Source organism: Balaenoptera musculus, chromosome 18, assembly GCF_009873245.2.
Source record: "Balaenoptera musculus isolate JJ_BM4_2016_0621 chromosome 18, mBalMus1.pri.v3, whole genome shotgun sequence".
Lineage (NCBI taxonomy): Eukaryota > Metazoa > Chordata > Mammalia > Artiodactyla > Balaenopteridae > Balaenoptera > Balaenoptera musculus.
The window spans coordinates 27,585,384-27,657,472 of NC_045802.1; the positions used below are offsets into that span (position 1 = coordinate 27,585,384).

At 35.9% G+C, this 72,089-nt stretch overlaps 1 pseudogene; it reads right to left on the reverse strand.

Moving 5' to 3' along the window:
* Positions 1-37,072: 37,072 nt before the first annotated feature.
* On the reverse strand, positions 37,073-38,657 carry LOC118884421 (annotated as a pseudogene).
* Positions 38,658-72,089: the final 33,432 nt, after the last annotated feature.

The window sequence follows — 72,089 nt, forward strand, 5'->3', positions numbered from 1 at the left end:
AAAAATGTCTAACTAGATGAAATTTACAAGAAACTCATTGGAAATGTGATATAGATAGTTAAAAGTAAAAATAAAATGTACCTTGATCTGTATGGTGATTGTATAGTTGTACTATGTGTAATAATTTATCGAGCTCTTACCTTAAAATCAGTAAACAATGTGTACTTCACTCTGTGACTGTTACACAGAAAAGGTTAATTCAGCAGGTCTGAATTGCTCAAAACCTGCATAAGTATTTCAAAGAAAGGCCTATCTTTAAGATTGATCCTTGACCCACTCTTAGGAGATAGCTTCTGAGTCCTTGGGATATTCTGCCTGATAGGAATATTCTGAGTTTTTGCATGCCTAAAGCTTTGGGCCATGCAGTATTTATGAAGAATATCTATTTTTGTATGCCTGGGGCTTTGGGCTATGCTGTATCAGTTTGACCAAATAAGTTTACCTAACAATGTGATTTATGGTGAATGCCAGTCTTTGCTCTGGGATTTAGGTTGGAATGGTTGGAACCTGAGAGCTGAGGTCAGTCATATGCATGCTGCATGAATATATCACCCACCCCCAATAAAAAGCCCTGTACATTCAGGCTTGGTTGACCTTCCCTGATTGGCAACAATTTGCATGTGTTGTCTAGTACTGTTGGGAGATTTCCTTGACCTCACATGTCATCTTTCTGGCATAAACATATGGTGTTTATGATCGTGGCAATTTAGATAATAAAAGAGGAGGATAGAATTAACTAAGAGAAGTGATATTCAAATGTCCACATCAGGGTGGTAGAGAGGGCATTTCAATCGCTTTCTCCCCTCATTCAACTCTAAGAATGATAAGAAACAAAACTATAATTGCACAAATCTATTTCAGATATTAATATATATGTTTACAAATATGAATGTGGGTATATGGTTTTTGGAAGTCAGAGTAAACCAAAAACAGTATTTTCAAAAATAAACAAAACTTTCCATTACCATCACATTATTTTACTACATTCCAGAATTGTACTAGGTAGAAGGGACATAAAATTAATCAAAATAGATATGCTTTCTACCTTCACAAACACACTGGAGGAGGCAGAAAACTTAAACAACGATAATACATTAGGTATTACTGCATCAGAAGTGCCCTGGGAATAGTTACAACTATTACTAAAATATGTACCAGTAACATAAAGCAATTATCGAAACCAACATACCCCAGGAAATTCTTCAGAATGCTAAACACTAAAAAGGGGGCTCATTTGATGGTTATATTCAATTTTTTCATCTCTTCCGTATGCTTTATATATATTTTAAAGCAAGAAGGTCAGTAAGCCTTCCCTAGAAAGCTCTGGCTAAGCTCTATTTGTACATATCATCAGAGAGGCAGTGCTGTCACACAGATGGCCCCCTGGTCTGGGCAGCTTGATGAAAGTGCCTTTGTGTTCCTAATTAACTAGTGAACAACTGTGCCAATTGCTTTGATACTTTTGAAACCTTCTGTTCTCAGACTTTTGATGATGAGCTGTTTATTCAGGAGCAATACCTGCCTGCTTTATTGGCCCCGGCACACCACTTTTAAAGGGCAGAGCTACAGTGAGACTGACAAGTATTCCTCAGTTCCAAGGAAGATCATCAGGAAGCATTAACCATATACAGGTAGTCTGCTTTAGATCTCATTGACGAAAGGATAAAGCCTATGACTATAGAGTGCAAATATTTTCTGGCAGTAACTCAATAGATCTAGAGCTCACAGCTCAGTAATGAGCTGCCACACCAACTCCTTCTTTGACTCTGGGAGTTCCCAAATCTTTAGCAGTATTTAAAGAAGCAAGGTTTCCAGGATCTTTACTCAACCCTTCAAAAGATTAGTAGTAAATTAGATACTGACATAGAGAGTAAATTAGAACACCAAACGATACCAGAATAATAAATGTTAAAGAGCATGCCAAATTATATTTAGCATACAAAGGAAAGATATGTAAATGAAGCCCAGAGCCCCAGACCAATTTTGTGCATATAATTGTGTGAAATGTAATAGGAGGGACAAATGTTAGTAGCTTTTTAAAAATTTCCTTGCCTGAGTGTAATGTAGATAGTCTCAATGCCATATGATGAAATAACGACCTTTTTCATTTATAAGTGCAGCAGATTAAATAAAATGCCATTTTTCAAAATTAAAAAACTATAAATCTACAAGCATATTTTTGGAAAGGCTCTTTGCAAGTTAGAAAGCTAAAGTTTACCTTAGGACCAGTGGCTATGATGAAGAAGGGAAAAAGTAATACCAATGTCCAATCCTAAAATATTTTAAAAGTAGCCAATGTGTTTCCTCTTAATAAAGGAGAATGTTTAAATCAAGATATCTCAACCTTGACACTATCGACATTTGGACTAGATAATTTTTGGCTGTGGGAGATTGTTCTGTGCATTGTAAGATACTTAGCAGCACCTGGGGGCTCTACTTGCTAGATGCCAGTAGCACTCACTCCTATTTTGTCAACCAAGAATGTCTGTAGACATTGTCAACTACCATCAGGGGTAAAGAACCACTGGTTTAACTTAGAGAAAAAGGACTTTCAGTCTGCTATATAATGTGGTATAGAATCATCTCTGCCTGCTTCTACCTCCTAAGTACAACTATAAAATGTATTAATACCTTAACAGATGAACAAAGGAGAACTCTGAAATGTAGTAAGAAGAAGGGAAATTGGTTAGGAAGCTCTGAAGAGGGGGAACAATATAGCAGCAGAACTCTTACAGAATTCTACCCAACAGAAGAAGACAATCCAAGTCCATGCTCCCTGACCTCTGACCAAGGAGCTAAAGGTGGGCCAGGTAAACTCATTCCTTACCAGGACCCAAGGAGAGTCCTCCAACAACACAAGGATATCTTTACTAAACCAGCAAGGAGGATCATTGATCCATTTGCCATACTAACAGTAAAAGAACAGAGAAAGTTTGCTCCTTCTGCAATAGGCCTGAGCTTCTCTCATCCCACTTACTTTGTGACACTGCATGGTCAGGGGACAGCAAGCACCAGCAAGGAGTATCCTGCAAAACAAGCTCCTGGCTCAATATTAGAATGGGGATAATAGGGGATAGAATCTGTGGACTTGAGGATAGATCAATACAATTTACCCAATCTGAACAACAGAGCCTCCAGGACCAGTGGGACAACATCAAAAAGATACAAAGTTAGTATCACTGGAATCCCAGAAGGAGAGGAGAAAGAGAGTAGGCTGAAAAAGCATGCAAAGAAATTATAGCTGAAAACGTCACAAATTTGTTGAAAGACATAAACCCACATATTCAAGAAGCTGAGCAAACTTTAACAGGGTAAACTCAAAGAAATTCAAGCCAAGACACATCAAAATTAAACTTCTGAAAACAAAAGACAACAAAAGATTTTGAAAGCAACTAGATAAAAATAACACATTACGTATACGGGAAGTCCTATTCAAATAACAGCAGATTTCTCATCAGAAACCAAGGAGACCATAAGGAAGTACCACAACATTTTTCAAGGGCTGAAAGAACTATCAACAGTTAATTCTATATCTGGAAAACTGTCCTTCAGGAATGAATTAGAAATAAAGTTATTTTCAGAAGTAATAAAATTAAAGAAATTGTTACTAGCAGATTGATCCTATAAAAGGCTAAAAGAAGTTCTTCATACAGAAAGAAAGTAATAAAATGACTGAAAGAATCTTAGAGCATCACGAAAGAAGAAAGAACAATAACATAAGTTACAAAAATATTTTAAAAGACAGCATTTAAAACGCTCTCAAGATGACTAGTACATCACAAATAACTACCAAGACAACTTTTGATACTTTTATAAAACTACACATCTCTGTGTCCCAGACTTTTGGAATCTGAAGTAAAAGCAGAAAATAAGGAGCAACTGTAACAGAGGAACAGGTATAATTCCTTTGATAAATTCTCCAGGGAGCACTACTTTCCCTTTCCTCCCATCTTCTTAGGGACTTCTAGTTCCCGCTGTTGCTTCTTTTATCCTTTTTGTCCTGTTACAACATTTAGTTCCCCTTTGTTGGCATTTATTCTGTTTGAGCCTCCTTTTCATGAAAAACCCCAAATTCCTTCCTTGAACATCAATTCCCATATAGCTGTCAGTTACTGCTCTGGCTCTGGACTTCCTCTCACAGGCAAATTTTATTGAACATATTCATTGCAATTGATGCCTCCATTTCCTCACCTCCTACACACTCTACAATCTACTGCAGTCTAGATTCTTTCCCAGTCACTTCACTTAAACTGTGTGTGCAAGATTGCAATCATCTCTTGGTTACAAAATTTATTGAGCACCTGAGAGTCCTTACTTTACTCAAACATTTGGAAACATTTGATGTTGTTGACACATCTCTACTTTGTGAAATGCTTTTGCCTTTGGTTTCCATGATATGATATTCTCCTGATTTAATGGATATAATTTTATATCGGGATCTTCTTTGAGAGATCTTTTACCTCTGCTTACTTTGGTGTTGGTTTGCAAATAAGCCCCTGAAAACAGAGGGCAAGGAGAGACTGAGGAAAGAGGCAGATCACTCCAGATTGGTAGGCGGCAGGTGTAATAAGCAAGGGAACTTACATAGGAGGCTTGTCTTTGAGCAGCTACAAGATGAGTAGGTCTCTACAGCCACCCACCAAATCTTAAAAGTTTATATGGAGGTCTTCATGGGGTTCGGTCACATATAGCATCCAGATGTTTTCAACAACACATTGCTATCTCAAGGTTGTGTCTCTTTAGGGGGGGAAGCCAAGCATAGTGCACATTCCAAGGATGGGGTGGGTGTGTGTGAAGAATGTCAGATTGCCAAGTCCAGCTCTCAGGTCATCTGCAGTCTGGTTTCCTCAGTGACTTCCTCTGACACTTGTAATTCCTGATGTTACTCCCAGTTCAATACAAGGTTTTTTGTTGCTGTTGTTTTGTTTTGTTTTTTTCTCTTCTCTTTCTGGATAGTTTACCCAGTCATTATCTACTGATGGCTGAGTTGTTATCAATGAACTACTGTATTTCATTTCCTACATGACCCTTTTCCCAAGCAAAACTTCTCACCAACTTTGTTCCTTATTTTTGATCACCTTCTTATGTTGCATACAAAAATCACATAGGTTCAACTACCTAAACAGAAACCTGTTTATAATATTTGGCTCCTGTGTCTCCTTTTCTCTTCAATTAGCAAGTTCTCTAGCTTCAACTTTGATACTTTGGAAATAGCATTCTCCATTCTTTCTAATCCATCACCCTAGTTCAAGACATCATTACTTCTTAGCTGGGTTTCAGCAAAAACCTCTTCACCAAGCTGCCTTCACCTAGCTTTGCTCTCTGTTTATCCATTAGGTTGCTCTTTACCCTACAGGGACAGTGTTCTCCCAAAACATAAATAGGATCATACCATCCCTTTTCATTATGCTCTCAAGATAAATTTTAAATATACTTAGCATGATATTCAATATTTTTAATAATTACCCTCCATTTATATCTATAGTATTTTCCATTATCTCTCCCCACCTTTTCTAGTTATGAAGTTCTTTTAGTTCCTGAATACATCTTGCTTAGTTTTACTCTTCAATAGTAGTATATCAGCTGCTTAGAACAACTTTTTCTCCCTTCCAGGTGCCCTCTGCCCTTTTATTCTGGTTAATTTTCAGTTTTTGAAACATCCTGCATGAATTCTTTCTGGCCTACTATTTTCTTTGTGCCCTCATGATACCCTACCCTCTGGGCTTTACCTGTCTTAGCTCTTAACAGTTTGAGTAGGAATTATCTGATTAGTACATATCTCCCTACCAGTCCTTATCTTCTGCAGCTCATTGAAGATGGAGATTGTCTATATCTTACAGTATTGTTTCTCAGTCCTTATATTACTTGATACATGATAAATTGTTGACATAATTTTTTTAAGAATAAATCAAAGATGACAATTCCAGAGTTATAAAGGAAGATGCAATGAACATAGGCTGCTTATTTTTATGAGATGATGATGATTTTAAATGGTAACCAACTAAATTGTATCTGTACAGTTTTGTGGTGAGTATAATCAAAGTACTGTTCAAATTCATTATCACAAAGCCATATACTCAGCAAAAGCTAACAGCAATCAATAAACTAAGTTGCTTTTTTTTCTTCTGGTTCATTTGAGTACCCTTCTTGGTAATCATAAGGCCTTATCATTAAGGCCAAAGAGGGGGGCAAGTGAAACTCAAAGCCTCCAGGGAATCCACATACTACATATTACCTTTTAGAATGCCTTTATTATATCACCAATTAATTCCTATATGACCCTTTCATTAATATTTGCTGAAAATGTACACTGATGATTAAATCACATATAATATAAATGCTATACCCATTATAAGTGATAAATTTTGTTTAGCATTTCATTTACTTGGTCTACAAAGCATTATGAGATTAGGAAATTGATGTAAATACTGTTTCTCCTCTTTATAAGAGGGAGACTAAAACTCAGAAAAATATAGGTTATTTTTTTTAAAAAAACCCTTTTTTCCAACATAATGGAAGTTATCAAAATTATTAAATCACGGTAATATAAAAATCAAATTGTCTTGGTATTTAAGGTTTGACTTTCAACCTATCTGGCCAATGAGATATAAAAGTGATTCTTCATGATACATTTCAAGTACACAAAGAAGTATAGAAAATAATACAGAAAGAATGCTGAAAAATGTGGCTAAAACCTGACCTCTAATCATAGTAATGGGACTTGGGTATTTGAGGAACTAAAAGGCCATTTAATCCTCATCTAATACTTGAAACTTTCCTATATCAAATAAATAGCTTTTAAACTTGAAAACCTCCAAATATAGGAGACTTCCTCTCTCATGCTCAGAAAAGTTGTCATAAATGTTTTTACTTATAATGAAGTACTGTTTGACTCTCCTTAATGTGTATCTATTAATGACAATCCTATGAAGTGTATAACAGAAGTTAAACCCTTGTCTTCTATAACGAGGTTCTTTTGGGACTTCCCTGGCAGTCCAATGGTTAAGACTCCGCACTTCCAATGCAGCAGGCAGGGTTCGATACCTGGTCAGGGAACTAGGATCCTGCATGTTGTGCACAGTGCAGCCAAACAAAAAAAAGAGAAGAAGCTTCTCTCTTCTACCATTACGTCCTCCCTCCTCTCCATCTATTCATTCATATTATACCAATAGTTCCCTTTCCAGAGTGCAGGGTTTAAGTTCAGTTCCCATCTAGGGGAATAACAGGGCATTCTCTCTCTTCTGCCACCCAGCTCCAGGAGTGAGAATGCTGATTTGAAATCTCTATCTCACTAGAGTGTCTTGGAGACAGAATGTTGATTTGAAATCTCTATCTCACTAGAGTCTCTTCCAGACTTTTACTGGGCCGGGGAGCTCATTAATAAGTGGCATCAATTGCTGTGACCACAATAGGAACCCTAGCAGGCCATGTGTCTGCAGACGCACAGGCGCAGACGTTGTGGGCAAAGCCACTGCCTTCCAAGCTCTCCCTATCTGCGGGGATTAACCTGGTTTCTAGTGAGATGAGTGAGCAACATCTTTTATTTTGCCCATGAGGCGGCGGCTCTGATTGCAGATGTAGCCTGCCTGAACTGAATTCAAGAATGTGCCAATGGATTAGGATTTCTACTCTGACATCAAACCCAGGCACTTCCTGGTACCTGTGTGCAGCATCTATTTCCTGTACCAACTCCCAAGTCCTTAGCTACTCTTAAAATGTAAGGGATAGGGCTACTGAGGGCTCCACTAACTGACAGACCAAAAATCTCAAACACACATTGTCTTCTCCCTATCTCTTTCTGAGTCCTAGACTTTTCTCATTTTAGAAACTCATACACCAAAGAGTTGACTGTATGAGACATCCAACACACTCAAGCAATATACCCACTCTCAAGGGCAAACATTCACCTTATGTGAACTTAGGACACTTAATTTCTCCCCTGATTTATTTTTATTATCTATAAAATGAGAATAATAGCTTATTTTCAAAGTTGGTATAAGATTAAAATATGCATTTATAAATATAAAATATTTTAAATATTACATGACACAAAATATGTGCTTTATCATAGTAAGGTTTTGATCTTGATGTCTTCAGGGTACATCCATCAATCAATAAACTTCCCCATTTTTGTCCTCATCATAAAAAAAAAAAAAAAAAAACTTTGATGCTACCCACACAGCAAGGATGTGAGACCTGAATCTTAAGATGGTGACCTAAGTGCATTCTGGGAGTCCTAGTCCTGCCTTCCACTTATTGGGTGACCTAGTTGCCACTGTTTGGCTGGGACCTTCCTGGTTTTAGCACCAAAAGTCCTACATCCAGGGAAACTCCTCAGTCTCAGGCAACCTGGGATGGCTACTCACCCTACACTTTACCTCCCACCCCCTCTAGTTTCCTGAACCCTCTCCTACCCTCATTTCAGCTATCTGTACTGACTCAAAATTAGTTTAGATTAGAGGGTAACCATCTGGTATCTTGATGGCTAATGCAGAAAAATAATTCAAGGTTAATCTCACACAGGGTGTATTGCTACATTCATAAATGCCCTTGATACATTTAAATAGAGTTGTTATCCCCTACCTCCCATTCTGGATTCAATGGTTTTGTGTTGGTTCCTGATGATCACCAACTGTTTCCTCCTAAATTATTGCATACTGTGCTTTTAATAACCAATTCTAAAGGTAAACCTCTGAAATTTTTGGTATTGAGTTCTTCCCCCTTTTTGAACAATGCGGCTAGAGTTGGACACAGTCTCATAAAGATGTCTCCTCTCTTGTGTCTAGCAGAGCTCGTTAACTTGAGCTGCTGAAACTCTAAGTGTCTTGAAAAGTATACAAGCCACACACTTGAACTCAGAGCAGCTAGGTTTTCTTTATAATCTTCTTACTTACATTAAATTCCAATTTCTTCTTCTCAATGCTCATCTTACCCCTCCCAGTTGTGAGTTCATTTTTGCAAGAAATCAATAATTACCAATATTTACTGGGTGCTTGTTATAGGCTAACATCTGTGATCAGCACTTACATTGATTTCTTACCTTAATACTCAAAATGACTTGATGGGTAGATAATATCCACATTTTCAAACTGGGAAGGAAATGTCCAGATGGGGTTAGATACTTTCCCTAGGATTATGCAGCTGGAAAGTTTTGAAAGGGAAATTTGAATTTAGGTTTTTCAGACCTCAAAGCACATGATCTTCTTAACCACTAATAGAAGAAAACTGTAATTGAGACATTTCTGCCCCTCGAAATATTATGCCGTGTATTTAATGCCTACATCTTCTTTTAGTCTCATTAATCTGACAAAGTACTCAATTGGCAACACTCTCCCAAAATTATTTTGAAAAAAAATAGTGTATAAGTTTAAGTACATCAATTTTAAGTAACTTTTTTCATCTTTCAGATGTCCTTGTTTAATTACTTCTTGATTCTAAGTCTTTTGATTCTTGAGTAGATCAATGCATGGCTGCATTCAGTGGTTTATGTATCAATACACTTATCTATAAATATATATGTACATATATCATAGATACATATATTCACCAGAATAAATGCATTTGAGAACATTTATATATTTTAATAGATATTTATTGGAGTATAATTGCTTCATAATACTGTGTTAGTTTCTGTTGTACCCCAAAGTGAATCATCCATATGCATACACATGTCCCCATATCCCCTCCCTCTTGAGCCTCACTCCCATCCTCCTTATCCCACCCCTCCAGGTCATCACAAAGCACAGAGCTGATCTCCCTGTGCTATGCCGCTACTTCCCACTAGCTAACTATTTTACATTTGGTAGCATATATATGTCGATGCTACTCTCACTTCCCCCCAGCTTCCCCCTCCAACCCCGTGTCTTCATGTCTATCCTCTATGCCTACATCTATATTCCTGCCCTGCAACTACGTTCATCAGTACCATTTGTTTTTTGTTTTTCGTTTTTTATTAGATTCCATATACATGTGTTAGCATACAGTATTTGTTTTTCTCTTTCTGACTTATTTCACTCTGTATGACAGACTCTAGGTCCATCCACCTCCCTACAAATAACTCAACTTCATTTCTTTTTATGGCTTGTAAATAAAAAGCCCTCATGATCAACATAAATTGAGGCACACTAAAATTAAGAAGTGTAGACCAAAGAAAACATAATTTTAAGTATAAAAACATCATTATCAATGTCTTTTCCTGTTTAGTAAAGCAAATCATGGGGGCCAATACTTCCGGAAATGGTTTGAATCTAAGGTGGCTTTTCAAAATTCCAAAAATTTCTTATACAAAATTTCCCCCAAATCTTGTCCTGTTAATGGAAATTTAGCCTAATCAAGCCCAACTAGTTGAGCATCTACCCTTAGAACAGGAGTTGAAGAGAGATAAGGAGTCACCAAAAGCAAGTCAAGCCAATAAGAACCAAAGCCAAGAGCTCATCCTGAAATGGGAATCCCAGCCAGTCTACAGAATGGACTCTGGTGGAGAGAACATTAAGGCTACTCCTTTCCATCATCCAGTAGTGTGTTTCTCTCCTTTTCCCTTCACCTCCCCTTCTCAGTTCTTAATTCCATTTATGCGTAATTCCCATTCTTGACTTTATGATTCTTCTATGTCATGTCCTAAACTCTCTAATTGATTTCATCTTTTCACAAGTATTACATTTGGTGTATCCACTGCATGGGATTTGAAGAACCTTTATTTGCTTACAATGTACTTGCCTTCCCTGATGCTGATTATTATCTTAAAAATATTTTCCAGTACCCAAGAGTCAAACCTTTTGTGCCCCAATTTTTTTTCCCCTAACAAAGTATTGTTTACAAATACATGATACCCTTTCTATCCTCCTTGAACAGTGTCATCTACTAGGCTATGACTCTGTGCAACATTTTATTCTGTTCTATCTATAGACAAGTTATAAAAGAAATCATCTTTGCTGTATCACTGAAGTCTTTCTTGTTTATTTCTTGGTATCAAAGTCTATATGATAGGATGGGCCATTTAGGATTATGGCGGCTGATTTATTAGGGTGTGTACTGGCTACTGACATTAATGGGAAATATTATGTTCTACACTTGGATTTTCCAAGGGCTACCTCTACTGTGGTAAGTAACATCAACCCCAATTAATAGGAAATGGATGAATAAATATAATAATTTCCCAATAAGCTATTTTCCCAACTTAAATTCGGACATCTTATGATATTGTGTTTGTTTTTTGGAGAAATGATGCTCATATTATTTTTCCCTAAAAAAGAGTTTTGACCTGCGAACAGGCAGGATTAGTTTGATTGGGGTTGGTTTGTTATTTAAACTCTGCTAAAATTCTTATCTGAACTGAATTCTCAGAACCACAGATAATTCAGAGTTGCATATCTTACTTCCTAATAACCATTAACACAATGACATGGAATAAAAGGGCCAGAAGTAAACTGATTTATTGAGTTTATTTATTCTCAGAATGCTTGCTTTAGTTATGTCAAAACAAACCAACAAAAAACCTCTTAATATGGAAATATTTTGTCTTCTCCCAAATATCTTTGTGCTTTCATGAACTTCATTTATTTATGCCTGATAGACCATCACTTTGGATCAATTTGGCTTAATTCACTTATCAAATAAGGGGCCAAAAAGTATTATGTCCATCACCTCAAAATTTATGCCTAAAATAAGAAAACTTGTTTAAAAAGTCCTATCATTCTACTCATATTTATACAGAAATAACCTGTGTTTTGAACTTGTGTTATATTCAGTGTCCCATCTATGGAAGAACTATGTATCTGAACTCCCTTGAATTTAAGTATTCCATGTGTATTAGTTTTCTATGGGTGTCATAGCAAATTATCATAAACCGAGTGGCTTAAAACAAAAGAAATGTATTCTTTCACAGTCCAGGAGGCCAGAAGTCCAAACCCAAGGAGTCAACATGATTGGTTCCTTCTGGAGGCTTTGAGGGACAAACTGTTCCTTGCTTCTCTCCTAGCTTCTGGTGGTTGCCAGAAATCCTTAGGTTTGTAGACGCATCACTCTAATCTCTGCCTCCAATCTTCATATAGCCTCCTTCCCTGCATGTCTGTGTGTCTTCATGTGACTTTTATATTAGGACTTCAGTCATTGAATTTAGGGCCCACCCTAATCCAATATTACTTTGTCTTAATTTAACAAATTATACCGCAAAGATCTTATTTCCAAATAAGTTCATATTCTGATGTTCTAGATGGCCATACTTTTTTTTTGGCAGAGGTTGGAGGGGGGGCCTTATTTAATTCAGTACATCACATTACATGTTTTGACCAATAAAATGTGAGTAGAAATGTTCCATGGATTCTGGGCTTAAATTTTAAAAGCTAACACTTTGTTTACCACCCTCTCTTACTTTTCTCCTGACTCTGCCAATTAAAATGAATATTAAAATTGACCCTGCATATTAAAATGGAATCTCCATCAGCCTGGAAAAGACATGTGACGTAACACATCTCACGAATAAGGCATAGACATTATTCTTTTAAGACACTGAAATGTTCAAATGTTTCTTTCCTACAGAATAACTTGGCCATCATGATTGTTGTACAAAAATTAGTTTTGGATCAAAGGTGCTCCCTTAATAGACAACTGAAAAATGTGACACTGGATTTGAGGTCAGGAATTTGGATCATGAGTTTTTTTAATCAGAACCTAGAAGGATGGTGATGCATGTCATGCAGTGGTTAACTATTTAGAAAAAGTATCATATGTGATAACTTAGAAGGGAGATATTGTACCTACTAAGCTTTATTTGTAAATGAAGAGGTGAGAAACCAATGCTAGTAGCCTGAGTTTCTTCCTGTTGGTTGCACTTGCCAGGATAATGTGAGAGAGATGAGTTCAGAAAAGAACTGTTTTGCAAGCAGAACTTAAGTAAAACAGAGAGAATACAGAGTGGGATGGCTGTCTGTGTTGGAAGTTTAACTGGCACTCATCCCCCTTTAATATATAGAACTGACAAAGCAGCTGAATAAAAATAACCAATTAAAATTCAGGCTTAAAGGCCAATATCAGGGTGTAGTTATTACACCAATTTTAAAAACTCTTAATGGGTATCATTTTCCCAGGAAATTCTTTCAGTTGGAAAAATATGGTTTAAAAAAAAAGGAAAAAAATGGCATCTCTCTCCTATGGAAGTATGATAGGCTTAAGTTACCCATATTAAATCCAGGGTAAGAGGCATGGTTCCAGAAGAACCAGTGTGTCTCTTGACACATGAGACTCACGAGAATCAAGTAAATAAATCGGTTAACTTTTTGACAGAATTATACAAACCAGCAAATCATGGACCTAAGATAATTGTTTTTTTGAGACTTAAAACAAAGGTTGGACCCCCAAATTCTATGGACAAGAAACAGGCAGAGATGATCAGCTAAAACAAAGGTTCATATAATATCAATAAAATACCTCAGCCTTCTTACTGGCAAAATTAAATTATCCTAGGAAATTATTAATTAATTTTAGCTATAAGTAAAAATTCTTCACTATATTTTCCAACAAGAAAACCCATTGAATTTTCTGGTAGCTATTGATAATTACTGATAATCTCTAATTTATGTAACACAGAAGAAATATATTCTATATACATTTTTGTACCTATGCTTCCATGTATTTGGAAGAGCAGTTAAGCTCATAATAGGCATAGAAGCAAAGCAAACCTTTGCTGGAATTTAAATCTTTTGTGTTTTTGGCTCACTTGCTATAAGAAATAGTACTGGAAAAGTTTCAACTGGTTTTCAAAATGCAAATTTCGGGGGAATTTTAAAAAAGAATTTTTCTTTCAGTGTTTTAATGATTGAAGATTAAAGCAATGTTTTCCATTTTCTAGTTAATTTTTTTTTTCCTACTAGAAAACATTGCTTCTCTTCAAAGCATGCTCTTATTTTAGCAGCAGGTACATTAGAATATTTTGGTAGGACAATTAAATAAACATGCTCACAATGCCAACTTGAATATGCTGTTTCATGCTGCTAAGCCTGACTGAATCAGGCTGTGAGCCTCACTCTTCCTCACAGCAGTAGACACAGTAAGAAAGCAGAAGCCAATTCAGGGGAAACAGAACACAAATCTTTGTATCGTATGGTAAATAAAATCAGGTAAATCTGATTTCAGAACAATGCACACTTTTTTTTCTTTTTAACATCTTTATTGGAGTATAATTGCTTTAAAATGGTGTGTTAGTTTCTGCTTTATAACAAAATGAATCAGCTATTCATATAAATATATCCCCATATCTCCTCCCTCTTGCATCTCCCTCCCACCATCCCTATCCCACCCCTCTAGGTGGACACAAAGCACCGAGCTGATTTCCCTGTGCTATGTGGCTACTTCCCACTAGCTATCTATTTTACATTTGGTAGTGTATATATGTCCATGCCACTCTCTCACATCGTCCTAGCTTACCCTTCCCCCTCCCCATGACTTCAAGTCCATTCTCTATGTCTGCGTCTTTATTCCTGTCCTGCACCTAGGTTATTCAGAACCACTTTTTTTTTTTTTTTTAGATTTTATATATATGTGTTAACATATGGTATTTGTTTTTCTCTTTCCGACTTACTGAACTCTGTATGACAGTCTCTAGATCCATCCACCTCACTAAAAAAACTCAATTTTGTTTCTTTTTATGGCTGAGTAATACTCCATTGTATATATGTGCCACATCTTGTTTACCCATTCATCTGTCAATGGACACTAAGGTTTATCAATTTTGTTTATCTTCTGAAAGAACCAGCTTTTATTTTTACTGATCTTTGCTATTGTTTCCTTCATCACTTTTTCATCTATTTCTGATCTGATCTTTATGATTTCTTTCCTCTGCTAACTTTGGGGGTTTTTTGTTCTTTTTTCTCTAATTGCTTTAGGTGTAAATTTAGTTTGGTTACCTGAGTTGTTTTCTGAGGTAGGATTGTATTGCTATAGACTTCCCTGTTAGAACTGCTTTTGCTGTATCCCATAGGTTTTGGGTTATCGTGTTTTCATTGTCATTTGTTTCTAGGTTGTTTTTTTTTTTTCTCTTTGATTTCTTCAGTGATCTCTTGGTTACTTAGTAGTGTATTGTTTAGCCTCCATGTTTTTGTATTTTTACAGATTTTTTCCTGTAATTGATATCCAGTCTCATATTTTTGTGGTCAGAAAAGATACTTGATATGATTTGAATATTCTTACATTTACCAAGGCTTGATTTGTGACCCATGATATGATATATCCTGGAGAATGTCCCATGAGCACTTGTGAAGAAATTGCAATCTGCTGTTTTTGGATAGAATGTCCTATAAATATGAATTAAGTCCATCTCGTTTAATGTATCATTTAAAGCTTGTGTTTCCTTATTTATTTTCATTTGGGATGATCTGTCCATTGGTGAAAGTGGGGTGTTAAAGTCCCCTACTATGATTGTGTTACTGTCAATTTCCCCTTTTATGGCTGTTAGTATTTGCCTTATGTATTGAGGTGTCCCTATGTTGGGTGCATAAATATTTACAATTGTTATATCTTCTTCTTGGATTGATCACTTGATCATTATGTAGTGTCCTTCTTTGTCTCTTGTAATAGTCTTTGTTTTAAAGTCTATTTTCTCTGACATGAGAATTGCTACTCCAGTTTTCTTTTGATTCCCATTTGCATGGAATATCTTTTTCCATCCCCTTGCTTTCAGTCTGTATGTGTCCCTAGGTCTGAAGTGGGTCTCTTGTAGACAGCATATATATGGATCTTGTTTTTGCATCCATTCAGTCAGTCTATGTTTTTTGGTTGGAGCATTTAATCCATTTATATTTAAGGTAGATATTGATATGTATGTTCCTATTACCATTTACTTAATTGTTTTGGGTTTGTTATTGTAGGTCTTTTCCTTCTATTGTGTTTCCTGCTTAGAGAAGTTCCTTTGGCATTTCTTGTACCTCTGGTTTTGTGATGCTGATTTCTCTTAGCCTTTGCTTGTCTGAAAAGGTTTTAATTTCTTCATCGAATCTGAATGAGATCCTTGCTGTGTAGAGTAATCTTCATTGTAGGTTTTTCCCTTTCATCACTTTAAATATGTCCTGCCACTCCCTTCTGGCTTGCAGAGTTTCAGCTGAAAGATCAACTGTTAACCTTATGTGGATTCCCTTGCATGTTAATTGTTGCTTTTCCCTTGCTGCTTTTAATATTTTTTCTTTGTATTTAACTTTTGATAGTTTAATTAATATGAGTCTTGGCATGTTTCTCCTTGGATTTATCCTGTAAGGGCCTCTCTGCATTTCCTGGACTTGATTGACTATTTTCTTTCCCATATTAGGGAAGTTTTCAACTATAATCTTCAAATATTTTCTCAGTCCCTTTTTTTTCTCTTCTCCTTCTGATACCCCTATAATTCTTATGTTCGTAAGTTTAATGTTGTCCCAGAGGTCTCTGAGATTGTCCTCAATTCTTTTCATTCTTATTTCTTTAATGTGCTCTGCAGTAGTTATTTTCAATATTTTATCTTCCAGGTCACTTATCTGTTTGTCTGCCTCAGTTATTCTGCTATTGATTCCTTCTAGAGATCTTTTAATTTCATGTATTGTGTTGTTCATCATTGTTTGTTTGCTCTTTAGTTCTTCTAGGTCCTTGTTAAACATTTCTTGTATTTTCTCCATTCTATTTCCAAGATTTTGAATCATGTTTACTATCATTACTCTGAATTCTTTTTCAGGTAGACTGCCTCTTTCCTCTTCATTCATTTGGTCTAGTGGGTTTCTACCTTGCTCCTTCGTCTGCTGTATGTTTCTCTGTCTTCTCATTTTGCTTAACTTACTGTGTTTATGGTCTCTTTTTCTCAGCCTGCAGGTTCATAATTCCTGCTGTTTTTGGAGTCTGCTCCCAGTGGGTAAGGTTGGTTCAGTGGGCTGTGTAGGCTTCCTGGTGGAGGGGACTGGTGCCTTTGTTCTGGTGGATGAGGCTGAATCTTGTCTTTCTGGTTGGCAAGACCACTTCTGCTGGTGTGTTTTGGGGTGCCTGTGACCTGATTATGATTTTAGGATGCCTCTCTGCTAATGGATGGGGTTATGTTCCTGTCTTGTTAGTTTTTGGCATAGGGTGTCCAGCACTATAGCTTGCTAGTCATTGAGTGGAGCTCGGTTTTAACAGTGAGATGGAGATCTCTGGGAGAGCTTTCACCATTTGATACTACATGGGGCCAGGAGGTCTCTGTTGGACCAATGTCCTGAACTCAGGTCTCCCACCTCAGAAGCTCTGGCCTTACACCCCACCAGAACACCAAGACCCTGTCTGTCACACTGGTCAGAAGAAAGGGGAGAAAAAGAAAGAAAGAAAGAGAGAGAGAGAGAGAGAGAGAGAGAGAGAGAGAGAGAGAGAGAGAGAAGAAAGAAAGAAAGAAAGAAAGAAAGAAAGAAAGAAAGAAAGAAAGAAAGAAAGAAAGAAAATATAAATAAATAAAATAAAAATAAGTTTAAAATAGAAAAAAATATTAAAAATTAAAAATAACCAAGTATTCAAAACCAGACAAGAGAGAAAGAAAGAAGAAAAGAACCAAACCAAAAATCAAATCCACCACTGATAACAGGGCTAAAAACTATACAAACAAACAAAAAAAACAAAACAAAATGGACAGTCAGAACCCTAGGACAAATGGCAAAAGCAAAGCTACACAGACAAAATCACAGAAAGAAGCCTATGCATACACACTCACAAAAAGAGAAAAAGGCAAAAATATATATTTGTACTAAAAAAAAAAGGAAGACAGCAACCAAATCAATAAACAAATCTTCCAATCATAATAAGCTCTAAATAAGCTAAGATAAACATAAAAACAGACACAAATTAGATGCAGAAAGCAAATTCCAAGTCTATAGTTGCTCCCAATTTCCACTGCTTTAGTTTTGGGATGATTCATTGTCTATTCAGGTATTCCACAGATGTAGGGTACATCTTGTGGAGATTTAATCTGTTGCTCCTGTGGCTGCCGGGAGAAATTTCCCTTTCTCTTCTTTGTTCGCACAGCTCCTGGGGTTCAGCTTTGGTTTTGGCCCCATCTCTGTGTGTAGGTCTCCTGAGGGCGTCTGTTACCTGCCTAGACAGAATGGGGTTAAAGAAGCGTCTGATTAGGGCGCTCTGGCTCACTCAGGCCAGGGGTAGGGAGGGGTACGGAATGTGAGGCGAGCCTGCGGCAGCAGAGGCCAACATGACTTTGCAACAGCCTGAGGTGTGCCTGTGTTCTCCTGGGGAAGTTGTCCCTGGATCACGGGACCCTGGCACTGGTGGGCTGCACAGGCTCCCAGGAGGGGAGGTGTGGATAGTGACCTGTGCTTGCGCACAGGCTTCTTGGTGGCTGCAGCAGCAGCCTTAGCATCTCATGCCCATCTCTGTTGTCTGTGCTGATAGCCACGGCTCTCGCCCATCTCTGGAGCTCTTTTAGGTGGTGCTCTGAATCCCCTCTCCTCACGCACCACAAAACAATGGTCTCTTGCCTCTTAGGCAGTTCCAGACTTTTTCCCCAATTCCCTCCTGGCTAGCTCTGGCGCACTAGCCCCCTTCAGGCTGTGTTCACACAGCGAATCCCAGTCCTCTCTCTGGGATCCGACCTCCGAAGCCCGAGCCTCAGCTCCCAACCCCCACCCACCATGGAGGGTTAGCAGACAAGCCTCTCAGGCTGGTGGGTGCTGGTCGGCACCGATCCTCTATGTGGGAATCTCTCCACTTTGACCTCTGCACCCCTGTTGCTGTGCTCTCCTCTGTGGCTCTGAAGCTTTCCCCCCACCACCCGTGTCTCTGCCAGTGAAGGGGCTTCCAAATGTGTGGAAACTTTTCCTCCTTCACAGCTCCCTCCCTGATGTGCAGGTCCTGTCCCTATTCTTTTGTCTCTGTTTTTCCTTTTTTCTTTTGCCCTACTCAAGTACATGGGGAGTTTCTTGCGTTTTGGGAAGTCTGTGGTCTTCTGCCAGCATTCAGTAGTTGTTCTGTAGGAGCTGTTCCATATGTAGATGTAGTTTTGATGTATTTGTGGGGAGGAAGTTGATCTCCACGTCTAACTCTTCCGCCATCTTGAAGGCCTCCGCGAAATATCTTTTATTTATTTTTTCTGGTTGCATTACACGGGTCTGCTCCTTTTCGGCAGCTACCTTGCTTCCCATGTCTCCAAAACTGCTGTCCCGTCACAAGCCAAGCCCAGGCCACTGGCCAGCAGCGCCTCCCCCTGGGTTTCCTGGGGCCCACCGAGCACAGCGGAGCCTATTCACAATGTACACTTTTGATGCAGTGCTCGCTACTCCAGTTGGGGAAATCTATTCAGGAATAAAGTAGAAAGACATGAGGGGAGTAAACATCAAAGAAATAAAAGACAAGATATGGTTTATAATTTAAATAAAAAATCTGTTCAGACTGCATTTTGAGTGTTCAGAAAACAAGTGAGCTAAATACTAGTTGTATGTATTCTTGTCAAAACAATGGTACGCAATCCATCAGTGTTAAATGGGTACGTTTGTGCCCATGACTGCACTTTCATAAAACTAGTAACTTTGAAGAGTGCCTTTTGACATTATTTTAAGCTAGAATGCGTGATAAGATTGTTAAGTCAATTATGAGTAGGTTATAAAGCAATGAATTACTTAGCCATAGACATGGAAACACATTTGAAAAGCATGTTCAATAGTTTGAAATATGCTTAAAAATGGATCAGGAAAAAATTCAGAACAAGTTACAAGTGTCTGCAGAACTGACATGCAGAATATGTTTAAAATTCCTTACATTTTAAAAGATATGCTTAATGTGTTTTGCTTATAAAAATGAATATATTTTAATATAGTTAAAGTTATGAATTATATATGATTAATATCAAGTGCCTTACCATAATGTCTCTGCCTTTCAATTCAAGTTTTGTCACATAATAATAAAATTGTGAAATTATTCATACATTAAAAGAAAAATAGAACCAGAAATTTTATATATGTATGTGTGTGTGTGTGTGTGTGTGTGTGTGTATATATATATATATATATTCTTTTTTAGATTCTTTTCCATTGTAGATTATTCCAAGATATTGAGTATAGTTCCCTGTGTTATATGGTAGGTACTTTTTTGTTATCTATTTTATATATAGTCATGTGTATATATTAATCTGAAATGCTTAATTTATCTGTCCCCTCCTCCTTTCCCCTTTGGTAACCATAAGTTTGTTTTCTAAGTCTGAGTCTACTTCTGTTTTATAAATAAGTTCAATTGCATCATTTTCTTTTAGATTCCACATATAAGCAATATCATATGATATTTGTCTTTCTCTGGCTTACTTCACTTAGTATGATTATCTCTAAGTCCATCTATGTTGCTGCACAAGGCTTTATTTCATTCTTTTTTATGGCTCAGTAATATTCCATTGTGTATATGCACCACATCTTCTTTGTTCATTCTTCTGTCGAATGGACATTTAGGTTGCTTCTAAGCATGTCTTTGTTATTGTGAATAGTGCTGCTATGAACATTGGGGTCCATTTTTCTTTTTGAATTATAGTTTTCTCCAGATATATACCCAGGAGTGGGATCTTTGGATCATATGGTAACTATTTTTAGTGTTTTGAGTAAACTCCATACTATTCTCCATTATGGCTGCACCAGTTCACATTCCCATGAACCATAGATGTTTATTCATTCCTACCATATTATGAGCTCTGTGCTGGATGGTGGGTAGTAAAGTACTATTCATACCATTGGGGACATTACATAGTAATAGTAACAAAAGACAAGTAAATAGATTACAGAGTATGATAAACAGGATAAGAAGACTGTTATGAAATGCCTCAAACTGGGTCTAACCACAAGTGGATCCTGAGAGAGGACTGGAGTGCCAGTACTCTGTTTGGTTAGGGATCCTAAGAAACACCAGGAGGTCAGGGAGAAAGTGAAACAGAAGGGAAAGAAGACAACACAGTTTGTGTTAACGAGCAGGTTACTGTTTCGGTCAACTGAGATGATGAAATGTCATATGACATGCCTAAATTTGCTCATCTCAGTGATTTGGACTCAGCATTTGTCCTTGGCTAGGGTTTCTCATGGACTTCAGCTCTGTGACATCTCAACCAGTCCAGCACTTGTAGGTTCTTGCCATAAGATGTAGCCAGGTGGCATGGGGACTATGAGAGAGGTTAGAACATGGGCAGGATGTTGACAGTGTCTGTTATAGGAATGGACTAAAATGCACCTACCCCAAAAGAAGAATGAGGTTGGGGGAGAACTGGATGCCCCTTCCAATAGGAAAATTACATGATCCAAGTTTTTAAGGATAAGTAGGAGTTGGGAAGATGAAGCATGAAGTAGGACAATAAAAAAAATATTAATAATGTGCAGCATGCCACCTTCAGAAGACTTTAGTTTGCTTAAGAGTTTGTTTCTTTTTGTTTTTGTGTTTGCCCTAAAGGAGGTAGAGAGAAAAGGGAATGACTATTTTAAACTTTAACACAGTCCTTTCTTTTAGATTCTGTTTTAGTTTAGCTAGTTACCCTGAAAGCTATGAGAAGGCTGAGAGGATTTTAAAAAGAGCAGTTTTTAAAATCCTCCATTCACTCTTTTTTTTTTTTTTTTAATATATATTAAGCCTCTTCTCTCTGTCAGACATTGTACTAGGCACTAAAGATAAAATGGTAAACAAGGTAAGCATGTTTGTGATCCTTGTGCAATTTGGGAAAAGACAAATCAGTAAGAGTTTTCAGTGTAATATTATATCTGGTGTGCTAGGGGCTGTTCAGGTTGCAATAGAAAGATGTAAAAAGAGCATCTATACTCTGTAGAATTGGGTCCCTCTAAAACGCTTGTCCACCTGGAACCTCAGAATGTGACCTTATTTGAAAATATGGTCTTTACAGGTATAATCAGTTAAGATGAGGTCATACTGGGTTAGTGGGTCCTTGATTCAATGACTGGTGTCCTTATAAGATGGTCATGTGAAAACACAGATGCACCTGGGGGAAGAAAGCCATGTGATGATGGAGACTGGAGACAAAGATTGGGTTGATGCCTCTACAAATCTAGGAATGTCTAGAATTGCGGGCAACCTCCAGAAGTTAGTAGAGAGGCATGGGACATTTTCTCCCTAGAGCCTTTAGAGGGACCATGGCCCAGCCATGGACTCTAGCATCTAGAATTGTGAGAGAATACATTTCTGTTCTTTTAAGCCACCCATTTGTTAAGGCAGCCCTAGGAATCTAATAGAGCATCTAAATCAAACCTCAGGAAAGTTGAAGAGAATGGGTGTTAAAGGGAGGAAATATTTCAAGGAAAATGAAACAAGATGCGTAAATCTCCAGAAGAGAGGGAGAAAATTTTGCACTTGAATAACAAAAATATTTTTATATGTTGAAATATTGAAGTGTGGGATCAAGAGACTAAGCAAGGGAGAAATATAGGAGCTGTATGATCAAGGTGCTTCTAAGTCAATTGAAGGATGTTAGAACTTTATCTTCAGGGCAATAACAAGATAGCCAATGGTCTTAAACTGGGGAAGCATAGAATTATACTTGCAGTCTATAAAAATCACTATAAGTGCATTCTGTGTTCTCAGAAGAATGAGCAGAAGAACAAATCTGATGGCAGAAATATCAGCCATGAGGTTTTTGGAAATCCAGATGGAAAATAATCATTATCTAAATAAAGACATGGGAATGGAGAGCTGTGACTAGACTTGAGAGACAATTATGAAATAAAATTTTTACAATTTGATAGCTGTTAGGATATTGAGAGTAAAGGACAGAATGAAATCTAGGATGATCACATATCTGTTTGAACAACTACATGCAGTGACATGAGAAGAGTGAGCAGGCATATGAGGAAAAGCTGATTTTAGGTCTGGACATACTGAGTCGAGGTGTCCGTGGGACATACAGGTGGACATGTCTAATAAACAGTCAGATATGTGGATCTGAGGCTTAAAGGGACATAATGGTGAAATAGAGTTGGAGGGGGAAATTGATCAGAGAAACAATTAGAAGATTATGTAAGTAACCAAAATAATAAATAGAAAGGACAGTAGTGATGAGGATTTAGATGAGAGGAGGCATTTAAGAGATATTAATGAAGTGAAATTTGCAGGATTTATTGGAGAGAGAAACATTTCTAGAGCGAGGAGTGGAAATATTACCTTTTATCTTTGCAGAGATTTGAGCATATTTGTGTTCAGAGAAAAGAACCAGTAAAGATGGACAGATTAAAAACAAAGCTGAGTGTGATCCATGAGAATTAAAGGAATCAGATCCAGAAAATAAGTTTGTTGTAAAGAATAATTATAAACCAATGAGGCATCCCTGATATCAAAATGATTCTTAAACTAAGATATAGCCCGGATTTGTTAACCGACAGTATATAAATAAAAGACGGCAGGCACCCTCAAGATGATTATATCTTCATGGGCAAAATCAAAACCCGTCCAATTTTTCTCTTTAGCAGTATCACTTAATAGCAGAGGTGAAGGGTGATATTGGTCTGTAAGGGTTGAAAAAAATTTGCAATAGATAAAAATGCTTAAATAATATAAATATCTGTATAAATCTTCCCAATAGTTTTTCTAACAGCAAGACTGGAGGTGTTTCATCACATATTCTTGTACAACTAACAGGTTTTGCACCAGCAATAGAGCTGAACTGGCCTTGGTACTCAGAGCTTCATCCAGGAACTTTACAGAGATCACCAAGGGCATGGAAGTGGGGTACATGTGCCAGTTTTCAAACGTCTCCTGTGAAGAGAGAGAAGGAAAATATTTAGGTGAAAATTAGGATACATTTGAAGGGGTAAGATTTAAGAGTGAGAGAGATGGGATGTGATAGTGTCTAATTTCTCTGTAAGGTAAGAGCTAAGGTTAATCACTCAGAATGAAGGAGGTAGGGAGTGGTCATAGGACTTAAGGAAGTTGGTGAATTCTTAAAATAGCTCATGTAGGACAAAAAAGTTGACATGGTGAACATTGCAGAGCAGTTTTGAAGACCTCACAGTAATTCAATACTATGTTTTATCAGAACTGATAGCACAGGGAACTATACTCAAAATTTTGTAATAACCCATAAGGGAAAAATTTTTGAAAAAAATAGATATATCTGTACATATAACAGAATCACTTTGCTGTACACCTGAAATTATACAAGGTTTTAAATCAACTATATTTCAATTTAAAAAATAAGTGAAAAAATAAAATAAATTCTTAGAAGAAAAAAAGAGTTGCTGTTTGCTAATACAGTATTGGTCAAGGCCATTCATCATTCACATAATCATTCAGAGATAACATCCTAGGAAATGATTAAGTATGAAAAATGCAGTTTTTCTTTTTTTGTTGTTTTTGGCTCCTTTCCTTTACATCTCTCCTTTAAAAAATTTTCCTCTCCCTCTTTTTGTTCTTCACTTTATTTATTTTTTTCTTTTTTCTTCATTTTTATTTTCAGCAAGCAGATGCTTTTTTACCCCTTGCAGATCCTGTTCTTACTGTATTTCAAATTTACATATTTGCCATTTAAAAAGTCAAATAATACTTCCAGTCCTGTAAGGGAAATAAATTATCTTCTAGCCTCACCATCCCTACCCCTAGTCCCTTGACAATCAAATACTTCACCTGTTTGAACCATTGCTTCTGGTATTAATCTATATAAAGCTTCCTGTTTCCCCTCATCTTTGGTAGAGACAGTTGCTTAGATGCAAGGGCTCCAGGCTTATGGAGGCTTGACTAATTCTTCTAAAGACTTTCACTCAGAGCTAGCTGTTGCCCAAACACCCAAACCTTTCCCAGGCCAGCTTCTAGCTGACTCTCCTCTGTGATCCTGGAGATATCATCTTTTTTTTTTTTTTTTTTCCTGGCAAGTCAGGTATCGCTTGTCTGTCACCTTGTCATCTTCCAAATTTGGTTGACATCTGTTTTTCACTTTTTTCTCCTATTTATTTTATGTTGGTGGATATGTATGTTTTAAAATTCTTAACAGTTTTTTTGGTACATAAACACATGTATTCAATCTCTGATTTTTTAATTCAAAGTGACATTCATTTTACAACACATTGAAAAGCATTCCCCATTTGTATTTTAAGGTTATAATAGGTTGTGAATTGAGATATCTTCCATATAGTCTCTATTTAGATTATGTTCATTTGTTTGGGGGTTATTTGACTAGGATCAGAAGGATGTAATTGTAGGATTTTAAAATTATTTTTTAAAGTAGTGGAGAAATTGGAACATTCTGTTGTGTGTGTGTGGTGCTTTTGGGGGAGGTGGGATTTGAAATAAGAGAAATAATTAATGAAAAAAATATAAGATACTGGGACCAGAAAATAAGCATATGTGGCAATTCTAATTGCCTGAGAGAGAGAAAACTTGAAAATTTTTCTTCTTTACAGTGAAAAATATAAATGTGGTAATTAATTGCAAAAGAAAACTTTGCAGATTTCCAAAAGTTTTGTGGTATAGATAACTATATCTATGCCTCTATATCTCTCTCTCTATAAAGTATATAATTAAGTATAAAGATATATATACATATATATTTATATAAGATTTTTAAAGGAATGGCATATACTACACAAAATTCAGCAATTATAGCTCACATATATCCTAAACAACTGTAACATGAAGGCCCAATATTATTCACCTTGAACTAGAATATTAAAACACATGGAAGAAAATTAAAAAAAAAAATAAACATCAAACATTTAGCAAGAAAAGATTTATTTTACATTCTTAAAAATAAAAATAATGAAAGATAATTCACTAGCAGAAAAAATCTGTAATTTGGGATGTGTTTGCTTTTCAAATTGACTTTTACATTTTAGAAAATTTTTTCTGTCATGAAGAAAATAGTGCTGCATTACAATTTGCAGCGTTTCATAAAATATTTACTAAATTTTACATAGTAAGGAAGCAAAAATATTTTAATTAAAATTTTATAAAAGATCGTATGTCTATATACATGTATATTCTTCATGAATTATTGGGAATATATATGACTCAATTATTGAATTAATTAGGTTTCATAATCAATACTTTCTTATCCATTCAATTTTTAAAAGCCATATATTTGGGAAATAAATTCAATATGTCATATTTTCACATTAACACATAACATTACAGTAAAACCAGAAATCATCCACCATGTTCTGTAACTGTTGCTATTATATTTGAATCTTTGTTTTCTATCTCCCTTATCAGCATATCATTCCACATATTTTCTCCAAAATGGAAATTTGGGGTGCCATTTGCTTTTCTTATTACCCTTAATGGCATTATATCATCTCTAATCACAAATTATAGGGAATTAACCAAACCTGGACTATGTATGAAGCGAGACGCAGAAATTAGAGGTCTAAATTAACTAGAAAATAGATCATCAGTTCTTAAAAATTTTTTTTTAAATAAATATAATAGCTATACTGTATTGGTAGGAGCAACATAAATTGTTGTGGTTGTTATGGTTGAAATAGTTGGAATTTTAGTGAGTGAAAAAAAAAATGCAAGCCTATCATGAGAAAAAAAGTTGCTACTTGAAAATCAATAACAACTTTCTTTGCAGATCTATCAGCATGTTATTAGCTGGACTAAAAGTCATATTAAGACAAGAGAACTATATTCAATATCCTATGATAAACCATAATAGAAAAGCATACTTTAAAAAAGAATGTATACATATGTATAACTGAATCACTTTGCTGTACAGCAGAAATTAACACAACATTGTAAATCAACTATACTTCAATAAAAATCTGTTGATAAAAAAAGACAAGAAGGTTCATTTAATGGTTATGGCAATGTAAGCAGTGCCACAAGTTTGCATCATTTACGTTCACATCATTTTCAGATACTTCTATTAGTCCACTGCTCTGAATGCAAAAATTCAACATGACAAAATTTGGTTTCTAGACATGAAATATCAGGAAATAAATGTTAAAACTTCTTCCTGTCTGCCCCTCTGGTGCTCATTCCGCTCTTGTGTACGAGATGGCGTACGGCATTCTGGTTTTTACTTTTGACTCTGAAAGAAGAGTTCAGGAGGACCATCACTCATCACGCACAGCCCACCTGGTGAAAGCTGACTGCATGAGATCATTTTCTCCACGTGCTGGGGAGGGGGATATCTCGCTTGTCACAGACTATTGAAAATCATCAGCTTTTATCAATGGATCCTGAAAATGTGGAAGGAATGATTCACCTGAAGGAAGCAGAGAGCATAGCATTTCAAAAGTGATCTCTAAAGACTGATTATTTCTTGTCCTTGACACCCTGCCAAGGGCTAGATACATTGAACATTTGGGATGTAATGAAGCCTACAAATCACTGGTTGCCTAGAGTCTCACTGGGCCTACGAGAGGATAGCATGCTTGACTTTAGTTCAGTTTTTATTACATGTTGTAAACTTTTGACAGCTCTGATATGCCTTGTCATTGATGTGTCAAGATTAGACTCTGACAGGGTGTCTGACCTGATTGAAATCAAGAATGCTCTACTGGATCTTTTAGAAAATAATGGGAAATATTCTGTTGTAGGACGCTGGGCAATGGAATACATTGCATAATTATGCCATTGAAACAACACAGAGTCATTTTAAAAATGAGCATTTTAGTTAGAGTGAAGGGACTTTCTCTGGACTGCAAAACTTATAATTTAATCATATATTATAAAATTCAAAAGACATAAAGGCACAAGTTATACATTTTGCTAAGGGTTAACTTTGCTGGTGGAAATTTATCCAATACCTGCTGCTAAGTGGTGTTTTGCTGTTTTACTGCAGTTGATGTAAATGATTTCTTTGCCACACAAGAAAAATTACAGAAGACTTGTTATCAACTGCGAGATAAACTCTGCTTTTGTTATTCCAGTATTCAAAGTGCTCACTTGACAATATTTGAAAATCTTTTATGACTGTCTCATGAAATGCAGTTTCGAACAACACCATCTTACTCGTAAGAACACTATCAATGATAACAGTGGGTTACCCTGTGGAGAAAGGATTGTGGATCAAACTGTTGTCTTCTTCTTCAAAGATATTTTCTACTCATAAAATGTAGCAAACAGGAAGGTAAGATATTATTTTAGCCACAGTAAATCCTAATCAAAGTAGCAGACTACTGGTGCGAAAGAGTAGCTCCAAAGAATGCTTCAGGTTGATTTTGTAATTTTTCAGTATGAGAGTACCCACTTGTTGATTAAAAGATGCAGGCCATCGCTGCCTGGCAAAGTTGTTATTTTGAAGAAGTTAAGTAAACAATCACCTTCCTCCCATGAGTTTAGGAATATTGCCAAAGCAAATGAATAGAAACTTCCATGCAAAGAGTCTTTTAAATATAAGAAGAAAAAACTATGGGGTATAAAATGTCATTTTCTTCAAAACTTATTCCTTTCCTCAAGTTTCTCTGCCTTACATGTGAAATGTTAAATTAAAAAATAGAGCGTGACAGTAGTTAAAGTGGTAAAAACAGATTTTATTCAGGAACAATTGTGACAGGAGAATAGAGACATCAGTATCAAACTCAATACAAGAACAAGTGGGAATTTATAGTCAGGGAGCAGGGAAAGTTGGTTAATACATGGAAAACTACTAAGGAGACATCAAGGGCAGGGGATTCTTGATAAACTGACTTAACAGGATTCCTGCTCAAGGCAGGTCAGGGTGTTCAAATATCATCTGGTGGATGGTGGAAGATGAGGAATTTGACCAGATATCAAAAGTATGGGATTCTTAAAAATGGTTCTGAAGAACCTAGGAGCAAGACAGGAATAAAGACACAGATGTAGAGAATGGACTTGAGGACATGCGGTGGGGGAAGGGTAAGCTGGGACGAAGTGAGAGAGTGGCATGGACATATATACACTACCAAATGTAAACTAGATAGCTAGTGGGAAGCAGCCACATAGCACAAGGAGATCAGCTCGTTGCTTTGTGTCCACCTAGAGAGGTGGGATAGGGACGGTGGGAGGGAGACACAAGAGGGAGGAGATATGGGGATATATGTATACGTATAGCTGATTCACTTTGTTATACAGCAGAAACTAACACACCATTGTAAAGAAACTATACTCCAATAAAGATGTTAAAAAACAACAACAAAAAAAGACTGCTAGGGATCTTCTAACCAGAAAAAAAAAAAAAAAAAAGTAAGGGATTCTCTCTAAACTGACTTAGCATTATTCTTGCTAACACTGGGCTATACAGGCCCAGCAAGATGGGGACAAGGTTGAGGTCAGGTCCAGAAGAGGGCACAGGGAAACTTGACTAACATTTGGTCAAGGAGAGAGTCTTCATCAATGGTAAAAGACTATTCTTCTTTGGTGCTAAGTTCGTGGTGCACATCAATTGTAATTCTTTTGGTTTTTATTTTACTTGTTATAAAGTATTATTCTGAAATTAATTTATACCCACCAGAGCTTTCTGATACCTACGGGTATCTTTTATGAAGGTCTAGTATCATTTTGTAGAAAACTACATTTTATCTAAAGGATACACAATATTTGAAGCATTTAAGAACTGATCACAAGTTTTTGGAGGAGTAGCTGAGAGTCAGGCTTTGGAGTCAAAATTTCCAATCTTGGTTTTATTATTTATTAGCTGTATAAACTTGGACACATTACTTACATATCTTCTACACCTCTGTTCTTTAATAGCTAATATGGAGATCATAATATCTATCTTATAAGAATGTTGTAGGAGGGCATAAAATATGTAAAGTTTTTAGTACAGTAGTACCTCAACACAATAACGTAGTGTTGGCAATATTCAAAACAAAGATGAGGAGATTTGTTTAAATAATTCGATTTAATTTGAAAAAAAGAAGGGAAACAAGATTTCTAGAACTGAATAAAACTCTTTAAAATTCTGGACTCTGGATTCTGTCATTGCAGAGTGCCCTCTCTGTCAATTGTGGTTTTATATCTGTTACTTACACTTGTGCAGCTTCTCACTGTGATAAATTATTCAAAAATATACAATGTGTACATTTAGTTTAGGTTTAGAGGAGATAAAGAAATATAGTATCTAAATTTAAATGAAAAATATCAACCTTGGTCCAGAAATAATGATTACAAGTATTTATGGAAACAAAGGAAGCAAAACATATACAGTTGTAAACGATCTATTAACTTAATTAGTAATCTTCTTGTCTTTGCTAAACACAAATATGTGTGTGTGTGTGTGTGTGTGTGTGTCTTTTAGAGACTTTTGATTCTAATTTTAATTTGCCCATGAAATTGAATTTTCTTATTTCCCTCAGGAGGCAGTTTGCTGCATAGTCTTGAATATTTCATTCAGAGATGCTCATCCATCTCATTCAAAAATGTTCACCTGTATTCAGATTTACTTTCCTTCTTCTCAAGTTTGATTTGGTCCATATTTTTCTATTATAATTTACTGCCATGCCCTAAGATGCATTTTTCTGAATTGGTAACCAGGAATTATAATACTACAGTGTTATGCAATTAGAAGGTGACAGTCGTGTTAATTTAATACACACTTATAGTCACTGACCCATGCTATTGTATTTTTTAAATGTGATAAAAGATGTTAAAAACACCTGCTGTATTTCTGATTTATGTTTATGCAAAGTTCTTATTCAGTCTTAGACTGTTTGTTGCTCAATTTAGAAATTATGTGATCAACACCCAGAGGATCTTTGACACTCTAACACAGAATCACATGCTGAACACTGCTAAAATAAACCTTAACTTTTAGCATAAACAAATGACTTGAATTTTTTAAAAAAAATTTTGGGACTTTCCTGATGGTCCAGTGGGTAAGATTCCACGCTCCCAATGCAGGGGGCCTGAGTTCAATCCGTGGTTGGGGAACTAGATCTCACATGCATGCCACAACTAAGAGTCTGCATGTCGCAAATAAGAAGCCCACATGCCACAGCTAAGAAGTCCACTTGCCGCAACCAAAAAGAAAAAAAAAGACCCCGAAGATCCCACGCACCGCAAATAAGATCTGGCACAGCCAAAATAAATAAATAATAAATAAATAAATCAAATAAATATTTAAAATTATTACCAGCACCTACTCTGTGCAAGACTGAGTATTCTATTACCACCACTTAATACTGTTCCACATGGTAGAAACTGACTATAGCTTTTATGGAGAAAACTGAACTTGACCGAAATTGACATGGGAATGCACAGCATATTCCAATACAATGACCAGTGGGGCTTCCATGGGGCTGTCCTTTGGATTTCCAAGAGCAGAAATGCCACCCAATTGCAGGGGGAATGGAAATAAGATGGTTTTTCCAGGTTAGAGAAGGAGCAGCTTTTAAAATTGTTTAATGATGACCTTTTTCCAGTATAGCATGACCCATCAGTGAGAAATTCATAGGAAATTGACATTTTAAAAAAATCCCCATTATGTTAACCTTGCTGATTCTATTGTGTGTTAAAAGGATATTCTCAAAATTTGGTGGAGATACAGAGGGATAGGAAAAGAGAAAAAATGGAATTCATTCAAAATACATGGTAGTGTTGGAAAAAGTTCTTAATTTTATTTTCTAATTTTACTGAACAGTAAATTGGGGACCAAAAGTGAAGTGATTTGTGAAAGGTCACACACAATACATTCTAAATCAATCCCTCACTACGTTGCAAATTTACACAAAGTGTGTCTTTTTATTTCATTCCATCTTGCGTCATAATGTCTCCCTACCAGATTGGGATGACACGGAAGCCTTTACCTTCAGCTCTGATAGCTTCTATAGCTGTAAACCTATTGCTGTAATACTCCTCTAGATATATTAATTTCTTCAAAAAAATGTTTTAAATGCACCACAAAATGTGTGTTTTGTCTTTCACTTTCTAATTCATCATCTTCCTTGCCAGCTGTGTTCTTCCACTACACTCTGCCATATTTTTTGGTGAAGTCAACATTTATTCCCATCCTGTGGGAGTCATCCTTTAATTCCCTCTTTGCCTTGACTTCTATTGATTGAATGAATAGCAGCATGATCATCTGCTTATTTGTCTCCCATGGTATACTGTATGTTCTTTGGGGAAACAAGCTTAGTCTTACTCACCTTTGAATACTTAGGGTTTGCTAAACTTTCTTTCACACAATAGAACTCTAATGGGTATGAAACAATGGATGGAACTAGGATCTTTTATTTGTTCGTTTTTAATGCAGTAGCACTTATATCCTACTTTCCAAACAAAAAATTCTAGCAAATTGTAAACTTTTTTCTAATCTGTGAAAAATGCCATTGGTAATTTGATAGGGATTGCACTGAATCTGTGGATTGCTTTGGGTAGTACAGTGGTTTTCACAATATTGATTCTTCCAATCCAAGAACATGGTATATCTCTCCATCTGTTTGTGTCATATTTTATTTCTTTCATCAGTATCTTTTAGTTTTCTGAGTATAGGTATTTTGCTTCCTTAGTTAAATTTATTCCTAGGTATTTTATTCTTTCTGATGCAATGGTAAATGGGATTATTTCCTTGATTTCTCTTTCTGATCTTTCATTGTTAGAGTATGGGAATTCAAGAGATTTCTGTGTAGTAATTTTGTACCCTTCAAATTTACCAGATTCATTGATGAGCTCTAGTAGTTTTCTGGTAGCATCTTTAGGGTTTTCTATGTAGCGTGTCATGTCATCTACAAACATGACAGCTTTTCTTCTTCTTTTCCAATTTTGATTCCTTTTATGTCTTTTTCTTCTCTGATTGCTGTGGCTAGGGTAGGACTTCCAAAACTATGTTGAATAATAGTGGCAAGAGTGGATATCCTTGTCTTGTTCCTGATATTAGAGGAAATGCTTTTAGTTTTTCACCATTGAGAATGATGTTTGCAGTGGATTTGTCATATATGGCCTTTATTATGTTGAGGTAGTTTCCCTCTATGCTCACTTTCTGGAGGGTTATTAGCATAAGTCGGTGTTGAATTTTATCAAAAGCTTTCTCTGCATCTATTGAGATGATCATATGGTTTTTATCTTCAATTTGTTGATATATTAGATCCCATTTGTTTATTTTTGTTTTTATTTTCATTACTCTAAGAGGTGAGTCAAAAAAAGATCTTGCTGCAATTTATGTCAAAGAGTGTTCTGCCTATGTTTTCCTCTAAGAGTTTTATAGTGTCTGGCCTTACATTTAGGTCTTTAATCCATTTTGAGTTTATTTTTGTGTATGGTGTTAGGGAGTGTTCTAATTTCATTCTTTTACATGTAGCTGTCCAGATTTCCCAGCACCAATTATTGAAGAGACAGTCTTTTCTCCATTGTATATTTTTACCTCCTTTGTCATAGATTAGGTGACCATAGGTGTGTGGGTTTATCTCTGGGCTTTCTATCCTGTTCCACTGATCTATATTTCTGTTTCTGTGCCAGTACCATACTGTCTTGATTACTGTAGTTTTGAAGTACTGTTGGTTGGAATGTAAATTGATACAGCCACTATGGAAATCAGTATGAAGATTCCTTAAAACACTAAAAATAGAACTACAATATGACCAAGCAATCCCACTTTTGGGCAAATACCCAGGGGAAATCATTATTCAAAAAGACACATGCTCCCCAATGTTCATTGCAGCACTATTCACAATAGCCAGGTCATGGAAGCAACCTAAGTGTCCATCAACAGGTGAATGGATAAAGAAGATGCATACATATATACAATGGAATATTACTCAGCCATTAAAGGGAACAAAATTGGGTCATTTGTAGAGATGTGCATGGACCTAGAGAGTGTCATACAGAGTGAAGTAAGTCAGAAAAAGAAAAACAAGTATCGTATATTAACGCATATATGTGGAATCTAGAAAAATGGTATAGATGATCTTATTTGCAAAGCAGAAATAGAGACACAAACATGGAGAACAACTGTATGGATACCAAAAGGGAAAGGAGACATGGGAGGAATTGAGAGATTGGGATTGACACATATACACTATTGATTCTATATATAAAATAGACAACTAATGAGAACATACCATATAGCACAGAGAATTCTATTTAATGAACTCTGGTGACCTAAATGGGAAGGAAATCCAACAAAGAGGGGATATATGTATATGTATAACTGATTCATTTTGCTGTACAGTAGAAACTAACACAACATTGTAAAGCAACTCCAATAAAAATTAATTTAAAAAAGAATAAAAAAATGTTGATGTAGTGTATTACACTGATTGATTTGCAGATATTGAAAAATCCTTGCATCCCTGGGATAAATCCCTCTTGATCATGGTGTATGATCCTTTTAATGTGTTGTTGGATTTGGTTTGCTAGTACTTGTTGAGGATTTTTGTGTCTATGTTCATCAGTGATATTGGCCTGTAATTTTCTTTATTGTGTCATATCTTTGTCCAGTTTTGGTATCAGGGTGATGGTGGTCTCATAGAATGATCTTGGGAGTGTTCCTTCCTATGGAATTTTTTGGAAGAGTTTCAGAAGGATAAGAGTTAGCTCTTCTCTAAATGTTTGATAGAATTCTCCTTTGAAGCCATCTGGTCCTGGACTTTTGTTTGTTGTGTTATATTTAATCACTGTTTCAATTTCAGTACTTGTGATTGGTCTGTTCAAATTTTCTATTTCATCCTGGTTCAGTCTTGAAGGTTGCATCTTTCTAAGAATTTGCTCATTTCTTCTAGGTTGTCCATTATTGGCATACAGTTGCTTGTAGTAATCTCATGTTCCTTTGTATTTCTGTGATGTCCGTTGTAACTATTCCATTTTCATTTCTAATTTTATTCATTTGAGTCCTCTCCTTTTTTTTTTTTTTTTTTTTTGATGAGTCTGCCTAGATGTTTATCAATTTTGTTTATCTTCTCAAAGAACCAGCATTTAGTTTCACTGATCTTTGCTGTCTTTTTTTCTTTGTCTTTATTTCATTTATTTCTGCTTTGATCTTCATGATTTCTTTCTTTCTGCTAACTTTGGGTTTTGCTTGTTCTTCTTTCTCTAGTTGCTTTAAGTGTAAGGATATCTTGTTTATTTGAGATTTTTCTTGTTTTTTGAGGTAAGATTGCATTGCTATAAACTTCCCTCTTAGAACTACTTTTACTGCATCCCATAGGTTTTGGGTCATCGTGTTTTCATTATCATTTGTCTCTAGGTATTTTTTTATCTCCTCTTTGATTTCTTCAGTGATCCATTGATTATTTAGTAACATATTGTTTAGCCTCCATGTGTTTGAGTTTTTTACAGTTTTTTCCTGTAATTAGTTTCTAATTTTATAGCATTGTGGTCAGAAAAGATGTTTGATATGATTTCAATATTCTTAAATTTACAGAGGCTTGATTTTTGACCCAAGATGTGATCTATCGTGGAGAATGTTTTGTGTGCCCTTATTTGTATGGAAACACAAAACACCACAAACAGCCAAAGCAATCTTGAGAAAGAAAAACAGAGCTGGAGGAATCAGGCTCCCTGATTTCAGACTATACTACAAAGCTACAGTCGTCAAAACAGTATGGTACTGACACAAAAACAGAAGTATAGATCAGTGGAACAAGGTAGAAAGTCCAGAGATATACCCACTCACCTTTGGTCACCTAATTTAACACAAAAGAGAAAAGACTGTGAAGAAAAGATACTGGAGAAAAGACAGTGTCTTCAATAAGTGGCACTGGGGTAACTGGACAGCTACATGTAAAAGAATGAAATTAGAACACACCATAACACCATACAACAAAAATAAACTCAAAATGGATTAAAGGCCTAAATGTAAGGCAAGATACTATACAATTCTTAGAGGAAAACATAGACAGAACACTCTCTGACATAAATCTCATCAAGATATTTTTTGATACATCTCCTAGAGTAATGAAAATAAAAACAAAAATAAACAAATGGGATCTAATTAAACTTAAAAGTTTTTGCACAGCAAAGGAAACCATAAACAAAATGAAAAGACAGTTGTCATAATTAAAGAAAATATTTGTAAATGAAGCAACTGACAAGGGACTAATCTCCCAAAATATACAAACAGCTCAAGCAGCTCAAAAACAAAAAACAAACAACCCAATCAGAAAATGGGTGGAAGATCTAAATAGACATTTCTCCAAAGAAGACTTACAGATGGTTTAAAAGCACATGAAAAGATGCTCAACATCACTACTTATTAGAGAAATACAAATCAAAACTACAATGAGGTATCACCTCACACTGATCAGAATGGCCATGATCAAAAAATCTACAAACAATAAATGCTGGAGTGGGTGTAGAGAAAAGGGAAACCTCCTACACTGTTGTAGGGAATGTAAACTGGTACAGCCACTATGGAGAACAGTATGGAGGTTCCTTAAAGAACTAAAAACAGAGCTACCAGTTGATCCAGCAATCCCACTCCTGGGCATATATCCAGAGAAAACCATAATTCAAAAAGATACACACACCCCAATATTCATTGCAGCACTTTTTACAATAGCCAGGACATGGAAGCTACCTAAATGTCCATCAGCAGAGAAATGGATAAAGAAGATGCGGTACATATATGCAATGCCATATTACTCAGCCAAAAAAAAGAACAAAATAATGCCATTTGCAGCAACGTGGATGGACCTATAGATTGTCATACTGAGTGAAGTAAGTCAGACAGAGAAAAACAAACATCATATGATATCGCTTTATATGTGAAATCTAAAAAAAAGAGTACAAATGAACTTATCTACGAAACAGAAATAGAGGTACAGATGTAGAAAACAAACTTATGGTTACCTGGAGTAGGGGAAGGTAAAGGAGGGGAGGGATAAATTGGAAGATTGGGATTGACATTACACACTACTATATATAAAATAGATAACTAATAAGGACCTACTGTATAGCGCAGGGAACTCTACTCAGTACACTGTAATGGTCTATATGGGAAAATAATCTTTAAAAAAGTGGATATATATATATATATATATATATATGTATAACAGATTCACTTTGCTGTACACCTGAAATGAACATAACTTTGTAAATCAACTATACCCTAATAAAAATTTTTTAAAAATTTCCAGCACATAGTGTGAGGTAACCAAGTCCTGACTTACATCAGACTCTCCTCAGGTCTCCTCTGGTTTCCTCTGGTTCTTCTCTAGGCTAAGCAATAGTTTCTTAACTGCTTTTTCTCACACTTATTTTGTCGACTTTCAAATTGTCCTTGTGTTTATATCTGCATTTCTGGGTAAGTACGTTCCAGATATCACTTAAATAATTTACAGCTCAATTTTTTTCTCAATTCAACACACTCATGGTTATTTCCATAGCTGTTGGCCCTCAGATCACACCTTAAGGAAATATAATACTTTTTATATTTATTCAACCAAACATGTGCCAACCTGAAGGAGTTATGTGTCATGGTGTCCTAGCCTTCAGGAGAACCATATGATTACCTTTTTCAGAAAACATCTCTTATTATAGAGGAAGGGATCATAAAGAGCTTACCTGTACACATTCAGATCCTAAATGATATTTCCACATTTTCTCCTTCCAGGAAATCCATGTCACTGTCACACTGTCCAATTCATTGCAATAGTATCTGTTCGTGGCAAACAATTCTCCAGCCGTTGTAAGTGAATTTATTGATGCAGTAGCTCCTTCTGGCCTTCATAGCTCAGAAATGGGAACAAGATCCCTCTTGAAGTGCATCCCCCAGCTGAATCCTTCCTGTATCATAGAGGACAGTGAGCCATTGGTGAGTGCATCCACACTAATGATAATCACTAGGCAAGCCATGGTCTGCTGGTCCTCCTGGATAACAGCCAGCAAAGGCTGCAGCCGTATCACATTCACCTCACAGTTGCACTCCAGAAACATCAGAAGTTCTCTTAGACCATGGGCTGCTCCAATCATTCTTCCTCCAATCAATCCCTCACACTTGTATTTCTTACTTTGGACATATTCATCTAGCTCTCCATTTAGATCACCAAAGTCACTATCATTATCCACAAAGATGATTTCATGGAGATGATGTGCTCGTGTGCCATCTGTGACTCTGTGCATTGTCCTGAGCAAGGCCAACAAAGCTTCATTACAGAAACAAATTACAACACTAGTGGCTTAGTGTCTCTTTGACTAGACAACCCAAACCAGTCAGACAAGACTTTTTTTACATGCTTCACTCCTTGTATCTGACAAATCTCCATGATTGCCCAAGTAGTTACTAATAATCATATAAAGGCATGTTTCTGATAGTCTAAGTATCACAATTCCTGATCACTCTCATTAAAAATCATATCCAGTTCAGAAGAGAACTTCACATTGCCTTCTTCTGGATCTTCAATATGATTATCTATCATATCACAATTTTGTTTGCATTTAATTATGACTCTAATACCAGACTTGGAGTGAAACAGGGATAGAATTTGGGGGGGGGGTAGTAATACAAGGGGCCCATAGCCCTTGATGGACAAACTCTTAAGCAGCTGAGTCACTTCACTGAAGATGAAATAAACAAAAAGAAAAACTGTACAGGACACAGACATAAAAAGGCACCCAACAGAAATATCAGACTGTGACACTTCCTACTATTGACCTAGCAGAGCTGAAGGGCCTTTTTCAATTTCCTGGAGCAGGAGCTGTGAGCCAGAAGCTGGTGCTGGAGGCTGAGTGTAGACTAGTGAGAGTGAAAAACTTCAGGGTGTAGCCTGAGGGGGGTGGGTGTAAAGCCCACAGAACTTCAGGGTGTGCGTTCTGTAGGCTTTACTTCCAGGTTCTCCATCAGGGTGAAGATCCTGGAAAGATACACTCATGACTCCCAAACTAGGGCTGTGACATTCTCCTTCCTCTCTGTAGCAGCTGTCACAGCTGTTGTGGCCCCAGCCAGGCAGCACTGGGCTGCCTTGAAGCCCAGCATCATGCAGGCAAGGACATGGTGGCAGCCATCAGCCCACCCAGGCCCTGGGGCTTCACACCCCAACACTCATCTTTTTTTTTTTTTTTTCCCAAAGAGATTAGCAGTCAGGCTCTTAAAATTAAGCAGGAATTAAGAACATGTCTTGGGGAACAGCAAGGAAGAAATTTGCACACTTCCACTCCTCTCTTGATCCCATTTTGAACTGAACCAGGAGTTATTTGAAATAGAAAAGATAGAGCCAAGATCTACGTGGAAGCTAGAAGAAGGAAAAGAAGAAGAATAAGGAAAAATGAAAAATAACAATGTTCCATTGGTAACTGGCTATCGGGGTTTTGTTTGTTTGTTTGTTTGTTTTTAAGAAGCTGAAAATCTCCCTTTTGAAAGATTTTGTACAGTTTAGTTTCTGTCTTCTAGCATGGAGACTGGTATTCTCCTTGGGGGCACACAGCTCCTTTGATGCCCATGACTGCATTAATATATCTTTCTTATGCAAAAGTAAGGCATTTTGTCTAAGCATGTGGCACACTGACTAGAAGATAGAAGATGCTAAATAAACAATTTATTGAAGTAAATTGAATAGTAAGTTTTTGCTTTATTTTGAGACTCCTTTAACACTTTGTGTAGGCTATACAAAGTAGCAATTGAAAAATGTAAAAATATTATTATCTACCTCACAGAGTTGTTGGTAGGGTAAAGAAGCTAATATTTACAGTGACAGTTCATCCTTAGCATACAGTAAGATCTCAGTTAATGCTTGTATTACTATTGTTGAGCTGTTATCAGTAATGAACACAAATGGTACTTGTGTGTATATGCGTGCATTTAGGTTTCTGTATGTGTACATTCATAAGTGTGTGTGTGTTTATATACTATAATATCATGTTTTATGTGTATCTCTAAATACACTTAAAATGATTTCTTACTTTATTTTTGAAATCTAAATTCATATATATTTTTAAGACCATGTACATTATTACCACTTAATGTGCTTTTAGGGAATTTTGAAAGAGCTATTCTAATCTTTATAGCTTTCAATATTTTTAAACCTATTTTCAAAATGTGGAATTATCCTCTTGAGTGTATGAGAAAAAGCTCAGTTTCCAAAATTGAAAGAATGTGTGTCATTTCTACATAGAGCAGTGGCACAGGTGAATTTTACAGGAATGGGGAAGATTAACTAGGAACTCAGTACGATGTAAAGGCATCTGAGAAGCAGTAGGAGATAATACTTGACCTTCTGAGGCTTCTCAGGGGATTGAAGTTAAAGCAACTCCAGGTGGTCTCCAGAATCACTTGACATTTCCTGTAAGTGATGGGCCAAACAAGAAAAAGCCAGAGAAAGTCAGAGTTACAATAAAGTTCCATTTCACCAATTTATTGAGCATATTTATTTAAAGTATCTCTTTGGCTTTACAGTTAGTATATCTAAAATGCCTCTCTATACTCATCACAGCAACCAACATGGTGCTTGTAAGTATCAAAGTTCATCCTCAGGTCTTGCCCTCCCCTCCAGGCTCTCAGTCAATTCCAGAGTTTCAGCAATTCCATCTGTGTTGATTACCTAAAACCATGTTGCCAACCCCAATATTTTTCCTGAGATCGAGATCCATATGTTTAACACCTGCTTTATATCTGCATTTGAGTGCCTATCAGTGTCCAAGACTCAGGTTTTCCATTTTTCAAGATGAATGAACATCTATTTGATGTACTCTGTAGTCAACACCGTGGGTACAAAGGGGAACACACAATGCAACCTTTTCCCTGTGGAGCTTGTGGTCTAAACCACAGGTCAACAAACTTCTTCTTCTTCTTCTGTTTTTTCTTTTTTTTTCCGAAAGAGACCAAGTAAACCCAATTCACAATAGGAGCTAGAAAGACTTTCCCAATACACAATGGCAATAAACTGCTTCTCTCATCATGTGCCCATTTTTCACTTTACACATACCCCTATTTTACCACTTACCACATTTCATTATACTTGTTTCTTTGCACCAGAGGTCAGCAAACTATAGATTGCAGGCCAAATCCAGCACCAGACTGGGTCTTGTAGGATAAGTACATTACAAATTCTTCAGAAACATCATTTTTATTTACTTCTCCAAAAGCTCTTTTTCTAAATTTAAATTTACCATTTCTGATAAAAATGAGATTGTTGGATTAGAAATGTTAGACTCTTACCCACCAGCCTACTTGAATAGGTTAGTTGTGGTGTTATGTACACAAGGACTAGTCTAGGCTTTGTACTTTATATGATATGGGGGTTTTATTTAATAAAAGAATTCCAAATTATTCATATATAATTTGGTACAAGCCTTGGAGGAGGGTGCCCAACTGAGGGTCTCAGACACATAAACTTTATGGTAAGTAGTGTGTCCACATGCTCCCTTCTATTTCCACTTCCTTTCTCTCTAGTTCAGATCTTCATTATGCTTCCCCTGGATGTCTGCTATAGCTTTTTCTATTGGTCTTCTAGGGCTGCCATAACAAATGACCACAACTCAGGTGGCTTAAAACAAAGTTTATTCTCTCTTAGTTCAGGAGAACAGAGCTAGAGATCAAAATGTCAGCAGGGTTGGTTCTTTCCTGTAGTTCTGGGAGGGGGAAACCATCCCATGTCTCTCTCCTAGCTTCTGGTGATTGCAGGCTGTCCTTCACATTCCCTGGTTTGCAGATACAGTACTCCAATCTGCCTCCATCTTCACATCACCTTCTTTTCTGTGTTTCTCTGTATCTTACTAAGGACACTTGCTGGTCATAGCATTTAGGGCCTATCCTAAATCCAAGATGATTTTATTTTGAGATCCTTAACGAATAACATCTTCTACATAAGGTCATATTCTAAGGTTCTGGGTGGACATGATTTTTCGTGAGACACTATTCAACCCATTATACTTCTCCACTCATATTCCACTTTGGTATGCTATATTTTACTACTGTGTTGCCAAAATATCTTCATTAGTCATTGTTCTGGTCATGCTACTTCCTTGCTCAACAATACTTATAATTTATCAAAGCTCCTGAAATGGGGCATAAACATATTCTCTTGTTATTTAATAACACTCCCTCATTTCAAGATCCATGCTTTTCTCAGATGTGCTTTCTTCTATAATTCGAAACTCTAGCTAAACTGGCTTAGTTTGTCTCAAAACAAACCATTGCTTTCCTGCCGCTATGTTTTTTGGTCATTCTTTCCTTTAAACTAGAATGTAATTCCCATCAAATAACTGCTAATGAAAAATATCTATTATTCTTTAAGATCCCAAACACATAAACAATTTAACTAAGTAACTAGTTAACCAACTATCCTCTACCAGGAAAATTAGTTGTCCCTCTCAAATACCTATAAAATGTTATTTCTCCCTACTTTAAATAATAACAGAGAATCAACAATTTGTTTGCTTTTGTATAGCCCTTTATTGCTTATAGAGCACACACAGATAGATCTTATTCATTATAAATACTGTTATAGTCATTTGTATACATGTTTAATTTTCCTTACTTTCAGATTTAGGTGGGCACAATGCTGGTGTCTTGGTCTTTTTATAATCCCTGCAGTAATTAGTGTAGGGTCTTAGGAGGAATGTAGCACCTCTGTACAGAAATTATCGTTCAGTGAGGATCTGCTAAACTGGTAACATGGAGCTTTAGGATTATGGGCATAATTGTTAGTAGAGATCTACTTGCTTGAGGATACTGTCTTGAATGATACTCCAAGGTCATTTAAAAAATCTCAGGATGCAGTAAAGACAATCAAATAATTAATTGGCAATAACAAAATTCACACTATATTGCTAAAACTATATATAGTTTGTTAAATGGGATTATGGTTGATCCTCAGAGAATTGCTTCTGAGGCTTTATCTTTCCAGTACCCACCGTGCAATGATGTGTCCTTTTTAAGGGAACAGAAATTACTGCTAAATTGTGGTCATTGTTCCAATTAAAGTCATCACATCCTTCTTTATAGGATAAAGGCACTGAGGAAAAATAAATAATGTGTACAAATACCCTGCTTGAATATTTATCTCTCTAATCTACTTAGGGAGACATGCCCCTTAGTAAGAAAAGGAATTTTGCCTGAGAGTGGTTAATTTAATCAGTCCATTAGTTGAAGTTGTGGGCAGAGTTAAGTGATGTTCATGATTTCTCTCTGAGATACAAAATAAGAGCAGATAAGACACCCTCTCAATTTGGCTAGAGCAGTAGCCCAGATAGTTTCTCCCAATGCTTTGGTGCTCTCTCCATTGCCAGCTCCTAATTACAAAGGAACAATGCCAGGTTGGGGGCTCAGGATTCTGCTCCAAATGAAATATCTTCCTGTCATACAGAAGGATGAAAACAGTACAGATTTTATTTAAACATATTCTGTCTATTGAAATCAAAAGAAAATAAAAAGGCAAATACTACCCTTTTGACAGGTTTATGTCTCTTAATAGTATGGAAGTTTCCTTTCATTATAATTAAAAGATTCAAAGTATAATTTCAACTGGAAAATAGAGGCACCCTAGCTTTGTCCTAAGAAGCAAACACAGTTAACATAGGTATGAATTAGTGTTTGAGCATATTACATGAATGTTGAAAGATTGAAACTCCCATTCTTCATTCCCCAATGGGGAAAAAAAAAGTTGCATGGATAAAATAAAAACATTTTGGACGTAATATCACTTGTTACCTTTTTCTATAAGCGGGTTTGTAATGTAACCTAGAGAAAGGAAGAGGATGACGCACTCTAAGACCAAGTTTATTTTGTAGAAAATGGGTCAAGGTTTGACAATAAAAGATAAAGAAATTTCTCATACAGATCAGATGTGTATCTCTAAAAAACATGGTATTGCTTTGCTGTGACAAATGTGTTTGATTGATTTCAGATATTATAGGAGAGAACCAACTATGGCCCAGAAAGTAGATATGCTGCATTCATGTACACCTTTTTCCTTGCCGAAGGTCATAACTTCTTATATTTTCCCCCAAATTGTTAAGGCTTTGTGGTATTTACCGGAACACTTCTATGAAGAACTATAAGTTGAATCATACAAGATTAGTTGAATAGAAGCAAATTCTATTGGATCTCATCTAATATTTGGGCTTTCATCAGAATGAAGTGCAATTTTTATTGGAGGATAATAGGTGAGGAGGTATACCCAATAGGGAGGGGACAAAGATACCCAACACCTCCTGCCCCCATGGCCATCTGAGAGGCATTTTCTGTTTCCTCACTATGCATCACTGAGACCAACTAGGCTGGAGAAGCAGGTTGTTCTCTCTGGTAAATTTTCTGTACCTTACAAATACTAGAGGTGTACCATGAGGGACAGAAAAGCAAAGGATATGTCATACAGGTCATATTTTCTGATCTCATCTAGAATCTTTGAACTTTAATGCAATACCCCTTGGACCATAACCATTTATAAGCTAGGCCCCAGAACCTATATATGAGCCGGGGTGTAGCTCTGTCCCTTCCCTTAACCCTACTTTGTGAATCATAGCCACTAAATTGAGTTTAAAAGTTGGGCCAAGAAGCAAAGCTGGCACTCAGAATATCCTTGCTGAGTGAGAGAAATATGATGCAGGCAGAAATGACACCAACACTAGACTGGCTGAAAAAGTGGAAAGACCTGGTGTTTCCCAGGGCAACTGTACTCCATGTTGTTCAACTATGCAATGCCCATATGCAGGTGCCCTCAAGAGCTATCAGCAAGGCTAGGCCACAGAGCATGCTTAGAGTAAACTGAGCACTAAAAAAATTTACAGTCACGTTTTTGCATGAGGGAGAAGAGGCAGCTCCATATCTGATAAGGAGAGTTAGGACTCACTCTGTATACAGATGTCCAGCCTGAGACCCTGCACTATTGACCAGACCTGAGGTCCTGGGTAGGTCATGAGGTGGATGATGCAGTGTGTTATTGATGGCACTTTATTCTGGAAATTTTTAGTATACTTTGAGGTGAGTATGTCTAATTGTTAGCAACAAGCAGCTTTTCTTTTGTTTTTTTCAGTTCTTTTAAGCCTCTTTATCAGTTCCATGCTGCTTTATGATGGGGTTCAGGGCAGGCTGCCCCAGAATGTGTCACTTTGTTGAGTGGATTATTTTGAGCTAAAGACAATCAAGGCCAAACAGACTCAAGAAGATCTTTTAACTTCTTCCTAAACTGCCAAAAAGAATTTAGATGGGGACTTGTACCAGGGAGAGAGCTATTACCAGAGATAACTTTCTACATCAGAAAGACTTACCTGCATGGCATGGCACACATTTGTTTATCAAACATTTGCTCTTCCCATCTTTCTGTGATTTGTCTTTCTCCCCTTTGACACCCCAGACTCCTATCCCCTTCTCCTAAGCTGAGGATGGCATATAAACTGCAATTGCCTGACTGTCAGGAAGGCTCATATTTGAGGGTTCCTATATGTATGAATTAAATTTGTTTTTCTCCTCTTAATCTTTCTTATGTCAATTTAACTATCAGATCAGCCAAAGAACTGATCTTTGGAAAGGAAGGAGAGAAAAGTTTTCATCCTCTACATCTAAAACAGAATGAAAAATCCCTCATTTTAGATAATGTATTAATACGACAATTCTCAGCCTGTGATTCCTCCAAGATTCTCTATAGTGTCAGCAAGCCCGGGCAGAGTTCAGGACTTACTCAATATCTGTGCATGGAAGATTTACACCAAAAAACTACTCATGTTTCCCATTTCACAGAATCTTTTATTCGATCAGGAAGATATAATAGATGAGCTTTAAATGACCCTGTGGAAAGACATTACTTAATTATACCCTGATTTAAAAAAAAGAAACAGAATTGTATTTGTATTCTCCTGATCTACCCTATTTTATATCAGTGAGGGAATTATATACCATTATTCCACTATGGTTTTGGTGTGAAAGATAAACTTTCCTCAGATGAGCCCCACCTGGAAAGTTTCCACTAGAAATTTCTCAGTGTTAGACACACACAGCCTTTTTGCCCTCCTTGTGTCTTCCATTCCTCACTCCCATGGCTACATTAAAATTAAGGATTATCACTATTTAACATTTCATAGTTACCATGCCATATGTGTCTATTTAATTGAATTAAGTAATTTCTGTTGATTATATCAACAGTAAAAACAGTCAGATAAACACCAAACCAAAGGTTTTTCTGTTTTGTTTTTTAAAATAATTAATTAATTAATTTATTTATTTTTGGCTGTGTTGGGTCTTCGTTTCTGTGCGAGGGCTTTCTCTAGTTGTGGCAAGCAGGGGCCACTCTTCATCGCGGTGTGCGGGCCTCTCACTATCGCGGCCTCTCTTGTTGCGGAGCACAGGCTCCAGCCGCGCAGGCTCAGTGATTGTGGCTCACGGGCCTAGGTGCTCCGCGGCATGTGGGATCTTCCCAGACCCGGGCTCGAACCCGTGTCCCCTGCATTAGCAGGCAGATTCTCAACCACTGTGCCACCAGGGAAGCCCAAACCAAAGTTTTGATAAGACGCTCCACTGACTTCTACTCAGTAAAAAAGTGAGTATATCATTTCATGGACATAGTGATAAAAATATTTATTTGCAAAAGGCATTCTATGACAAATTTTTATAAAAGTTTTGTTAGATTCTACTTATTGATACAGTTCTTATTTCTCAGAAGCTTTATGAATCAGGAAGACATAATAGAAAACATTGAATGACAATCTTGAAATATATTATTGAATTATATACTGAAAATCCTTTTATATCATCACTAACCATGTTTATTTTTTATTCACACCTGACCCAACTGTAATGACAGGTTCAGAGAATTATGATAATGAAGATAATTAGCATTTCTATCTGTCTCAGCAAGTTTCTTGATACTATAGATTAGATTTTCCACTTCTATACAAATTCTTCCTTATCCATAGACAAGGCCTTGAAAAGACTGAAGTAAACTTATTTCAGATAGGAGACATTTGGGTCTGTTATATGTTTCTTGGTTGATTGCTACAGGTACCCATTTTAAAGGGTATCTATTTATTTCAAATCATATTGTATTGGGTAAATATAGTTAAAAACAAAATGTCCCAACCCAGAAATCCTCTCCACAAGGTAGTGGAGTAAGAAAACACTTTTATTATTGAATAAGCATTGTTAAGAAACAAAATTCAACTGAGTAAGTTTAAAGATCTACTTGGCTTTATTCAACAGTTCATAAATGGGGCAGCATCCCATGTAACACCTAGAAGGGAGCTCCAGGAACTGTACAAAATAGGAGGCTTTCATAGACAGAAGGAAGGTGGGACAAGGAAGTTAAAATAGCGGATTGTTTCAGGTAAGGTTCCCTTTCCTTAGAGGAAGGCAAGCCTTTTATCAAGATTACCTCACTAGTCTTGATCAGGAAATTCTAAATCGATTGGTTTAAAATTCCACTCATGAAACTGCAGTTAGGTTTGCTATTAAGTCTAGATGGGGCTTAGCATAGGGGACTCCATTTGGAGCTGTTGTTTCTTTTTAACAACATTAAATCAGAATATAATGTGTGTCACATGTAGTCTGCTAAGCTAAGAGATTGCAAAGATGGAAAAAAAAATGTTTATTCCCTTATATAGCCAGCAGATGCAATTCATTACATGCATGTAATAAGATAAACAGTAACTAGTTCACAAGTAAGAGAACTTGACAGCACCATTTGTCACACATGTACATCCTAACTCTACCTGGTAATTGGGGTGACCATCTGTGTTAGCTAATTGGCTACTAGAGGAAAAACAAACTTCTCATATCTTCATAACAGGAGATAGTTTTCCAATTCATAATAAGGTTCCCACTGAAGTTAAACTCCTACCCTTTCACAGAAACTGGAAATAGTAATGCAATCTCCCTTAATTTTTACATTTTAAAGAGATGGCTCCTAGGTCTTTGAGAAAAGCATTCTTAGGTCATAAAGCTAACAAAAATCCTGTCTAGTTTTTAAAAGGATTTATATACATTTCAAAGAAATGAGAAATACTTACAATGACAAGTTTTCTAATGTAAATGCTTTAAGAAAATTGGGAGAGGGAGGAGTAGTTTCTTCCCTTATTTTCACAGAGGAGAATTAAGGCTCTTATTTTTAATTTTTATTTTTCTTGACAATTATTCCAGTAGTATCCCATAATACTCTAACAGGAAAAGACACAGTGTTCATGTTAATTGTAACAGCATTACTTTCAAAGCTTACTAATTTTCCATAAGTACTACATAGATATGAAACAGACTGCCAGATATTTCTCCAACAAAGATGGATTCATTCAGGATCAATAGAGAATTGCAATTCAAAGTCTGCAACCATGGCAGACACATACAAGTCCTTGCATGGCAAGGGAAGGAGAACTCTTTTTTAGAGGGGAAAGGAAGTTGGGAGGCTACAGTCCATGGCTTTTCATTGGCTGAGTCCTTGCCAGGAAAGAAGAGGACTCTTTCTTCTTCCTGTTGGGCTCTGCTATAGTAGCAGGGCCTGAGAGCTCCTCCTTCTGGTTTCCCAACCCTATTTAATTGAGATTTCTGTTTATTAATTTTTTACAACTACTATAGAGGGTGTCACTGTAAAAATAAAGGCAAAAATGAATTTAAAAAGAAAGCCTGAAAGGCAAATGGGGTGGCTGTTTTCTTAAATGAGGCAGCTGTTGACTTAAAAAAAAAAAAACGCACAATGTGAGAGTTGTGAGTTAAGTTTTATTTGGGGCAAAATGAGGACGGCAACCCGGGAGACAGCGTTTCATATAGCTCTGAGAAACTGCTTTGAGGAGGCGAGGCAGGGGAGCCAGGTTATATAGAAGTTTTGTAACAAAGTGCAGGTAGTCTGAACATCAAAATATTATTGTTAATTAAAGAAAACCAGGTATCTTGAGTTAAGGAATTTAGCACTTTTCTATGTATGAGAAGATGCAAGAGTCTGGGCTCACTGAAATCATTCCTTTGATATGCACCTCAGCTCTCTGGGGCGAGTGTCCTGTATTTTCACATCCTGAGTTTCTTCAGGTCTCACCATAGGGAGTGGCTTCGGGGAGTGGCTGCAGTCTGATAGCTGCTAGATGGCAGGTATTCTTTTCAGCACTCCATTTCCTCAGGGTTCACCAGCTCATGTTGGAGGGCTGCAATCATTGATGACTGTGACATCATTTGTTTACTGATATGGCAGGAAATATTCCATTTCTCAGAGCCATGGCATGCTAAGGGAAAGACTACTCCATGGTGTCACGTGCCTTCCATTTTTTAGCTCTACCACTGATGTTGTTATTTTACAAATCACTCTAAAGCTATAAATGGCAGGCCTAACCAGATGATTTCTGGCTCTTAGGTTTTGTCCATGAATAGATTTTGACCTCCAGTAAATGTAAAGAAATTGATGGGACCATTCCTAATATTTCAGTAAATAACTTTTTTTCTTCTCAACTTCCTTGGAAGGCATGAAATACATTTTCTTGTTCTCAGGACACTAGAAGTTAGACTTTCACAGTGATACAGACCCAAAACACAGCACTTGGTTTTCATGTTTCTGACATTTTTCTCTGTTATCATGCATGCATTTTTTTTATGTGATATTGGGAAAGGAGAGCTCCTGTTGCAACAAGGATTCAACAGCGGTAAAGAGGGAAAATGCAAAAGGTCAATGGAGCATTGGGCCGGTATTTTCATCAGAGAAAAACAGACAGTGTATCCTTTTAGCAAGGCTGGAGCTGTCAGTTCCTGGTGTAAAACACAATGCAAAAGAAGAATACCCTAGAGGAACAAACCTAAATGGGAGACAGGGAATGACAAGAACAAACCATTTAAATGATCCCTGAGGGAAAAATATACATATAAAAGTACAAGAATTGAGGTTTAAAGAGCTTTATATAACTTTTATTTTAAAAAAGTAAAAGTGACAAACAATTTGTCCACTTCAAGCTGGCTTCCGACAACACTTAAATAATAAAATGCTTAGCGAGGAATGTTGACACCTTCCTGTGGTGTTCCTGTTCCCCTTAAAAATGAAGTCAAGTTACCTTGACACCTAGGCCCAGTGTTCCTTTAACAGGGGTACAAGAAGGCTCACTGTTTTTTCATATACCTCAAAGCTTATTTGATTGAATATTGGAAAGTACCTTAAAAATTCAAGCAGTTTCGCTAGCCCAATGAGGAAAATCAAACAGATGCCACATGGCTAATTGTGTTTTCCATGGTTTCAAGAAAAAAAGAAATGTGTTAATAGGGAGATGCCTAAGGTCGCCTTTCTTCATTCAAATTAGAGACTAAATTATTTATGTACTGAAATACATGAGCATCTGTTTTCCAAAATATATACATTCTAGTTTATATATATATATATATATATATATAGTTTGTATATATGTGTATATATATATATTTAAACTTATTTACACTTTAGTGACTTCCTTATCTCTCTAGAACTCAGTCACTTCTAAATATATAAAGAATGACAAGATTGGTTTTAACAATCTAAAATGTAAAAATACTACTCCTAAAAAATTACAATTAGAGTTGAAATTATGCAAAACCTATAGATTAGAAAAATGAATAGAAACAAACTGTATTGCCCTGCTGTTACAAATACTTCACAGATTGCTTAGCCTGGCAAGACTCTGTGTCAAAGACTTTGTAAACGTTCTACTATTTAATCTTTATAAAATTTTTGAAACGGAGGCATTATTTGCTCCATTTTTATAGGAAGGAAAATGAGGTTCCATGAGGTTTGTCATAACTAATAATTTCCATGAGGTTTGTCATAACTAATAATTATTTAACTAATAAATAAATTTAATAATTTTAAATAATGCCTGATAAAGACCCTGTCCCCTCCCTAGACTCTTCTTACAACGCGTTCCCTTGAGAACAATACTTTTCTGTTAGATCCTCTATCACTCGGGCAATTCCATGCCTCAGGGGTCACTCCTTTCAACTGGACAACTCACTTAACCCCACAACTCCGACATTTATCAATTCCTAGTCATTTTTCAGACCTGAAGTCAAGTGTAATTTCCCTCGTCAAAACTTCCCTAATACGTAGGACAGAAAAGATCTCCCTTTCATCTTTCATAGTACCATACATGCTTCTTCAAACTACTTACCAAAATTTTCAAGAGTTCAGTTGATATTCAACTATTTAATGTGTGTCTCTTCTGGGCTAGAAGATAAGTTGGATGACGGCAGGGGCTGAGTCCCTCTCACTCACAGCTATATTCTCTTTCTGTAGCACAGGGTCCTGTAATGGCTGAAAGACTTAGTAGATGGGTAAATACATATAAACCTAAAATGCAAAATTTTGACTCTAGACCACACATCTTTAACTAGTAAACTAGGCTTACCATGTGACTAAATTTCTAGAACAAAAACTCTTAGCTCATATGGAAATGAGAAGCATAAATCTAATTCTAGAATGATTTCCATTGCTCCTGGGAGATTAAGGCATTTAGAAACACAATTTTGGTATAAAAATATCATTATGTTAATGACCACCAATATAAATAATTCCTTAATTTGGGGTGAGACAAAAACTACATTAAATTAGTCAATGCATTGTTGTTAATATAAGAAGATCAAAGGGGTTCACATTCAGCATGGCGACAAACACTCTTCCAGTATATTTTTAGTCTCCCATTCAGAATAAATTTAGATAACCCAAGAGGGGTCAACTTCTTTGGAGTTATCTTCATTTTTTTGTATAGTACGATAAATGCCTACTGTCTTGTGGGATCCCGATTTGCCAGTGTTGGAACAGTGAAATATACTTTGTTCTGAGCACAAAAAGATTACATGTAATTCTAATCATATCAGGCAAAAAGGATGGATAAAACTAGTCTGTGGACAGGCATTTGCTGTAAGCTGCATCATAATTTAGCATTTATTGCTGTGTACTATTGCCACTGCCATATATTTGAAACCTAACATAGAAGCTAAAACAAAAGAAAGACATAGAAGTCTATTTTTATATATAATAAAAGTCAAATATAAAAATTGATAAAAAGTTCATGGAATTTAATTTACACTCTTTCTGGCAGCACAGATAATATTATCTAGAACAAAGGTTACATCAAGTTCTAATTTAGAGGGAAACAAAGGATCTAGACTGTCAGTAGTGGCCACCTAAATCTTTTAAAATGATGAAGTATTTATAATTATTATTTTTTAATTATTTTTTACTGGTGTATAGTTGCTTTGCAATATTCTGTTAGTTTCTACTGTACAGCAGAATGAATCAGCTATACATATACATATATCCTCTGGTTTTTGAACTTCCTTCCTATTTAGGTCACCATATAGCATTAAGTAGAGTTCCCTGTGCTATACAGTATGTTCTCACTAGTTATATATTTTGTACATAGTATCAATATTGTATATGTGTCAATCCCAATCTCCCAATTCCTCCCGTCCCCCCTTCCCCCTTGGTATCCATACATTTGTATTTTTAATTTTTTTTGCACATTTGTTATAATACTTACAGGCTAAATTTGTGACCCAAAAGAGTTGTTTAATTTTGCGTTTAACGTATATTTACAACATAGTGAGATAGCCTATATGATGTGTGTGACAGTTATCAGTGTATTGTCTCACAACTGCAAATTCAAGCTTTGTATACCTGCTCTAAATAATAGACTCTTCGAAAATTTTTTCCTTTACAGTGAGCATGATTTTAAGCTTCGTCGGTAGAGGGCGCTGGAGAAAGGAGGAAAGGGGCTTCTTTTCAGGTTCCGATAAGTGTTATTTTGTTTTTTCTTGCTCCTGACACGCTGTCTGTCAAGGAGCAGGTGTGTGGCAACATTTAGTGTCACTCTGCCCCATCTGTGCACTCAGAACACCCAGTCCCTTGGTGACCATGCTGCCCCAGCCCAGAGGTTTTCTTCCCTGTTTGCTTGATGTCTGTAAACTAGCTTTGGCTCAGACAATACAACAAACTTCTTCACTCTTCACTAGGTCTGAACCCTATCCTGGCCCGCTGTGGGGGGAGTAGGGGGTGTAGCATGGAGGGAAGTATGTCCTTACTTAGGTACATTTTCTTAGCTCTAGGAAAAGACAGAGGAATCCTTCAGAGTACATTTTAGAGTTCTCTTTCATTTTTACAGTTGTGATTCTGTCATAGCTTAATAACTCTTCATATTAAACTTCCCCTACTTCAGTTACTATGTCTCTCTGTCTCCTGATTGGACCCAGACCAATACATAGCCCACATACACTATAATGAAGCACATTTAAAACTTTTGTAACATGTTTTATTTTCTTACTTTGTAAATAATTACAATAGCTGATATGCATATATGTATATATATATCATCATGTTTGATCAAGACTTCAGTTTAGAATGATGAACTTTATTTCCTCTAGGGAAAAACCATCATACACATACCAGACATATGCTTTACTTCAGTGCATCACAAAGAAAAGCTGTGGTTTTATATATAAATAAGTATGCCATATTTTTCCACTGTGAGAATGCTGTTTTGAAAAGTAAGTATAAAAACTATCGTTTTCACTTAACTAATAGGTAACCTGAATGTCAGAGCCTTTTTAAAATGTACACATTAAAAACACTGAGATTCAATTTCTAAATCTGCAGCCTTCAGTTATTCTTTCTGTCAAAGACAAGGAAGAAAGCACAACACGATTATTTTCTTCAAAGTTATGAAAAGAGGTAAATTTTTATTAAAATTTTATTAACACAATTGATTTACAATGTATTTTTAATTATTAGAGTGACATGACTGCCTGTTAGCTGTTGTACAATTGTTCTCTAACCAATCTGGGACTTGACAGTGGCAGAAAGAGTTTAGATTGGATAGAAGTGGGACGCTAAAAACTAATGCTGACATAATATCAGCTCTTGGAAATTGTACAAGAATACAGTGATGGAAATACAGCCAGACAGACAAAGCATTTCATGTGGAGAATACAACAGTGAATACTAGGCAATAATGGATCGAGACAGGTGGACAGACAGGCAGGCCATCACACTCATGTCCAGAAAGACAAGCAAGAGTGTAAAGTTAGGTGTTAAGTAACTTTGATTTAAGGCAGCTAAGTACTAAAGCAAAGATTCTAGACAGGATTACAGAAACACCAAGGAAATTGAAGAGGACTAGCATAATTCTTGCTTCATGGCTAAAATTTTCAAGATGGATTAGAATACAGAATCTACGAGAACATGGTGGGACTAAAATCCTAGGTACATAGGGGAGATGGGCAGGAAATCCAAACCAAGACCCTAGCATGAGGTTAAACAAGGGAGGGAGACTCAGCTACTTGACATAGAATGTAGGATGGCTTCATCAAAAACAAATCTAGGAAAGAGAACGTGACTGCAAGAAAAGAGTGAAGTTTCCAAGAAGTTACCTCAGTGTTGAAATGCTGATTTACTGGATTGGAGTCTTTAAATTCTATCTGTTGAGAATCTTTCTCGATCCTGGTGCTGGATTTGTCAGGATGTCAGTATGAAATTAAGTGTTCCTAGTTAAAGTTATAAGGGATGACAGTGAATGGGACAGAGGAATAGATCAGGGAATAAATCTTCATCACAGAAATAATGAATTTATATTTTGAAGTCCACTAAGAATTAAAAATTCAGCTATGCTTATTTTCTTCATATGTGGGCTGAGTCTTAAAATGTTAAATAGTAAAAAAAAATAAAACAGTTAAATAATAGAAGACAATGAGATAAAAGGGAAAAAATGAAAGGACTAATAATAAACATGTTTGACTTTCATAAAGTTGATTATTTAATTTCTAAACATTATAAGATAGCACTATATTTTTAAAAATGCACTTTGTCAGGACAAAGAGGTATAGTGGAAATAAGAATAAGACATGGATCTTGGCTTCACATCCCTGTGCTCCCCTGTATAATTGCATGAACTTGTGCAAATTACTTCATTTCTCCTTGCCATAATTTTTCTGTTAAAGATTTATCTTGTAAAAGAGAAGGTTTGTGTTTCAGTTATCTATTACTGTGGAACAAATGACCACAAAAGTTAGTGATAAAAATCCTACAATCATTCTACTGTGTCCTATAAATTGTAAATTGCGTGGGTCAGGACATCCAGTAGAGATCAGCTGGATAATTCTGTTATTCCATGTGACATAATAGAAGTCACTTGATGATATTCAATTGTTAAACCATCTGGACTAGAAGGTAGAAATTGCTTACTCACATATATGGTGACTTGGAGGGTATATCTGAAAGGCTGAGTTCAGTTGGAATTGTCAACAAAATGCCTAATTGTGGCCTCTTCCGTATGGCAGTCTCAAGGTTGAATTCTTACATGGTGGGTCCGTGTGCCAAGAGAAATTCTTCCAGTGAAGAAGGTGAAAGCTGCATGAAGTTTTACAATCTAGCACCACTTTTGCCCTACTCTGTTGGTTGAAGCAGACCCAACCAAGCACATACTCAAGGTGGGGGACCACAGACCTGAATACCCATGAGAGAAATTTCAAATAATTTGCTTCCATGTTTGAAACCACTTAAGATAATGCCCTGATCACAAAATTACTGATCTTTCTTCCTCATGCAAGAACCACCAAAAGTCTCATCCTATTATGCTGTAAAGTTCAGGTTCAAGGTCCTGGATCTCGTCATTGAAATCAGATCTAGCTACAGAAGAATCTCCTTGGCTTTTATGCCTTGGATAAAGTTGCTCTTAGTCTAAAGACCTATGAAATTAAGAGACAATTTATCTGCCCCCCATCCACCTAGTGTCCAAAGATGAGACAGGCATAAGATAACTAGAGTAATCTTGTTCTACAAGGAGAAAAATGAGAGACATGTAACAATCACTGCCCTGCAGCAATTCTTAAATATAATCTGGTAGATGTGTTCATTTCCCTAATTAAGGCTCAGTCTTGATCTCTGAGTATAATTCTACATGGCTCTTGGTTTTGGGCCTGCCCTCTGAAAATGTCCTAGTCCATATACAGTAATGTAGCTTTTTTCATAAAATCTAGTTTCCTTAAAATCCAGTTTTCTTAGATTTTTTTCCCTGCTTATAGAATTTGGGGCTTCTTAATTTTTTTTCTATTCTTTCTGTCCCTCTCAATCTATGCTAATATAATTCCTTTAAAATCTTGTGAGCCTCTTGTGTATCAGTTCCTAATCTATGCCATTAGATAAAACCATATCCATAAATCTATTTAAGATAAATTCTTCTCTAACTTTGTGATAAAAGAAATTTTCACATATTGGGTATGGGGAAGTCATTCTGGCTTATACATGAGTTAACTTAAATTTTATGCTAACTAGAATAGCCTACTTGTGGCCTCTCAAACATATATTATACATCTGCTTTAATTATTGAAGAAAAGGTCAAATTGACCAGAAGTAAAGAATGTCCATGTTAAAGATTAAATGCCTCCCTTCCTGGGATGCCAATGCTGGTACTCCTTCAATGATAAGACTCCTTTCCCAGGTGCCAAGTTCATACTGAGTTTGTGTATGTGCTGATCTTTCTTTTTTTTTCAAACCTTGAAGGAATGTATCCCTGACTTCTTTGATATTCTTTGTTCTGACAAGATATAAAACTGTTATGAAAACCATACTCCTCCAGAGCAGTTCTTCAGAGTTATCTAGGAGGGTCTTCCAGGCCATAGTCCTAAGTTGGGCTTCAATAAAATGCTTTTCTATTCCTATTATAGATTGTTTATTGATTATTTTCATCAACATTGGTTTTCCTGTGAGATTGCTCTTTGACTATGCACTAAGCACTATTGTCTGTCTGAGGGAATCTATATGGCATGCCCTTTTTCTTTTTGTAGCTAAGATATAGACTTAAATCCTTCTGAAGTCCTAACCAAGGACCTTATGACCACAGCCTGGATTCGCTGAGGCTGTGTTCTCCTCAAAGTGCCCCAAATTTGATCTTTACCCTGAGACTGTCTCCTACTTTGAGGAGAACTTGCTGCCTGGGGAGGCTGTCCAAAGTCTTTTACATAAACTCCATATTCTATTAACAGTTGATTATTTAGTCCATCTCTCTTTTCTCTCCTTTAGGTAGACAGCTGGAAGAAACCAGGTGGCACCTTCAACATTTTGCCCAGAAATCATCTTAGCTCTATTATCAAGTTCATTAAGTATATTTTATATTTCTCAGGTTATGTCGGGTGGCAGTATTACCAAACTTTTTGCCAGTTCCCAGTATAGTATTTTTTTCAATCTCCGTCAAGTCCTATATACCAGTCACTTCGAGGCTTGTCAGATTTTTCATGTTGTCTTGTCCCCAAACCAAAGTCACACGTTTTAGATTTTGTAATGTTAACACCTCACTTCCAGGTACCAAATTATATTTATCTATTGCTACATTAAAGAAAAAAAACTGCCATACTTAATGGCCTAAAACAATAATTTTGTTATATTTAATAATTTTATGAAAGAGTAATTTGGCAGCATTCAAATAGGTGATTCTTCTTTTTCATGTGACTTTGATGGAAGTCACTCAGGGGTATTCAGCTGGCAGATGGGCTGGTATGGAGGGTCCAAAACCAATTCCAGTCACATGATGCTTCATTGGGAGTGGCAGGAAGGTTAACCTCAGCTGGAATCATCAACTAGAATTTTTCCACGTGGCCTCTCCAGCATGGCAACCACTTCAGCATAGTGGAACTTCTCACAGGGTGCCTCAGAGCTTCTGGAGCAAGCCTTCTAGCTTTCACCTCTTGACGGGAGGAAGGAAAATAATTTGTGGTCCTGGTTTGAAAATGCCAAAACTGGGCGAAATGATCATTAACATCTTTTTTTTGTTTCTAAGGGGTCTGTTTCAAAGGCAACAATAAAGACTTAGAATGAATATGAAATAAAAGGAAAAACATTTTAACTTTTTACGAGTTATAAGCATCTAAACCTGCTGAAGCATTAAATAGTCTATATCATTCATCTCGCAAAAGATTTAATTCCAAAGATAACTGTAGGTGATAAAGACATTTGTAGTTGACAGTGGATGGAAAATATCTAAAAATATATAACTTTATATCTGTGTTTCTATAAAAATGGCTGTATTGCTTATCACCTCTTGTGAAATGCTTTATTTTCCATGAAAGCCTATAAACAAACCTGAAAAACATCATTTTTAAAGATGTATTTTCAACTATTTTGATAATACGAAAAAGAGTACCACCTGAGAAGTTAACGTAATTCATTATTTAAGATAAAGTTACCAAAATCAATAAATGATATTCTCCTCTTGATATGGTTCTATGTGGTACCTGAAGTAATAAAGCCATAGAGATTGGAATCATCTCAGAGAGCATCCTGACTAAATCCTTTCTGTCACAGATGAAAGAAGAGCCCTAGAGGGACTGTGAAACTTGTCCAAGGTCTCTTAGCTGGTTAATGGGTAGAGTCAGGAGCTCTTTCTATGGCCATGGTGCTGATAGTTACAACAGTACCCTTGAGAGAAATAAGCTTCTCAAATGATATGACTATTCCCTTGCAGTTCATTCTTTCATTAATTTTCTTTAACAAATTTTCATTCATCTGTTGTACATAATTTTTAGACCCACCTTACTAAGTTTGAAATAAATTCTAATCAGGATGAATTAGTAAAAATGAAGTTTCATCATTTAAAAAGTTATAATAATAATAAGTAACATTGTAAGCATATTTCTAAAAGTAGTGAGAAATTAGTAAAGAAAAAGTGTTTATTGCTTTATTTCTTTCATTCAGTATTTAAGGAATCACAGATTTTCTGCATGAGATGCTATTTTAAAGGCTATCTCCCTTTTGACTCAATTTGGAAATATCTTCTTAACCATTCTGAAATACAAGCATACCATGTAGGTTTGAATACTTCCAGTGATCAGTTGCTCATTGTTTCTGGGGGGAAAAGAAAAGAGAATCTTTGGTATAACAATTGTAATTATTATTATATTCTACCTTATAAAAATATCTGTCTCTAACCAATTTTTTAATCTATTTTTGTTGGTCTGTGTGCCATCACGAAATATGTCAAAATCCTTTTTTAAGGTGAACATCTCCAAATATTTGAAGAAAAGTGTCAAGTTGTGACTAAATGTTTTATAATTTAAATATACAGTAGTCCCCCCTTATCCATGGGGAATGTGTTCCAAGACTCCCAGTGGATGCCTGAAACTTCTAGTAGTACTGATTCCTATGTATACTCTGTTTTTTCCTATACATACATACCTATGATCAAGTTTAATTTATAAATTAGGTGCAGTAAGATAATATCCAAATTGCCAGCATCATTACTCTTGTGCTTTGGGGCCATTATTAAGTAAAATATGGGTATATTTTACAAGCACTGTTATACCAAGACAGTTGATCGGATACCTGAGATGACTACTAAGTGACTTATGGGTGGGCAGAGTATACAGTGTGGATACTCTGGACTAAGGGATGATTCAAGTCCCAGGTGGGACCGACTAGAGGGCACAAGATTTCATCCCACTACTTAGAATGATGTGCAATTTAAAACTTATGAATTGCTTACTTCTTCTGGAATTTTGTGTTTAATATTTTCTGACGATGCTTGAACTTGGGTAACTGAAATCACAGAAAGCGAAACCATAGATAAGGGGGGAATGCTGTAAGCAATTTTCTCAATTAGAAAAGATTCTAAAATAAGATATATGCACATGGATGAGGATAAGCTAAACTGGGCACCCAGCTAAAAGGACAATGTTATAGACCTCATTTGTTTTGCTTCTGTCCCATTTCTCTGTATTCTTCTCATAGTGTGATTTTATCATTTATCTGCTTGAATTTACTTTTTTATTTAAAATACCCTCATGCTGTGTCTATAGTTATATAAAACTGACACACATATATATATATGAAATTATTTTATTTGCTTGATATTGTACATAAAGAAGGCAATATTTTTTTCATAACAAGTGTTGAAAAATAAGGACTTCTAAAATTCTCATGTTTAGATGATATGCCTCAAGATACCAAGATTTCACAAGATTATAAATTACTGACTGGATGAAATTCTTGTGACTAAACAAACTGGGGGCAAACTTACATTTGTAGGACCACAGTTCTAATTACTTCTGATGATTATTTTTTAATAAGTGGGTTTTCATTTTGATGGAAGGAAAGAAGTTTTGAACTGAACATAATACAATGCACCCATAAAACCTACGTAATTATCAGTGAAAGTTTTTCCTTTGTGTATATACAATGTGTTTGCATTGCCTGCTCCCTTACTGCTACCAGCATTATGGAGTCATTCCCTTTATTAAGACTTTATAATACCAACTGACCTTTGTCCTCATTACATCATCCAAGGAGGTCAAGAATATAGTGGATTGAAAGATGAGTTCAATTATAGTAATGCCCTCAGTTACTCTGTGTGTAGTGTGCTTTCCTAAGTCAACTGCATTCATCCTTGGTGTATATACTCGTTTTTTAAATTATTTTTTTTATTGGAGTATAGTTGATTTATAATGTTGTGTTAGTTTCTGCTATACAGCAAAGTAAATCAGTTATACATGTATGTATATCCATTCTTTTTTAGATTCTACTCCCATATAGGTCATGACAGAGTATTGAGTAGAGCTCCCTGTGCTATACAGTAGGTCCTTATTAGTTATCGATTTTATATATTATAGTATGTATACGTCAATCCCAATCTCCCAATTTATTCCTTCCCCTGCTTCCCCCCTTGGTAACCATAAGTTTATTTTCTATATCTGTGATTCTACTTCTGTTTTATAAATATGTTCATTTGTACCATTTTTTTAGATTCCACATATAAGGAATATCATACATTTGTCTTTCTCTGTCTTACTTACTTTACTCAGTATGACAATCTCTAGGTCCATCCATGTTGCTGCAAATGGCATTATTTTGCTCTTTTTTATGACTGAGTAATATTCCATTGTATATACATACCACATCTTTACCCATTCCTCCATCGATGGACATTTAGGTTACTTCCGTGTCCCACCTATTGTAAATAGTGCTGCTATGAACGTTGGGGTACATGTATCTTTTTTTTTTTAAGATTTATTTGATGTGGACCATTTTTAACATCTTTGTTTAATTTGTTACAATATTGCTTCTTTTTTTATGTTTTGGTTTTTTGGGCACGAGGCATGTGGGATCATAACTTCCCAACCAGGTATCAAACCCTCACCCCCTGCATTGGAAGGCAAAGTCTCAACCACTGGACCACCAGGGAAGTCCCACATGTATCATTTTGAATTATGGTTTTTCTCCAGATATATGCCCAGGAGTGGGATTGCTGGATCATATGGTAATTCTATTAATCCCATTTCTCACAGGATTAAGAGGCATCATCTCACATGCTTCAGATGAATTTGTCATCTCACATTATGACAGTTCTTTAAGAATAAGGATTTTATTTTATATACTTTGTAACTAGTCAATGAATCTAGTTTATGAAAAGCAGATAATTCAAATAAATTAGTAAATTTAATGTTAAGGTTTTTAGATTATTTAAAGTCATTTTAAAAATTTGTTGCCTAGAAGTGAGCCTGTTATTCTATTTGAGATCTGACCACTGCATAAGACTATTGTATAATTATCTTCCTCAAAAATCTCAAGTACATAATTTATTTCACTAACATAAGGATAATATGCATATATAGTATTTTTGAGTTCATATTATACATGTCATAGTTAACTAAAATTCTCAGACATTATTTCCATAATTTTTTTCCATGTCTTTTTATCATCTAAGCTTCTCAGTTTTTTAAAAATTAAATTTAATATCACTATTCATTCCTGTGTAATTTTTGTCCTTGATATTTATAGTAATATGATTTACTGCTTTATTTGCTTTTATTCTCCACCAAATATTTACTAAGTTTTAAGTATTCCATTCATCTTTTTTTTGGGGGGGGGCACTTCTTAACATCTTTATTGGAGTATAATTCCTTTACAAGGGTGTGTTAGTTCCTGCTTTATAGCAAAATGAATCAGTTATACATATACATATATCCCCATATCTCTTCCCTCTTGCATCTGCCTCCCTCCCACCCTCCCTATCCCACTGCTCTAGGTGGTCACAAAGCACCAAACTAATCTCCCTGTGCTATGCGGCTGCTTCCAACTAGCTACCTATTTTACATTTGGTAGTGTATACATGTCCATGTCACTCTCTCACTTTGTCCCAGCTTACCCTTCCCCCTCCCCATATCCTCAAGTCCATTCTCTACTAGGTCTGTGTCTTTATTCCCGTCTTGCCCCTAGGTTCTTCATGACCATTTGTTTTTTTTTTTTTCTTAGATTCCATATATATGTGTTAGCATATGGTATTTGTTTTTCTCTTTCTAACTTACTGCACTCTATACGACAGACTCTAGGTCCATCCACTTCAATACAAATAACTCAATTTCATTTCTTTTTATGGCTGAGTAATATTCCATTGTATACATGTGCCACAGCTTCTTTATCCATTCATCTGTTGATGGACAGTTAGGTTGCTTCCATGTCCTGGCTAATGTAAATATAGCTGAAATGAACATTGTGGTACATGACTCTTTTTGAATTATGATTTTCTCAGGGTATATGCCCAGTAGTGGGATTGCTGGGTCGTATGGTAGTTTTTTAAGGAACCTCCATACTGTTCTCCATAGTGGCTCTATCAATTTACATCCCCACCAAGAGCGCAAGAGGGCTCCCTTTTCTCCACACCCTCTCCAGCATTTATTGTTTGTAGATTTTTTGATGATGGCCATTCTGACTGGTATGAGATGATATATCATTGTAGTTTTGATTTGCATTTCTCTAATGATTAATGATGTTGTGCATTCTTTCATGTGTTTCTTGACAATCTGTATATCTTCTTTGGAGAAATGTCTACTTAGGTCTTCTGCCCATTTTTGGATTGGGTTGTTTGTCTTTTTGATATTGAGCTGCATGAGATGCTTGTGAATTTTGGAGATTAATCCTTTGTCAGTTGCTTCATTTGCAAATATTTTCTCCCCTTCTGAGGGTTGTCTTTTCATCTTGATTATGGCTTCCTTTGCAGTGCAAAATATTGTAAGGTTCATTAGGTCCCATTTGTTTATTTTTGTTTTTATTTCCATTTCTCTAAGAGGTGGGTCAAAAAGGATCTTGCTGTGATTTATGTCATGGAGTGTTCTGCCTATGTTTTACTATGAGAGTTTAATATTGTCTGGCCTTACATTTAGGTCTTTAATCCATTTTGAGTTTATTTTTGTGTATGGTGTTAGGGAGTGTTCTAATTTCATTCTTTTACATATAGCTCTCCAGTTTTCCCAGCACCACTTATTCAAGAGACTCTCTTTTCTCCACTGTATGTTCTTTCCTCCCTTATCAAAGATAAGGTGAACATATGTGCCTGGGTTTACCTCTGGGCTTTCTATCCTGTTCCACTGACCTATATTTCTGTTTTTGTGGCAGTACCATACTGTCTTGATTACTGTAGCTTTGTAGTATAGTCTGAAGTCAGGGAGCCTGATTCCTCCAGCTCCGTTTTTCTTTCTCAAGATCGCTTTGGCTTCTCGGTGTCTTTTGTGTTTCCATACAAATTGTGAGATGTTTTGTTCTAGTTCTGTGAAAAATGCCAGTGGTAGTTTGATAGGGATTGCATTGAATCTGTAGATTGCTTTGGGTAGTATAGCCATTTTCACAATGTTGATTCTTCCAATTCAAGAACATGGTATATCTCTCCATCTATTTGTATCACCTTTAACTTCTTTCATCAGTGTCCTATCATTTTCTGCATACAGGTCTTTTGTCTCCTTAGGTAGGTTTATTCCTAGATATTTTATTCTTTTGGTTGCAATGGTAAATGGGTGTGTTTTCTTAATTTCACTTTCAGATTTTTCATCATTAGTGTATAGGAATGCAAGAGATTTCTGTGCATTAATTTTGTACCCTATTACTTTACCAAATTCATTGATTAGCTCTAGGAGTTTTCTGGTAGCATCTTTAGGATTCTCTATGTATAGTATCATGTCATCTGCAAACAGTGACAGCTTTACTTCTTCTTTTCTGATTTGTATTCCTTTTATTTCTTTTTCTTCTCTGATTGCTGTTGCTAACACTTCCAAAGCTATGTTGAATAATATTGGTGAGAGTGGGCAACCTTGTCTTGTTCCTGATCTTAGTGGAAATGGTTTCAGTTTTTCACCATTGAGGACAATGTTGGCTGTGGGTTTGTCATATATGGCCTTTATTATGTTGAGGAAAGTTCCCTCTATGCCTACTTTCTGCAGGGCTTTTACCATAAATGGGTGTTGAATTTTGTCGAAAGCTTTCTCTGCATCTATTGAGATGATCATATGGTTTTTCTCCTTCAATTTGTTAATATGGTGTATCACGTTGATTGATTTGCGTATATTGAAGAATCCTTGCATTCCTGGGATAAACCCCACTTGATCATGGTGTATGATCCTTTTAATGTGCTGTTGGATTCTGTTTGCTCGTATTTTGTTGAGGATATTTGCATCTATGTTCATCAGTGATATTGGCCTATAGTTTTCTTTCTTTGTGATATCTTTGTCTGGTTTTGGCATCACCCTGATGGTGGCCTCGTAGAATGAGTTGGGGAGTGGTCCTCCCTCTGCAATATTTTGGAAGAGTTTGAGAAGGATAGGTGTTAGCTCTTCTCTAAATGTTTGATAGAATTAGCCTGTGAAGCCATCTGGTCCTGGGCTTTTGTTTGTTGGAAGATTTTATTCACAGTTTCAATTTCAGTGTTTGTGATTGGTCTGTTCATATTTTCTATTTCTTCCTGGTTCAGTCTCAGAATGTTGTGCATTTCTAAGAATTTGTCCGTTTCTTCCAGGTTGTCCATTTAATTGGTTTATAATTGCTTGTAGTAATCTCTCATGATCCTTTGTATTTTTGCAGTGTCAGTTGTTACTTCTCATTTTTCATTTCTAATTCTATTGATTTGAGTCTTCTCCCTTTTTTTCTTGATGAGTCTGGCTAATGGTTTATCAATTTCGTTTATCTTCTCAATAAACCAGCTTTTAGTTTTATTGATCTTTGCTATAGTTTCCTTCATTTCTTTTTCATTTATTTCTGATCTGATCTTTATGATTTCTTTCCTCCTGCTAACCTTGGGGTTTTTTTGTTTTTCTTTCTCCAATTGCTTTAGTTGTAAAGTTAGGTCGTTTATTTGAAATGTTTCTTGTTTCTTAAGGTAGGATTTTATTACTATAAACTTCCCTATTAGAACTGTTTTTGCTACATCCCATAGGTTTTGGGTCGGCGTATTTTCACTGTCATTTGTTTCTAGGTGTTTTTGATTTCCTCTTTGATTTCTTCATTGATCTCTTGGTTATTAAGTAGTGTATTGTTTAGCCTCCATGTGTTTGTATTTTTGACAGATTTTTTTCCTGTAATTTTTATCTAGTCTTACAACATTTTTGTCGGAAAAGATATTTGATATGATTTCAATTTTGTTAAATTTAGCAAGGCTTGATTTGTGACCCAAGATATGATCTATCCTGGAGAATGTTCCATGAGCACTTGAGAAGAAAGTGTATTCTGCTGTTTTTGGATGGAATGCCCTGTAAGTATCAATTAAGACCATCTTGTTTAATGTATCATTTAAAACTTGTGTTTCCTTATTTATTTTCATTTTGGATGATCTGTCCTTTGGTGAAAGTGAGGTGTTAAAGTGCCCTACTATGATTGTGTTACTTTCGATTTCATCTTTATGGCTGTTAGTATTTGCCTTATATATTGAGGTGCTCCTATGTTGGGTGCATAAATATTTACAATTGTTATGTATTCTTCTTGGATTGATCCCTTGATCATTAGGTAGTGTCCTTCTTTGTCTCTTGTAATAGCCTTTGTTTTAATGTCTATTTTGTCTGATATGAGAATTGCTATTCCAGGTTTCTTTTGATTTCCACTTGCATGGAATATCCTTTTTCCATCCCCTCACTCTCAGTCTGTATGTGTCCCTAGGTCTGAAGTGGGTCTCTTGTAGACAGCATATATAAGGGTCTTGTTTTTGTATCCATTCAGCCAGTCTATGTCTTTTGGTTGGAGCATTTAATCCATTTACATTTAAGGTAATTATCGATATGTATGTTCTTATTACCATATTCTTAATTGTTTTGGGTTTGTTTTTGTGGGTCTTTTCATACTCTTTTATTTCCTGCCTAGAGAAGTTCCTTTAGCATTTGTTGTAAAGCTGGTTTGGTGGTGCTGAACTCTCTTAGTTTTTGCTTGTTTGTAAAGGTTTTAATTTCTCCATCAAATATGAATGAGATCCTTTTGGGGTAGAGTAATCTTGGTTGTAGGTTTTTCCCCTTCATCACTTTAAATATGTCCTGCCACTCCCTTCTGGCTTGGACAGTTTCTGCTGAAAGATCAGCTGTTAACCTTAGGGGGATTCCCTTGTATGTTATTTGTTGCTTTTCCCTTGCTGCTTTTAATATTTTTCCTTTGTATTTAATTTTTGATAGTTTGATTAATATGTGTCTTGGCCTGTTTCTCCTTGGATTTATTCTGTATGGGGCTCCCTGTGCTTCCTGTACTTGATTAACTATTTCCTTTCCCATATTAGGGAAGTTTTCAACTATAATCTCTTCAAATATTTTCTCAGTCCCTTTCTTTTTCTCTTCTTATTTTGGGACCCCTATAATTCAAATGTTGGTGCGTTTAATGTTGTCCCAGAATTCTGTGAGAACGTCCTTAATTCTTTTCATTTATTTATTTTTTTTCTTTATTCTGCTCTGCAGTAGTTATTTTCACTATTTTATCTTCCAGGTCACTTATCCTTTCTTCTGCCTCAGTTATTCTGCTCTTGATCCTTTCTAGAGAATTTTTAATTTCATTTATTTTGTTGTTAATCACTGTTTGTTTGCTCTTTAGTTCTTCTAGGTCCTTGTTAAACTTTTCTTGTATTTTCTCCATTCTATTTCCAAGATTTTGGATCATATTTACTATTATAATTCTGAATTCTTTTTCAGGTGTACTGCCTATTTCCTCTTCATTTGTTAGGTCTGGTGGGTTTTTACCTTGCTCCTTCATCTGCTGTGTGTTTCTGTGTCTTCTCATTTTGCTTAACTTACTGTGTTTGGGGTTTCCTTTTCACAGGCTACAGGTTCGGAGTTCCCATGGTTTATGGTGTCTGCCCCCAGTGGCTAAGGTTGGTTCAGTGGGTTGTGTAGGCTTCCTGGTGGAGGGGACTAGTGCCTGTGTTCAGATGGATGAGGCTAGATCTTGTCTTTCTGGTGGGCAGCTCCATGTCTTGTGGTGTGTTTTGGGGTTTCTGTGTCCTTATTATGATTTTAGGCAGCTTCTCTGCTAATGGGTGGGGTTGTGTTCCTGTCTTGCTAGTTGTTTGGCATAGGGTGTCCAGTAATGTAGCTCACTGGTCGTTGAGTGGAGTTGGGTCTTGGCATTGAGATGGAGATCTCCAGGATATTTTCACCATTTGATATTACGTGGAGCTAAGAGGTGTCTTGTGCCTGCCGTCTTGAATCTCCCCTTCCTCTAAGATCTTGAGTACATTTCTGTAAACCCAGAGAGCCTTCTCTGCCAGGAGGAAACCAGTCCCTCAGTCCTAAGGATGAGCAGGAGTCAAAACTCCATTGGTAGAGCGCTGTCAGTCTCTGTGTGTTTTCACAAGATGTCTGAGGCAGCCCTGCTCTCTGCTCAAGGCAGACTTACCTGGGAACCTCACCTTGTGGGCTCCATTCATCTTTCAAAAGTTGATACCCAAACCTATTACCAACAGACAACCATATCTATTAGAGATGAGTGTTCTATTTCATTGGCCACATGTACGTTTCTTTGAGTATTGAGTTTGCCTTTTGTGATATTGCTTTGTAAAGTACTATATATATTAGGTATTCTAAAATAAATGTTTGATTCCAGAATATTGGATTTTTGTAAATGTCAGATTAGAGTGGAAAATAATACAGTAATTTGTGACCGACTTGGGACATGGGTTGCATAATTTCTCATTTCTGTGCTTAGATACTTAAGGATATGCATTTCTGGTTTCGCTTTTAAAATTTCACACAGAGCTTTCTCTTGTAAATGCAGGCTGAATACTTACCTTTCTTAAACAATGCACAGTTGATGGACAGAATAACTGGATATACTTATTGAATTTAAAGTATACCATCTTTAAAGTCTCAGTTATAAGTAAGTCTGGTATCAAATTCAATATATGAAGAAAACTTAAATATATGCCCAAGAAATTTAGCTGCATAATACATTTTTTTTTGGCTAGCTACATATTTTTATAAGTACCCTTCTTCAATGATACTTGCTGATTAGATTCCCAAGTAGCACTTACATTTCTGTTATTTTCCATTAGAGATGTATTTGTACATTTCTCTACATCCATTAACATCTTATGGCTTTACATAAATCTTCTTCACTCTCTCACCGCAAAATAAGTGCAAGATCATTGCACTGTTGTATCCCAACAATTCTATAATAATGATACTATTACTAAGATAACTCTGTTTCTTATAACTGTGAGTCACTCTCAAACTTTCTCTTTTTATCCAGTTACTATAAACTGATGGAAAAACAATTTACTACAAGCTCTAATAGATGAGTAAAAATACTATAATTTTCAGGGAAACTATTCCTAAAGTCTGTAACTGTTACTTTAGGATACATTTCTTTTCTACCATTATGGTCATAATTTTTGCTTGATTTCATATATGTATTAGGAAACTGAAAAGGGTATGTCTTCCTTTTCACTTATTTTTATAAATTGGGAAGACACTGATCCTCTTTTAATGTCACTTCCTTTCTATATAATGGAAACGTTCATTTAGATCCATTAAAGGAATTAGCTCCTGCTCAAAGTTAGTTAGGAACTTTAGGGATGAAATTCCATTTTTATTTTCAGTTAAATATATTGGACTAGACTGAAAAAGTGAAAGGCAAGAAAGGAAGCCAGGCAGTTCTTGTCCCAATTATTGATAATGGAATCTAGAACTTAAAGAATCACTTGAGTTCTCTAAATCTACCCTCATTTTTTTTTTATGTGTACTTCTACTACCTGAAATACACTAATAACCATACTTACTACTCATCTATAATTGTGCTACTCTGTGTAGTTTATTCCTCTGGTCCTTAAGACGCAACTCAGGCATTACCTTCTCCAAGAAACCCTCTTATGACCTAAGGGCTTCTCTCTTACCCAGGGTTTTTTCTGTTGTAACATTGTCTCAATCTACTGTAATAAATCATTCATTTTTCTGTTTTTTCCCCTATACCCGTTAGATTATGAGCACCTGGAGAGCAGGATTGTAACTTATTTCTATAATCTTGTTTTTATCCCCTTCATTTTACTCAAACCCATGTTATTAAGGATTCCAGAGTTCCATGTATCTAACATAATTTATTCAGATTCACCATGCTTGATCTCAGTAGCATTTTGTTTGGCTGGTTTACTCCTTGAATGCCTTTCTTCTTTTGGATTCTGTGGCACTGAGCTCTTTTGCTGTTCTTTTACCATTTATATTGTCCTATGTATCTTCATTTTCTGTTTCTTCCTTCTTTAAAGGAGTGCAATTATTTCATCATTAATTCAACATTCTACCAAACATTCTTCTAGGTCCTAAGGTTTAGGGGCACAAAATAATAATTAAAAGAAGGGTATCTTACGATTCTCTTCTGATCCTTCTCTTTATGCTAACTCTATCCCCAGACACTCTTATGAGTGTTTTTGACTTCCAATATCATGTACATTTTAAGGACTTTGGGACCAGATCTCAATTATGAAAATAAAGTGATCTATTTAAATTCATGTTTAATATTTCTGCATATAAATCTCACAATAAAGATATCTAAAAGTAAATATTTTTTCCAGCATATACTCTACGTCTTACAGATAGAATGAAATGGAGAAAACTATTTATTACAAAAGGATTTTTTTCGTATGAAAATAAGCTCAAATTGCATGGAAAGACTCTGTGTCATAATGAAAAGGACCTTGAACTTGCATTCTGGGCCTAACTTTGCAAGTTCTGTCAGTAACTAACATGGTAACCCTGGAGACCTCTCAGAATTTTAGTTTAATTGCCAGTAAAATATTTTACATTTCTAAGATCTAAAAATGTCTTGTTTTCTGTGATTCTAAGGGCTGTGGTGCTGCTATTGTAATGACATTTGGAAGAAGAATGAAAATGAAGGCAAAGAAACTGAATCTAGATGAGTTTTTCCAGGCCTGTTCATCAGATTATCTTGACTTCGCATTGTTGCTTCCTCTTCCCTATGGTTTGATCTTTTTCTATCCCCTCTTGACTTTCACACCTTTTCTCCACTCCAAACCCATTGGATAAAACACGGAAATAAGACTTGATCATATGCATGATTTCCAAGCATGGGTCCTATTGCTGAAAGAGCTTTTAGAGGATAATATGTCATTTTGCTTTACCATCATTTGATGTTGAAACTTACCAACATGTAGGCAATCTTTTTTTTTTTTTTAACAGTCAAAATTAAACTGACTTTGAATTTTAAGTGTTTCCTCAGAAATAACTATGCTGGAAGCATTCAGCTCAGTGGAGGATTAGCAAATGTGTTATTGTGACAGAAAAAAAAAAACATATGTATATCAACTGCAGATAAGCCCAAATACATGATATGCTGTATAGTCTAGCAGTGGTGACCTCAAACATTAGTTTAAGACATGTGGTGAACAGAAAGAAAGCAGTCATGAGAAGGGCAGGGAAAATTCAGCTGTAAGGAAACTGAGGAAAGTGGGAAATGGGATGAGCAAGTGGTTTAGAATCAGAAGAGCTGATAATCCATGGAAGGGAGCTGGCCTGGATAGAATCACACATGTCTGGTTCTGGTCCTCACTCCAGTGAGCCCTCCTCACTCCGAGTGCTCTGGCCAGGTGGTTAGGATTTTATTTTACCTTTGAGAGATTTACAGTCCTTTTGAAGAAATGCAACATATGCTTTTATTACTATTTATATTTAGTCCTACTCTCATTCCTTCACTTTTAATCTAAAGAATTAGGAAATACATTTCCGATTTTGTAGAAAGAACAGTAACATTTCCGATTTTGTAGAAAGAACAGTAAATTAAGTCTGGGAATGAGAATCAATTCTATCATAAATTCCATCTCTGGAGACTAAATTTCTGCACAGTAAAAGGGCTTATAGTTCTATGAACTATGGCAAAATTTGTTTTACTTTTTATTTGTTTTTATGTTTTTAATTTTTTCTTGCTCTTTTTGATCAACAGTAAATTTAAGACTCTTTTTTGCCGTTGTTTATCTTCTTTTGTTTGGTTTGGTCATTACAAAAACATAGTACCTATACTTCTGTGAAGCCAAATAAAACTCTGATATATATCTTGGATTAGTTTAGATGTGCTATTATGGATTGTTACAGTATAAAGCCTCACTCATGATAAATAAGGATTATATTAAAATGTCATTATTTTGCCATTCATATTTAATCAAATCTATTTATTTGTTAATAATAAAAAGGTAAATATTTTAAGTAATTAAGAATATCTAGCAAAAATTATACCTAATAATTTCCCTCATGGATATTTTATTCAAATAAAATAACATTATATAGAGAATTGGTCACGCAAAAATTAAACATTCATATGCAATATTTAGGGGGCTTCCCCACTAAAAAGTATTTTGAGATAGGCAAATGTTTGAGTGGTTAGGACCTTCATTTATAAAATGTATATACTATGTTATTTTAAAAACAAAATAAATATTTAAGAAGATTACTCATAAATTCTGGTGAAATACCTTATAGAAAGGTGAAAAGAATGCTGAATTTATAATAAAGGAAAATAAATAACCAGTGTTCTCATCACGGCTATTTCTCTTCCTAGCTAGAGGATTCTGAGAGGTTTATGACCTTTCAATTTCAAGTTTGATCATCTATTAAATTTGATAATAAGAATGGTACTAACCACATAATATTTTATTTTGGGATATTAGTTATATTAGTATATTAGTTAACCAAGTATTATGAAAACATTGAAGAGATTTATCATGGTAAAAATTAACATCATGTTCTTCCAATTTCCTACAAGTTCACAAATCAGTTTTTTTTTCTCCATATTCTTCTTCCATTGTGCTTTATAGCACTTTTTTTAACCATAAATAAAAATGAACATATCTTAGTGGTTTTGTGTAAGATGATAACGTTGGGTTTTTCTACTTACTTGCCTACTTGGAAGATTTACTGAACTACTCTATTTGTTTTGCTTTTAAACAGAAATGGGAAAGCAAAAGTAATTTCCCAATTCCCTGTTAATCAGTTTGTATATGCTAAAATAATGTTTCCAAAATAATTTTTTTTCTGCTTTTAAAATAATATATATGGATAATGCATGGCAACAATTGTAGAAATTGCATGTCAGGTCTTTCAAGTAGCAGGTAACAAAGCTACCAACTGATATTGAACAAAAATATGGATGTGTTTCCATTTTGTGTTT